The 72,089-nt window shown below is 41.7% G+C and overlaps 1 pseudogene; it reads left to right on the top strand.

Moving 5' to 3' along the window:
• The first annotated feature begins 30,849 nt into the window (after positions 1-30,849).
• LOC122706630 lies at positions 30,850-66,922 on the top strand (annotated as a pseudogene).
• The last annotated feature ends 5,167 nt before the right edge of the window (positions 66,923-72,089 follow it).

Raw genomic sequence — 72,089 nt, 5'->3', positions numbered from 1 at the left:
TGTATGAGAGAACTTATTCTTCATTTCCAAACTGATTATTATTCACCAATTTTTCTTTATTTTTCATATTAACTTGTAGAAGCTTTTAATATAGTATGCATAGTGAATCACTGTCTGCCATATATTTTATAAACATGTGTATTACTTTTTCAGTTGTTTTAAAAATTACTTAATGGTTTTATAAATATTTATGAAATACAAATCAATCAGTCATTTTGATTATAATTTCTGCCTTTAGTTCATGCTTAGAAAGACCTTCCTGAGGTCATAATTATAGAAATCCACCTATCTTGTTGGAGAAGGAAATGGCAAATCACTCCACTGTTCTTGCCTGGAGAATTCCATGGACGAGAAGCCTGGAAGGCTGAATTCCATGGTGTCGCAAAGAGTTGGACACAACTGAAGTGACTGAACACAGCACACCTATGTTGTATTTTGGGGTCTAAATTTCACTTTATTTAACATATTCTTTTTTATTTTGTTGAAGGTTGAAGAGAGATATTGCTTAATTCTTTCTATAATATTATTATCTAGCATTAATTTTTGATTAATCTATTTTTGCCCCATCAATATGCAATTCTGTGCCTAGCACACACTAGATTATAGCAAACACATGCACATAAACAACATACATGCCCTAGTGATGTTTAGGGTCTGATGAATTAATTCTGGTGCCTCTGCCAGTCATTCAGATTGTTTGAAGTTTGGTAATAAATTTTAATACCCTGCGGGGTAAGCCCTGTCTTATCCTGAACATTCTTGCACACTTACTTATAAACTTTGGGCTCATTGAGTAAAATTCCTCCTAATATTTTTTTTTAGAACTTGAAAAAGAATTCTGCTAAACTTATGGGTTAAGTTGAGGGAGAATTAAAGAGAGTCAGGCACGATTATATGCTGCCTGTGAACATATAACTAGCTCCAGCTCTTCTGGAGTTCAACTTGGCAATATAGATCAAGGACTCTGAAGCTATAAACATCCTGAGACCAAGCCGTTCTGGTCTTCATCATGATTCTAAGTAAATAATTAAAGATGTCACAAAATAGATGTCTATAAATGTCTTATAGTTGATCACGTGAAAATATTAGAAATATTAGAAACACACCAATGTCCAGGGGCAGGATGGATAAACCATGGTGTATCCATATCATGAAATTCAACAGAAATGTACTGAATACCATGAACAGCTGTTCACCTAGAAAGTGAAAGTGTCAGTCACTCAGTTGAGTCCAACTCTTACGGCCCCATGGACTGCAGCCCACCAGGCTCCTCTGTCCATGGGATTTCCCAGGCAAGACTATTGGAGTGGGTTGCCATTTCCTCCTCCACGGGATTTTCATGTCTTCTTCAGCAATTTGCTTAACCACTCTGAGCTTCCCTTCCGCATCTGTAAATTGGGCTGATAACAACAATGCTTACCTCAAAGGGCTGTTAGGAGGATTCAAGGGCTAAAATTTGCAATGTCGCTGGAAATGTGCCTGAACACTCCCTGAGCTTTATCACTATTCATTCAATAAACGCTCCCTTCTATAAAGACTGACCATCTAGCTTTTCCTAGGCTGATGGAAATTTATGTCTGCTAATACTTGACAAATAACAAAGAGAATTCTTTTCAATGAGATAGGATTCGATTTATTATCTTAAGTACAAAAGACAGAACTAGGCATGGTATTGAGCTGTGTTGATTCATTTGTTTTTTTCATAGGTATTTCCTTTTTTTTTCTTTTCTGTTTTTCCTCTTTTTAAACTGTTTGTTTTAAACTGGAATATAGTTGATTAATAATGCTGTGATAGTGTCACTTTGTACCGCAAAGTGATTCAATTATACATATATGTGTATCTATTCTTTTTCAAATTATTTTCCCATTTATGTTGTTACATAATATTGAGCAGAGTTCCCTGTGCTATACAGTAGGTCCTTGTTTGTTATCCATTGTAGATATAGCAGAGTGTTCATGCCCATCCCAAACTCCTTAACTATCCCTTCTATAATTCCGCTTGGCAACCATAAGTTCACTTCATTCTCTAGGCCTATGAGCCTGTTTCTGTTTTATAAATAAGTTCATATGTACCATTTCTTTTTAGATTCCACCTATAAGAAATAACATATCATTAGATATTTCTCTTTGTCTGATTTACTTCACTAGGTTTGACAGTCTCTCGGTCCATCCATGTTTCAGCAGGTATTACTTGAGAGCCCCTGTATCCTTCTCTGGGGTTATGACACTGAACAAAACAAACAAAATTTCCTACCCTTGTGATGACACCTTATAGCAGGAATTGGAGGGAGACGATGAACACAGTGACTAAGATAAGCATCCATAATGTGTTAGATAGAGAAAACTGTAAAGAAGAAAAGCAGATCAGGAAAGGGAGAAACAGTCATCCACTTAGATGAGTGTGGCTAGCGAGTGTAAGACCAGCTTAGGGAGACAGATCCTTAAGGCAGGTTGTAGCCAACAACCTCTTGTACAACTTGGACAGTCAATGATTCAAAAATCAAGTTCGCAGCTTTCCTAAGCCTGTGATCTCAGGTGAGGCAAGGCAAACACATGAGTGTCTCAACTTTCGGCATATTCCCAAGATGAACACTGAACTTGGAAATTCTTCTATGAACATAGCGGCCGGCCCAGGGTAAGCAAACCAAATGGACCACATCTACGTTTGCTGAATTTCGTTTTGAAGAGATCTCAATTAGAAGCTTCTTTGTCTGAAAGTTCCCTGCCCAGGGACAGTTGGCTAAACAATTCACGGGGAAACAGAGAGCCTGAAGGAGGGGTTGCAGATAACTTCTCCTCCTGAACTCCGCATATGGACGTCTCAGGGTGCTGAGGAAGAGCAACACAAGAAGAGCCCTGCCAAAAGGCGCGCGGGTCCCTCCACTGTGCTCTCAGCTTCTCACACTAATAGGAATCAACCCTGCTGCTATGATTTGATAGCGTCTATTATTTATCATTTCTTCTGCAGATCTCTGGGCTTCCCTGGTGGCTCAGCTGGTAAAGAATCCGCCTGCATTACGGGAGACCTGGGTTCAATCCCTGGGTTGGGAAGATCCCCTGGAGAAGGGAAAGGCTACCCATTCCAGTATTCTTGCCTGGAGAATTCCATGGACTATATAGTAACAAGGAGTCGGACATGGCTGAGTGATTTTCACTGCAGATCTCACTGGGATCCCAGGTCTAGAATCTCTGTCACTTGTCATTAAGACTAATTGTTCATGGGAAAGGAGCCTGGCTTCAGAGGGAAACTTGTGAAGGGCAGGCTGGCTTAGGCTGAACTAGGTGTGTAGCTCTCTTTCCTGGACCTCTGTTCCTGATGGAAGTAGGGAGAGGAAAAGGGGCTCCCTCTGGCATTGCTCTGGGAAGACTTGACACCATGGCTCCCAAAGCAAGAGGAGCTGCCAGCCCATGGAGAGCCATATGACCTAACCGGTGCCTCTGTGGGAACAACCCACAGGCTGCGGCATCCTCAGGAAGCATGCTCAGGACCACAAATGCTATGGAGCAAAACACCCTGCCCTCTTTAGACTGTGGCTGAGGAAGGATGCTAGCAACATCAGAGGAGAGGTCAGTGGGCTTTTCTCTAGGAAGGGTGAGCAAGGCGGTTCTACCAACTGGACTGTAATGACCTACATTGAATTAATTTCACCTGAACCAGATGTTGTGTCCTAATTTTCCTGCATCAGAGCCCAAAATGGGAACAGAAAATATTGAGAATATACACAATTGGTTTGTTGTTTTTTTTTAACATAGTCTGCCTTTATTGTAGGTTGTACCTTTAAAACCAATAACAAGCCACTGCTTCTAGCTGGGTGTGCTGGTCTCAGGTGACGAAATGTAAGAAGACCTTAAAGGGTGTGCAGACAAAGGCACCATATTGAAGGCATTGAAACAGACCAAATCCATGTAAGAGATGCAAGCTTCTGTCTTCAGTAGTGTGTGTGTGTGAAATCTGCCATTATACATGAAAATTCAAATTTTGTCCAGTATACCAAAAGAATCCAAAATCCGTGGGACCTCCTGTTGCTCTTAGAGAAGCTGAAATTCCTTATTTTTCTTTATAAATTCTCTCGATGGGATCCCAATTTTCTCTAGTTGGCCAAGTGAAGCAAAATCCAAATAGCACCCGCCCAGAGTCAGGACCCCTGGTGTCCCCTGTACTCCAATTCCTGAGCATCTGCTGGAATGAGTCCTTTCGAAACTCTTAGGGACCCCACAACCAGCACCAGCATCAACCTATCTTGGGTGCTGCCTGGGATTGTTGATTTTATGTGTCAACTTTTCTTAGCCACAGTGTCCAGATATTTTCCCAAGTATTATTCTGTACATTTCTGTAAAGGTATTCTTTGGATGACATTAACATCTAAATCTCTCTCTCTAGTTGTGTATATATGTATACACACACACAGAGAGATGTAAGTATATACATATACATGCATACATTGGGTTGGCCAAAATATTCATTTGAGTTTTTCATAACATTTTAGGGAAAAACCTGTATGAACCTTTTGGCCAATCATATACATATATATATATATATGGTGGTGGTGGTTAGTCATTAAGTCCTCTCTGACTCTTGTGACCCCATGGACTGTAGCCCTCCAGACTCCTCTGTCCATGGGTTTTTCCAGGCAAGAATACTGGAGTGGGTTGCCATTTCCTTTTCTTGGGTATCTTCCTGACCCAAGGGTTGTTGACCCAGGGGTTGAACCAAGGGTTCCTGCATTGCAAGGGGATTCTTTACCAACTGAGCCATCAAGGCAGTTTAAATATCCATACACATATCTTGCTCTTTCTGTTTCTCTGGGGGCCCTAATACACTGCACAGGAGTTTTTATGAAAATAGTATGCACGTGGTGATTAACATATACATACTACGATATATAAAATAGAAAACCAACAGGACCTACTGTATTAGACAGGGAGCAATACTCAATATTTTCTAATAACTTATAGGGGAAAAAATTGAAATAATGAGAGATATATATGTATGTATAACTGAATCACTTTGCTGTACACTTGAAACTAACACAACATTGTAAATCAACTATTCTTAAATTTAAAAAAAGAATGAACACAGTACATGAAATAAAAAGAAAAGCATCACTTAGCTCTGTTAATGTTTGGGCAGCTCTCTATGGGCACATGTTTCAGACAGCTCTCTATGGGCATATGTTCTTCATTCACACAGCCATGTAAACATCTCTTAAAAGGAATCACTATGTTTTGCTCTTCTAGAACTTATCTATTGCATTGGACAACATATGAACCCTTAACTATGATACACATTACTTTTCGTTCAATGGTTCCTGTATACCATTATTTATTGGAGTTCCATTGGGCTTCCCCAGTGGCTCAGGTGGTAAAGAACCTGCCTGCCAATGAAGGAGTCACGGATTCGATCCCTGGGTCAGGAAGATACCCTGGCAAAGGAAATGGCAACACACTGCAATATTCCAGCCTGGAGAATTCCATGGACAGAGGAACCCGGTGGGCTACAGTCCATGGGGTCACAGAGTTGAACACAACTGAGCAACTAACACTTTCACTTTCACAGCTGATTCACTTTGCTAACTAACAACTTTGAAAACTAACAACATCGTAAAGCAACTATAATTCAATAACTTTAAAAAAAAAAAAGAACAGGCTCAAAGCCGGTGTCCAAGCCTCCCTGTCGGGACACTGAGGGATGGCCTCTTAGAGTGGCTGTTGGGAGGCACAGAGGTCATGCACTTCATGCAGGACTCCAGTCTCTACCGGCTTGTACTTTTGTCCTCTGCAGACATGGATTCTAGGTTCTAACAATTTTGCAAATCCAGGCTCAACTCAGCTTGTGGCAGAGTTTATATTTGACTATGCAAATACTGTCCCCTAGTGGGGATTTAACATAAAACACTGTGAAATCTCCAACTTCCTAGCAGTGTATTTGGAAGAGATCTTGGAATTCAGTTCAGCCCTCTCATCTCGTAATTGAGGTAACTGAGGCCCAGATAAGAGAAAGTGAGCATCTCTCTGTCACACATGAAGTGGAACATTTAGGATGAAAACAGAAACTTTCATTCCTTGCCACCCTGTAATTTATAGCATACGGGCTTCCCTGGTGACTCAGTGGTAAAGAATCTGCCTGCCAATGCAGGAGACATAAGAGGTGAGGGTTTAGTCCCTTGGTTGGGAAGATCCCCTGGTGAAGGAAATTGCAACCCACTTCACTATTATTGCCTGGAGAATCCCATGGACAGAGGAACCCAGTGGGCTATAGTCCATGGGGTCGCAAAGAATGAGACACAACTGAACAAGTATTTTGTTGTTGTTCAGCGACTAAGTCATATCTGACTTTGCACCCCCATGAACTGCAGCACGTCAGGATTCCCTGTCCTTCACTATCTCCTGGAGTTTGTGCAAATTCATGTCCATTGAGTCAGTAATACCATCCTACCATCTCATTCTCTGTCACCCTCTTCTCCTAGTGCCCTCAGTCTTTCCCAGAACCAGGGTCTTTTCCAATGAGCTGGCTCTTCACATCAGGTGGCCAAAGTATTGGAGCTTCAGCTTCAGCATCAGTCCTTCCAGTGAATATTCAGCATTGATTTCCTTTAGGATTGACTGGTTTGATCTTGCTGTCCAAGGGACTCTCAAGTTTTTTCCAGCACCACAATTCAGAAGCATCAGTTCTTCGGCGCTCACCCTTCTTTATGGTCCAGCTCTTACATCTGTACATGATTACTGGAAAAACCATAGCTTCGACTAGACGGACCTTTGCCAGCAAAGTGATGTCTCTGCCTTTTAATATGTTGTCTAGGTTTGTTGTAGCTTTTCTTGCAAGGAAGCATCTTTTAATTTTGTGGCTACAGTCACCATCCACAGTGATTTTGGAGCCCAAGAAAATAAAATCTGTCACTGTTTCCACTTTTCCCCCATCTGTTTGTCATGAAGTGATGGGACCGGATCCTATGATCTTCGTTTTTTGAGTGTTGAGTTTTAAGCCAGATTTTTCACTCTCCTCTTTCACCCTCATCAAGAGGCTCTTCAGTTCCTCTTTACTTTCTGTCATTAGACAAGTATTTGGATCCCACTAATTCCAGGTCTTTTTCTAAATGCTAGAAACACACAGTGAACTAGGCAGAAGTGAGTCTTGATGCTTTTATTCTGTTTGAGGAGACAGGCCATAGAGAGGTAAGCAAATGATACCTAGAATAATTTCAGATGCTAATAAGTGAGATGACAAGTTAACAAGAGTCAGTTGATAAACAGTAAATTGATGGAGTGCCTCTCACAGTTTTGGAGCAGAGGGCACTTCTCTCTGCTGTGATGTTTCAAATGAAACATGAATGATGAGAAGGAGCCCACAGGTGGTGGATTGCAGAAGAGAGTTCTGGGCAAAGGGAGGAGAAAATCTGAAGAGTCCTACCAGGAAGAAGTGTGGAGTATTGGAGGAAACCAACAAATTCCAGTGAGGCTTGAGGCCAGAGGAGGATAGGAAGTGAAATAGAGAGATGGACAGTGACTGGTCACATAGGGTCTTGGAGGATATGAGGAGGACAATGAATTCAGTTCTTACCTCACTGGGTGAAATTCATATGTGAATTTAATAAAGTTCCAAACAGAATCCCTTCAGTTTGGATTAATAAAATTCATACTGAAAAAAAAAACGTTTAAAATAAATAGCAAGATTATGAAAACTAGGAGAGATCTTTCTGACTCAGACAAGAAATTCACAGTAATAAACGAAAACCAGTGAGCAGAACTTTGCTGATGATCCAGTGGCTAAGACTCTGCACTCCAATGCAGGGAACTCGAGTTTGATCCCTGGTCAGGGAACTAGATCCCATATGCCGCAACTAAGTCCTAGCACAGCCAAACAAATAAATATTTTAAAAAGAAAAACAATGGGAATATTTGATCACATTTTTTTTACTATGGAAAATAGTTGTATGAAGATTCAAACATCTTAAAGAGTGTATCATAATAATATTTTAGACCGCAAAATATATCTTGACCTTTCCTCTAATGAGAGGCTATGTGATAGTTGCTCAGTAATGTCCAGTTCTATTGCAACCCCATGGGCTATAGCCCGCCAGTCTTCTGTCCATGGAATTCTCCAGGCAAGAAAACTGGGTTGAGTAGCCATTTCCTCTTCCAGGGGATCTCCCCTGCCCCACCCCACGTATCAAGCCCATGTCTCCTGCGGCTCCAACGTTGGCAGCCAGATTCTTTACCACTAGCTCCACCTAGGAAGCCCAAGTGCTATGTAAATGTTTAAAAAAAAAAAAAAAGTATTCTATGTAAATAGCACATGATAAGTTCAAGTTTTGCTTTTTGGAACTTTCTGTATTTTTTCAAATGTTTTCTAGTTATGGTTAGTTTAATCCATGGGTGTAGAACCCATGGATGCAAACGGTCAACTGTATACATATAGATCTGTAACTGACAAGCTGGAGAACCAGGGAGAGCAGATAGTTATTTTATATATTATATTACAAAGAGATTCGTTATAAGGAATTGATTATTGGTTCTGTTTCTCTGGTTTCCCCAGTCATGGATAGGATTATAATTTAGGATTACAATTTATACAGATAGGATTTTAACTTAGGCTTTCAAAATAAAGACATTTTTCAATCAAATATATGGCAGGATAATATTTTCAAAATATGTGTAGATTCATCCCCACTTGGCCAATATTTCCATCATCTTTGTGTTTCACCCCCAACCCTTTCTATGCAGGAGCTGATTTGTTCTCTGCTCATTATTTCTGAAGGAGAGCGTGACAGTAGAAAGAGATAGAAGTAGCTGCTATTGGCTTTGATATCTAAGCCACATGTCTGGAGAGAAAACAGAGTGAAAGATTAGACAGTCTTTAGAAAAAAAAAAAAGCCAACCCACAAAGGCAACACTTTCTCCTTTGACCCCATCCTACACACACACACATACACACATACATTGACCCGGTACCTGAAGGATGGGGGAACGCCAGGAGGGAAGTGATGGACAGAGGAGCCAGCAGAGGCTGGGGCAGGGCGCACTAAGTGTAGCAACTAGGTCACTTGCACAGATTGTCTGACTTGCCCATAAGCAGGGAGCCTGACCACCATGCAAGCCCAGGGCAGCATCTGTTGCCTTTTTGATCAGTGTTCCTCTGACCACAGGTAGCACTTTGCCCATTTAATCAAGGAAGAGGGCTTCCCCGGGGCTCAGTGGTAAAGAACCTGCCTCCAATGGAGGAGCCACAGAAGACGTGGGTTCAGTCCCCTGATCAGGAAGATCCCCTGGAAGAGGGCATAGCAACCCATTCCAGTATTCTTGCCTGGAGAATCCCATGGACAAAGGAGCCTGGTGGGCTACAGTCCATAGGGTCGCAAAGAGTTGGACATGACTGAAGTGACTGAACACACATGCAATTGAGCAAGAAGGATGCCCTTTGAGCCTGACACCTTAAAACCCTGGCATCATCTTAGGACACTTACATGTCTACTGAAGCCCATGATCCTGGTCACCCAGTTCAGTGAGGCTAGGGATGACATGCAAAGGACAGATTCAGAGCTGGGTTCAATTCAGTTCAGTCGCTCAGTCGTGTCCGACTCTTTGAGACCCCATGAACCACAGGACACCAGGCCTCCCTGTCCATCACCAACTGCCGGAGTTTACCCAAAACCATGTCCATTGAGTCAGTGATGCCATCCAACCATCTCATCCTCTGTCACCCCCTCCTTCTCCTGCCCTCAATCTTTCCCAGAATCAGGGTCTTTTCAAATGAGTCAGCCATTCGAATCAGGTGGCCAAAGTATTGGAGTTTCAGCTTCAACATCAGGCCTTCCAATGAACACCCAGGACTGATCTCCTTTAGGATAGACTGGTTGGATCTCCCTGCAGTCCAAGGGACTCCCACGAGTCTTCTCTACCACCACAGTTCAAAAGCATCAATTCTACTGTGCTCAGCTTTCTTTACCGTCCAACACTCACATCCATAACATGACTACTGGAAAAACCATAGCATTGACTAGACAGACCTTTGTTGACAAAGTAATGTCTCTGCTTTTTAATATGCTGTCTAGGCTGGTTATAACTTTCCTTCCAAGGAGTAAGCGTCTTTTAATTTCATGGCTGCAATCATCATCTGCAGTGATCTTGGAGCCCCCAAAAATAAAGTCAGCCACTGTGTCCACTGTTTCCCCATCTATTTGCCATGAAGTGATGGGACCAGATGCCATGATCGTAGTTTTCTGAATGTTGAGCTTTAAGCCAACTTTTTCACTCTCCTCTTTCACTTTCGTCAAGAGGATTTTTAGTTCCTCTTTACTTTCTGCCATAACGGTGGTGTCATCTGAAGTTATTGCCACTTCTCCCAACTATCTTGATTCCAGCTTGTGCTTCATCCAGCCCAGCGTTTCTCATGATGTACTCCGCATATAAGTTAAACAAGCAGGGTGACAATATACAGCCTTGACATACTCCTTTTCTTATTTGGAACCAGTCTGTTGTTCCATGTCCAGTTCTAACTATTGCTTCCTGACTTGCACACAGGTTTTTCAAGAGGCAGGTCAGGTGGTCTGGTATTCCCATCTCTTTCAGAATTTTCCAGAGTTTATTGTGATCCACACCGTTAAAGGCTTTGGCATAGTCAATGAAGCAGAGATAGATGTTTTTCTGGAACTCTCTTGTTTTTTTGATGATCCAACAGATATTGGCAATTTGATCTCTGGTTCCTCTGCCTTTTCTTTAAAACCAGCTTGAACATCTGGAAATTCACCGTTCACATATTGCTGAAGCCTGACTTGGAGAATTTTGAGTATTACTTTACTAGCATGTGAGATGAGTGCTGGGTTACTCAAATTCAATCCAGGGTAAGAAGTAGAGATGAACACCTCTTCTTAGGGTTACAGATGGCTACTCACAGCCTGCTATTCTGTTATTGTTGTTGGCTTAGCTGTCAGTCGCTAAGTCGTGTCTGACTCTTTGCAACCCCATGGACTATAGCACGCCAGGTTTCCCCGTCCTTCACTATCGCCTGCAGTTTGCTCAAACTCATGTCCATTGAGTCAGTGATTCCACCCAACCATTTCATCCTTTGTCACCCCCTTCTCCTCCTGGCCTCAATCTTTCCCAGCATCAGAGTCTTTTCCAACGAGTCAGCTCATCACATCAGGTGGCCAAAGTATTGGAGCTTCAGCTTCAGCGTCAGTCCTTCCAAAGAATATTCAGGGCTGATTTAATTTAGGATTGACTGATTTGATCTCCTTGTTACCCAAGGGACTGTTAAGAGTCTCCTCTAGCACCACAGTTCGAAAGCATCAAATCTTGCAAAAAGGCAGCCAAAAGATGACCCTCTTCTTCCCATCAGCACCAAGCATTTCGCTGAGGTTCTGGAGATACCCACCTTGTCTCTCCAGTGGCCCATGGTTCCATCATTCCCAATCTAAGCTGTGAACTTGAGGCTTTCAAAGGTTGCAGGGTGGTCAGTGCTCCCTCGATCTGGTCCTGTGTGTGTCTGTCATGTAGGAGTTCCCCAAAGCTTCTGGCATACTGACATCATTTTCCCTTTCTAAGTCCTGAGACTGGTTTTCTTCGCCTATTTCTACATTTCTCTGGTTATTTCAATGAAACTTGGAAGGGACAGACTTTACCCAGGTGGACTAAATTCCTTTTCCTGAAATTTGACTATACATTGTTTTCCCTTAAAGGAAATTCAACCATGCATTGAGTTGTCACCTTAACTTCATCATGGTTTGTTAAATGTTTTTGAAGTTTGGAATACAAGTGATGGTACAAACCCTTCTTCATCCATGGTCATTTTAAGGCACACATGTGAGAAGAATACATTTATGAATATGTGGCCTCAGATTGCCATATCTCCATGTTTTCACCAGATTCAAGAGATTTCATTTACAGAGTCCAGCTGTACGTCGACAAAGTAGACACGATCTCTGAACTGGGATAATTTCTGCTGTTTTAAACATGACTTATAGGTGCTCTCTGAAGAATTCTGACACTGACAGAAACTAATAAAACTTTTAAAATAAAATAAAGAAAAGACATTTTCTTGTGCAATGCCAACACATACATCTGCCTGCTTCATTTTCTCCAGTGCTGTGTGGACAGCAAACTAGAATTCATTCCCTCTTTGTACCTCCTTGAACTCTTTCATTTTCTTTATTGGCACTTCGCATGAGAGAAAATGTGCAGAGTTAAGAAGGCACTTTAGGATCTTTCTCTCTGCCAAATTTGCTTGCAAATTCTGCTTCTGCTGGAGAATAAAATGGAACACTCTTGACATTGCCAATATTCCTGACTGTAAGATCACTTAAGATATTACTTTCCCACTTAGCAATCCCTGAAAGTTGTTTTCCTCTGTGATTTGAGACAGACCTTTGCCAATTTGCTCTCTCTCTTTTTTTCACTTTTAACATATTTCCATGCCATATATAAATGTCCATGTACAAATCATCCTGAAGTATTCATATCCTAAGATAAAGCTCCTTTTCTTTTCCTGTGAGATTGCAAAGCTGAAAGTAAAGTTTAGGGAAAAGAGCAAAAACACACCAGGCCCAGATGGACTGTTTTCATTTGTCTCTGCTCGCTTAGTAGAACAGGGGGTGATTTTTGCAGTCTGCACTGACCATGTGGTGAAACTCCTTGCAGGCTGACACTGAGCAAGACACGCAAAGGAAGGGTGTGGGGGGTTTGTTTCCTTTTTTTTTTTTAATTAATTAATTAATTTATTTTTTCAGTGGGTTTTGTCATACATTGACATGAATCAGCAATAGATTTACACGTATTCCCCATCCCAATCCCCCCTCCCACCTCCCTCTCCACCCGATTCTCTGGGTCTTCCCAGTGCACCAGGCCCGAGCACTTGTCTCATGCATCCCACCTGGGCTGGTGACCTGTTTCACCATAGATAATATACATGCTGTTCTTTCGCAACATCCCACCCTCACCTTCTCCCACAGAGTTCAAAAGTCTGTTCTGTACTTCTGTGTCTCTTTTTCTGTTTTGCATATAGGGTTGTCGTTACCATCTTTCTAAATTCCATATATATGTGTTAGTATGCTGTAATGTTCTTTATCTTTCTGGCTTACTTCACTCTGTATAATGGGCTCCAGTTTCATCCATCTCATTAGAACTGGTTCAAATGAATTCTTTTTAACGGCTGAGTAATGTTCCATGGTGTATATGTACCACAGCTTCCTTATCCATTCATCTGCTGATGGGCATCTAGGTTGCTTCCATGTCCTGGCTATTATAAACAGTGCTGCGATGAACATTGGGGTGCACGTGTCTCTTTCAGATCTGGTTTCCTCAGTGTTGTATGCCCAGAAGTGGGATTGCTGGGTCATATGGCAGTTCTATTTACAGTTTTTTAAGGAATCTCCACACTGTTCTCCATAGCGGCTGTACCAGTTTGCATTCCCACCAACAGTGTAAGAGGGTTCCCTTTTCTCCACACCCTCTCCAACACTTATTGCTTGTAGACTTTTGGATAGCAGCCATCCTGACTGGCGTGTAATGGTACCTCATTGTGGTTTTGATTTGCATTTCTCTGATAATGAGTGATGTTGAGCATCTTTTCATGTGTTTGTTAGCCATCTGTATGTCTTCTTTGGAGAAATGTCTGTTTAGTTCTTTGGCCCATTTTTTGATTGGGTCATTTATTTTTCTGGAATTGAGCTTCAAGAGTTGCTTGTATATTTTTGAGATTAATCCTTTGTCTGTTTCTTCATTTGCTATTATTTTCTCCCAATCTGAGGGCTGTCTTTTCACCTTACTTATAGTTTCCTTTGTAGTGCAAAAGCTTTTAAGTTTCATTAGGTCCCATTTGTTTAGTTTTGCTTTTATTTCCAATATTCTGGGAGGTGGGTCATAGAGGATCTTGCTGTGGTTTATGTCGGAGAGTGTTTTGCCTATGTTCTCCTCTAGGATTTTTACAGTTTCTGGTCTTACATTTAGATCTTTAATCCATTTTGAGTTTATTTTTGTGTATGGTGTTAGAAAGTGTTCTAGTTTCATTCTTTTACAAGTGGTTGACCAGCTTTCCCAGCACCACTTGTTAAAGAGGTTGTCTTTTTTCCATTGTATATCCTTGCCTCCTTTGTCGAAGATAAGGTGTCCATAAGTTCGTGGATTTATCTCTGGGCTTTCTATTCTGTTCCATTGATCTATATTTCTGTCTTTGTGCCAGTACCATACTGTCTTGATGACTGTGGCTTTGTAGTAGAGTCTGAAGTCAGGCAGGTTGATTCCTCCAGTTCCATTCTTCTTTCTCAAGATTACTTTGGCTATTCGAGGTTTTTTGTATTTCCATACAAATTGTGAAATTATTTGTTCTAGTTCTGTGAAAAATACCGTTGGTAGCTTGATAGGGATTGCATTGAATCTATAGATTGCTTTGGGTAGAATAGCCATTTTGACAATATTGATTCTTCCAATCCATGAGCATGGTATGTTTGTGTTCTCTTTGATTTCTTTCATCAGTGTTTTATAGTTTTCTATGTATAGGTCTTTTGTTTCTTTAGGTAGATATATTCCTAAGTATTTTATTCTTTTTGTTGCAATGGTGAATGGTATTGTTTCCTTAATTTCTCTTTCTGTTTTTTCATTGTTTCCTTTTTTGACTTTTCATTTTATATTGGAGTATAGCTCATCAACAATGTTGTGATAGTTTCAGGTGGACAGCAAACGGACTCAATTCAACCATACATGTACATGTATCCATTCTCCCCCAAACTCCTCTCCCATCCAGGCTGCCACATAACATTGAGCAGAGTTCCCTGTGCTATACAGTAGGTCCTTGTGGGTTGCATGCATGCGTGCTAAGTCGCTTCAGTCGTGTCCAACTCTGTGAACCTATGGACCAAAACACATCAGGTTTCTCTGTCCATGGGATTCTCCAGGGAAGAATACTGGAGTGGGTTGCCATGCCCTCCTCCAGGGGATCTTCCTGACCCAGGGATTAAACCTGCATTTCCTACATCTCTTGCATTGGCAGGCAGATTCTTTACCACTGAACCACATGGAAGCCCTTCCTATAGTTTCCAAAATTAGTCATTTGGGATTTATTTTAGGGAATGATTAACTGTTGTCAAGAGCTGACCTCAGCCAGGCACTGGGTTCATTGCTCTAAATCTGTGACCTCACTTGATCCCCACAACCCACACCGCTCCCAAATAGGAACCATGATTATCCACTTTTTGCAAATCTGACAAATAGGAGGCAGATTAGTGGTGTGCTCATGGCCATACCATCAGTAAGTGATCACTCCCAAAGTGTGCTCTTACCACTAAGCTTTTTGTTTTCTTAATGTTGGACTAATATATTTCTTTTAAAGTGCCTTAATTTGTCTCATCTCACTTTAACCTATTAAGCTTTCAGGATTTCATAATCCATTTTATCTCTCATTTTTACAATCCTTTAAAATTTGTGTCTATTTGTCCTTTAAATATTTTATATCTTTTATTATTTACCCTTTAATAATTTAATCTCAGCATCATTTTTATGTCCTTTGATGTCTGAGCTTTCATTTCCGGCAGTGAGCACTTTTCCTGGGACAGACAAAAATTCAAATACATATTTTTTTCAATAATAAGTGAGCTCCTCATATTTTTAATTTGTTAATTTGCTTTATGTTTCCTTTTAGTTATTTATCTTCTTTTAATTTTTATTATTCGCCCTTCGGTAGTTTAACCTTGACATAATTAAATCACTGTAAGTTAGGAGCAAGTGGTTTTATCTCTTGTGATTGTTTTAATTTCTCCATAGACTGTTAATGTTTTAAACTTTTAATATTACCCATCGAGGTCCTGATATAGCATTCTTTTGCCTCACACCTCAATTTCCTTATATTTAACTTCTAAATTCTTAACTTTTGTTTTCCTTAAATTTTTGGTTTCTTTCTTTTCCCAAGTTACTATACTGTCTCATCTTTTTATTCACTTATTTTTTAATTAGTTCTATGAAAACACTTTGCTTTATCACATATGCCACAATATGCTTTTATTAATGGTAACTCTAATATCAACTAACATTTTTTACTGTGTATCAGGAGCTGTTAATTGCCTTTCATAGTATCTCAATATTTACTCATATTTTGTTCTTGTTGTTGTTTAGTCACTTCAGTCATGTCTGACTCTGCAACCCCATGGACCGTAGCCTGCTGGGTCCCTCTGTGCATAGGATTTCCCAGGAAAGAATACTGGAGTGGGTTGCCATTTCCTTCTCCAGGGGATCTTCCAGACCCAGGGATCAAACCCGCATCTGCTGCATTGGCAGGTGGATCTTTTTAAAACTGAGCCATCTGGGAAGCCTCTTTCTATTTGATACCTGTTCAAAATTTTGCCTATTTTTTCTATGAGCAATTTTCTTTTTCTAATTCATCAGTTAAAACTATTTATATATTCTGGATTGTATACATTGTCCCATCACTTTATTAATGGGCCTTTTGTTAAACACAAATTCTTAATTTAATGTAGTGAAGTGTATCAGCTTTGTTCTCTAGAGTGTGCGTTGTGTCTTGGGTAAGAATTCTTCCCATATGCCCAAGTCATAACCATATTCTCTTGTATTTTCCTTTAAAAGTTTTATAGCTTTGTCTTCTACATGTAAGACTTCATCTATTGAAGAACTAAATTTTGACCTCATTCTTTCTATTATACACTTTATTTCTACTTCACTAGTCTCTCTTTCTATGTGATATAAACATTGATGATCCTAAACATAAGATATAAATGAGCCTATAACACACACAAAAAAAATGAGCCTATACACAAATAAAAATTTTTCAAGTTCTGGAGTAGTCATTTGTTTAGATGATATAAAAGGGCTTTCTTAATACACATACAAGTATAGATAATGACACCTCACTTAATTCTTCAGACTATGGAGAATTACCAAGATCTACCCAACCTTTTAGTGACCAGAACTGCATTTTAAAAAATATAACTCTGGGACTTCCTGGTGGTTCAGTGGTTAGGACTTCATGACTTCAGTGCTTCCACTACAGTGGGCATAGGTTCGATCCCTGATCAGGGAACTAAGATCCCACATGCTGTGTGGCAAGGCCAAAAATAATTAAAATTAATAAATAAGTAATAAAAATATAACTCTGGCTGAAATGAGTGAGATCATGGAATTCTGAATGATGTCACTGACAACAGGCAGTCAAGAAGAGGATTTAGCCAGGTCTTACTGGGTGTGAGGTATGCCAGAGAATGGGCCAGTATTCAGTTTCAATCTTGGTATAGTATATGCTTAGTGACTATTATCTGGAAAAGGAAATGCAGTAAACTGAAGCCTGTGTTCTCATATTATGAAAAATAATTTATTTTTTTGCAGTAGGTATTTACTTCTTATTTTTTGTAAACTGGAACATAATTGCTTTACAATGGTGTGTTAGTTTCTGGTGTACAATAAAGTGAATTTGCTGTGTGTATATATATATATATTCCCTCCCTCTTGAACCTAACACCCGACACCCCCCATCCCACTAGGTCATGACCTTCTAGGTCATCACAGAGCACCAAGCTGAGCTCCCTGTGTTATGCAGCAGCTTCCCACTAGCTGTCTATTTGACACATGGTAGTATGGATATGTCAATACTGCTCTCTCAGTTCATCCCACTCTCTCCTTCCCAACCACTGTGTCCACAAGTCCATTTTCTGCGTCTGCATCTCTATTCTTGCCCTGCAAATAGGTTTTTTGAAATTCTGCAAAATATAAGGAAGAAGAAGAACAAAGAGCAAAAGAAAGAGGAGGAGGGACCTGTAATTCTAGTGGTCCCATATTAAAGTTAAATCTCATATATACACTATAGTCAGTATGTGTTTTGCTTTCCCACTGTGAGAAGTTCCCGTTAGTGCTTAATGAAAGCACTATAAGAGCTGAGGAGAGAATATAACCAGCCTCAGAAAAAGATGTGGGGAAGCAGAGACAAAATGAAAGTCTAACCATTAGATTGTTGGTGAGCAGATGGGGGAAGAGACGGTTCCACGGAAACGAGGACAGAGTAGCCTTGTTGAGCATCAGCCCACACGAGCAGGAGGGAGGATGATCAAATGCTGCCAAGTGTTGAAGGAGAAATAGCAGCCCCAGAAGATACTGTCCTGTTCTCCAAGGTAAGCGGTGGTCAGGTTGGAAAGTAGGGTGGAGGTGAAGCATTCCATGGAGCTGGACTAACATCCTTCTGGTAAGACTCACCAATATTTTCTGCCTCAAATCCCCTGAATACCCACCCTCATAGGTGATGCCTGGGGTTCCTGGACTATCTCATTATTTGAGTTTGGTTTTAAATTTCCAAAAATATTGTTCACTCCTTAAGAAATTAGATGTAGAAACCAAGGTGGGCTCAACATCAGTGATGAGTCAAGTCTTACCAAGATAGGATTCTGAGTTAGATGGTGTAGCTTAGATATGTTCATTGAGATCCAGGTCAGAACCACAAAAGTGACAGACTTCTTCTAAAACTGTATATAGATAGATAGATAGATAGATAGATAGATAGATAGATAGATAGATAGATAGATAGATAGATAGATAGATAGATAGATAGGTACAGATGATATAGATACAGATAGGGGCTTCCCAGGTGGCTCAGTGATAAAGAATCTGACTGCTAATCAGGAGACACAGCTTCCATCCCTGGGTTGGGAAGATCCTCTGGAGAAGATAATGTCAACCCACTCCAGTATTCTTGCCTGGAAAATCCCATGGAAAGAGGTGCCCTGCGGTTGCAAAATGTCAGACGTGACTTAGCGACTAAACAACAACAACATAGGTATATATGTGTAGATACAGATATAGTTTTCTCATTCTGTAGGTTAGTGTTTATGCACACAGAATTTGGTGTCAGATAAATTTGAATTTAAATTCTAAATACTAACTGTTGGCAAGTTGTTTAATTGTATCAGAAAAGGAAGGGCATCATAGATGTATCTAATTTACAAGGTTGTTGAGGAGATTAAATGCACAGAAAGCAGTAGGAAATAGTGAAGATCTCAATGGATATTATCTGTGATTAATTTATCACTATCTTTGAATACCAAATGTGCTAGGCATTTTAACCTACATTTTATTTGGTCTTTGTAATAATCATCAAATTATGCCAAATCACTTTAACATTCAGTGAACCAGGCTCAATTTGTTAAATAAATCCTCTATTATTCAGTTAGGAAATTGGGGGATCGCAGTTTAATTCTGGGTCTATTTGATTCAGAAACCATTGGGAATTTTCACTACATGTGGCTGAATTATATTTCAGGTGATCCAGAGAATTTATTTCAAAATGAAGCAGTGCCTAGATATGGATTAATTTTATTAAGTACTGAGTTCAATTTCTGTCTGAGTATTGTTTTTCCTGCTTTAATGAAAATGTGAGTTTTTAAAGGAAATGTGAAAAGTCAGGAATGAAAGGAACAAACTTCATGGATTAACAAACAAGTGAATGGAACTTACTCTTTAAAATATAGTTTTATTATAAAGGCTTTCAAATATTCAAATGATACAGAGAATGTGTGTGTGTATTAGTTGCTCAGTTGTGTCCAATAGTTGCTCAGTAATGTCCGACTCTTTGCAACCCCATGGATTGTAGCCCCCAGGCTCCTCTGTCCAAGGAATTCTCCAGGCAAGAGTGCTGGAGTGAGGCACCATTCCCTTCTCCAGGGAATCTTCCTGACCCAAGGGTCAAACCCAGGTCTCCTCAATTTCAGGAGGACTCTTCACCATCTGAGCCTCCAGGGAAGCCTATGATACAGAGAATAGTATTTGACACATGTCAACAGTTTTCCATGTTTTTTAAGCAACAAATCATCACTGGTAGAGTTGAACCTTTAATCTCATTGTCTGTTTTACCTTTCTTCCCCAGTAGTAATGACCCCATCTTGAAACTGGTATATGTCTTTGTCCAGCTTCTCTTTGTAGAAATAATTGTTTCCTTGACTTTAAATTTCATATAAACTATCAGACTGTACATATTCTACAACTTGCTTTCCTTTGTCCAATATCTGTTATAGTTAATATATGTTTTATATATAATTGTATTCATTTTTTACTGTGTTATACTATCCATACAAAATGTAGTATATCTGTACATTTTGCTACAAATTAGCTTGTTCTACTATTGTTCAGCCTTGGAGTTGTTTTCAGATTTTGCATTATGACAGTTACAGTGCACATCTTGGCGAGTGTCTCCTTGAATATGTGTCTCTAACTGTGGGGTGCATTTCCTTCTTCGGGTGAACTGAGTGTTTCTTGGATATTGTAACTTTGTTCCAAATTTTAACCCTTATAATGAGAGTCAGCGATGTATGTTTTTGTATTCTTTTCCCATGACTTTCTTAATTGATTTACTTGTTTTTCCCCCACCTCCCAACTCCCTCCCAAGTCTGTCGGTGTTCAGTTGCGAAGTCATGTCCTACTCTTTGTGATTAAAAAAGCAATTCTTTTCAGGGACTTTCTCCAACATTATTGAATATTAAATAACCTATGCTTTCCCACAGTAGGCAAAGTGAAGCCACCCCACTACTTTTTTATGAAATTTAATAAATATGTAAATTTTGCAGTATCCCATTATCTAACTCAATAAGAGAAGAGTACACAGTGGTGACCAGGTGGTCCAGTGTCCCTTTAAAAGATGCTCTCTGCTCCATCTTCCCCTGAAGCTGTGCTGTGTTCTGTTATTTCCTGGAAAGAACACTCAGTCTTGTAAACTTGAGAAACATTGCCATGTTTCATTTCACCAAGATAGTGAGTCTTCAGGTGGTCACATGAAATTTAATCTGGAGGAGAATAAAAATCTCTCCAATGCATTTTATGTCTGGTGTGTAAGGAAGTCAGAACGTGCACATTTTTTCCTGAGCCTTCACCATCTGTGTGTTGTGAACATAATCTAAGAGGAGAAATCAGGGCAAAGTTACAAGGCTTTTCCTCAAAGTAAATTTTTCTGTCGCAGGTGGTCTGACGACTCTATTTCCAGCACTGTGAAATCATCTAGTTTTTTCCTGAAGCCACCCAACCAACCTTTTATCCTGTTAATGTGTACTTTCAACTTTATTAACAAGAATGACTTATACCAAATAAAGTTTTTCGAAAGCAGAAAAATCAATGACTTTCCTTCACTCTGACTCTTGGAGGTTGAAAACAAATGGAGCCTGATTAATCATGTTCCTACCGCATGTATTTCTTGGAAAGCTAGGCAGGGGTGTGTGAACTTTAAAAATGGTTATTAAGAAGAGCTAGTGCACGTTTTCATCTGCATACATAATTTATGCTAATGGCATATATTTTCCATGGTTATGAACAAAAATCTAGCACGTTGAATTGTGTTAGTGGATAGATAAAATCAAGACATTGTGTCCAGGGCATTTTCCTCTCCTGCAATTTCAAGTTTGTAATAGAAAATCCAGAATGACTGAACAATGACTATAAATGTGTGCTACACGGCAGAGATAACTGCTTTTGCACTTTGTCTGTTATTTGCTAGCATAATCTTCTCTCGATGTGAATTTCTTCCCAAATGACTTCCAAATCAGTATTTAAAGTCACCATTTACAACTCACCATAAGCTCCCACTCCACTGCAATCAGGCAATATTAGAACACTTTATGCACCGGCATTTCTCAAATTCTGTGTGGAGAGAAAGAAGTCTTTTTCCACCCAATGCATCAGTGACCAATCATCTTGGAAAAGATAACAAAAGTGAATTGTTATAGAGATGAAATTTAAAAGATACAAAATAGGGACTTCCCTGGTTGGTCCAATGGTTGAGACTTCATTTTCCGATGCTGGAGATGTGGGTTTGATTCATGGTCGGGGAGGGAGCTGAGATCTCACATGCCTCATGGGCAAAACACCAAAAACCATAAAAAACAGAAGCAATATTGTAGCAAAATTCAATAAAGACTTTAAAAACAGTCCACATAAAAAAAGTCTTCTAAAAAAAAGGTACAAAATATAATCCTCAGAGATTTGTTTTGATGTTTAAACAGACATAAAATTACTCTGTCCGATTACTGCAAAAGTTCTTACAATTACTTCCAATTCCTATATTTATCTCACTGCAGGTCAGTGACAAATATTTCAGGAGGGGCTCAAAGCCCTATTTTGAGAAGCACTGCCCTAGATAATGACTGATAAAAGAACACGTGTGTCTTTCAAGGTCTACTCTGTTGGGCGATGCTTAGCAAGTTAGTAAAAATGTCCCCATCTTTATCTAAACCATGAAAGCTTATAGGAGCTGTTAATTTGCCCTTGACTCTATTTCTGATGAGCTAGCTGAGATCAGAAAGCCACTAGGTTCAGGATTTTTTTTCCCAAGTCATGTTTGGATAACCATATGAGGATGTGAATGCATTTCTTTGAGATCTTGTTAAAGAAGCAGAATTTAGGGGGAAAAAAAGCTTCCTGAGACTGGGTGTTCTCCAAGTATAAGTCGTTGTTGTTGTTTACTCGCTAAGTCGTGTTCAACTTTTTGTGACTCCCATGGGCTGTAGCCTACCAACCTTCTCTATCCATGGGATGTCCCAGGCAAGAATACTGGAGTGGGTTGCCATTTTCATCTTTCTGAAGCTCCTCTGGAGAAGGAAATGGCAACCCACTCCAGTATTCTTGTCTGGGACATCCCATAGACAGAGGAGCCTGGCGGTCACAGAAGGCTCAGATACAACTTAGTGACTAAACAATAACACACAGGATGTGATAGGAGCAGGGAGGTGAGCACAGTTCCTATTCTTCTGGGGGGACTGGCAAGCATTAGTGAGATGATACATGTCATTTGCCCTTGAAGAGGGAGCCTGCTTCTCTAGCAGATGTGCTAAAGCACAGCATGGCCCTGACCTGGCCCTCTGATGCCAGCGCCCCTGGCGTCTTTTTCCTTCCTAAATGAATGCCTCAGTTAGGTGAGAGAGTAAAGATTACATTTCACTCTTGGCTACAAAAATCATAAAAACAGCCTTTTAAAAGGCTTCTGAGGAATTCAGCACTACAATGGACTGCATCTGATGCTGGGGTGAGAATCTAAACTTGGTGCAAAAGGTTGAAAGAAAAAGTGTGCAGCCAAATCCACCCTGGGGGGGGCGGGGGGAAACTGTCTCCTTCAAATTATTAGAAATCAGGCCCTTGAAGTTCAAAAGACATGATTTACTTTTTCCTTTATTGTTCTGTACATTTAAAGTGATGCCTTTCTTCTCCTTCTGGCATTTGGGGAAAAGTCCTTGGGAAGGCAAATGAACAGATAAAAGGATTCTCTCAGCCTCTTTCTCTCCAGTCTCAGAAATGAATTTGCCTGAACTGGATACTCAAGTGATGTGATTTCACTCACTTCACTTGCAAAATATAAAGCAAGTAATTGAAAACATTTAAAGAATTTAAAGCAAAAAATAAGACAAAAATATATATTAATACCATGAACCAAGATACAAACCAAAGGGAACCATGAAACACATAAGTCATATGAAGTCATATAAAAGGAAATACAACAGATATCAGCATATGAACACATTTAAATACACAGTATATTCACATATGCATAAACAGAAAATCCACTCTATGTAAATCCATGGCTGATTAATGTCAATGTATGGCAAAAACCACTACAATATTGTAAAGTAATTAGCCTGCAAATAATTAAAATAAATGGGGAAAAAAAAAACACAAAGTGTTAACAGTGCCTTTATCTGTGGAATATAAACAGAAAGAAAAATAGAAGAGCATTCATTTTTAACTGTATCTAGTATCATATTATCTGAGTTTAAAAGCATGGCTTACATCTTCAGGTTAAGTAATTATTTAAAGTATGAACACTTAGTGTAAGCTTTTCAATAGTTCTGCATTTGTTGTCAGTGCATCTTTGCTCTTTGTTTTTGTTTTAGAAATATTGCTTTATTAGAGAAACTCACTTCCAAATTACTTTTATGTGTTTTAAAAACTCTCAAAGATAATCTAAGAAGGATGTTCTGTCCCTCACGTTCATATACGTGGGTAGAGGTGGAATATGAAAGATTAACCATTTAACCAAAAGAAAAGGGAATATGCATGAAATTTTATTAAGTTCCTTACCTGCCTCCAGCAATTCAGTGAAAGTGGGGGAGCCAGAAAAACTAGATAAAAACTAAAATTAAATTTTTCACTGCAAATCTGATTATAATTGAGTAGAGACCTAATATACATATATATCTACCTAAACAAACTTTTCAAACGATATCGGAAAAACAAATGTAAATAGATGAAAACATTTATGTAAAAGACAACCTCACAGACTTGTGAAAAATGTAAACCTAACTTTATACTATTTAAAAAAGAATATTTAAAAACAAGGGAAACAAATGGATTTGTATTAGACAGATGAGTATTACATTTGAAAATAAAGGTGAACAGTTTAATGATATAAATGAAGTAATTTATTGGAAAGAGATCAATTGAAATGAGAAACTATTTATTGTCATAAACTTTTAGCAATGAATAATATAACCTCAAAGTAAATAAAGCAATTTTTTAAATTTTATTTTAAAAAATTCACAGCAAAATTCAATGTCTTGATTTCATTTTTCTTCCCAAAAAAAAAAAAAATTCCCAGAAGTATGTTTCTATCATGACATTTGCATGCTATTTGTATATTTATACCCTGGAATGTTTTGTCGTTTCCGCCTTTGGTTCTTAAATGTGTGTAGCCTTATATCCTCCCCCTGTGTTTTCCTCAGAAATAGGTGAATGGATTCTTACTGGATCACTTGAAAACAGCTGAGGCTCTCCCTATAGATAACCAGACCCTATTCAATCTGACCAGTCCCAGGACTTCCCTGGAGGTCCAGTGGTTACGACTCTGCTCTTGCAATGCAAGGGGCACAGGTTCGATCCCTGGTCAGGGAATTAAAATCCCACATGCTGCAGAGTGAGGCCAGAAAAAAAACAGGTTCTGTTCACATTTGACTGGCCCTAAGGGAGGAGATGGACCTGGGGCCCATGGGAACCCCTGTAACAGCCTCACTTTTGGCCTGTGCCTTGGGCTCTGCCTGATATGGCAGGGCCTCCTTCCTGGTGCAGGAATCGTCTCACACTATCTTGGACTTTTTACACAAGCTATCAAACTTTGCCACAGAAAGGAGTCTCTTTGAGAGCCATTCTCTAGAGTCATTGCTGTGGCTTTAGCTAGTTCTGTGATCATCTGCAGTCAGAGTCCTCAGACCCAACTCATAATAACAAATGAAAATGAATCAAAGTACAAGGCAAAACTTCACAGAATTTAAAAATCATACAGAATTTAGAGGGGACATTTTTAAGCCTTTTATTGGAGGACATGAAAGATCTAGGGGAAAAAAAGAAAATATTTTATATATGGAAAGACACACCATATTCCTATATGCAGAAAGTCAATATCCTTAATCAATTATTGTTCTTCTAAAACATAATCTATTCTTTTAATGCAACTCCTGTCATATTTCCAGCTATTTTGGGGGGGGGATGGGGATGGGAATGGGGGTGGAGGCGAAAATGTAAGAAGGTTGGATACAAAAGTTTTTTTAAAGCAAAAAAAATATGGCATTTTCTCGAAGCAACAAAAAGACAGTATTGTAGAGCAATTATCCTTCGATTAAAAATAAATGAATTTTTAAAAAGTAAAAAAATAGAAAATTTAAAGGAATTTAGAAAGTTTTCATAAACAAATATAAATTTAAAATATAAAATAAAATTAAGGGTAAGGCCAGCAATATAATAGTAATAAAAAAAAAAGATTTCAAGAGAAAAGGCACTGAATGGAACAAGGTGATATTAATTTTCTAAGATAAACTTGGAAATGAAGATGTAATATTTATGACTCTTTGAATTAAATAAAATCATTTTCATGTTTTACTCTCCTGAAGATTACTCTCCATCTTGACTAGAGTTGTGGATGTCTCTCAAATTCCCATTATGGGAACACGCGTAAGACTTGATACCTCAGATGACTAATTATAACCCATGTGCATGTGTGACTCTTATCAATTTATATCCAAGTGTTGAAGAGGACTTTTATTTCCCCCTCCAGATAATGACAACAGGTGTCAAAGTATATACTTTTTTTTTGAAATGTGATTGCCCTGTCATTGTTGTTTAGTTGCTAAGTCGTGTCCAACTTCTTTGAGATCCCATAGACTTTAGCCCTCTCCTCTGTCAATGGGATTCCTCAGCAAGAACACTAGATTGGGTTGTCATCTCCTTCTCCAGGGGATCTTCTGGACCCAGGGATTGAACCTGCATCTCCTGCATTGGCAGGTGGATTCTTTACCACTGAGCCACCTGGGAAGCCTCAAGATTGCCCTAGATGGAATCAATCAATCAATTTTTGAATAGTGTAAGCCAGGCTTCACATCCTTTGTGTTATTTTTCTGAATAGGAAGAAAGACGGTAATAAGGAAGAATTGTTAGGTCCACGGTTCATTTCCAATGAGGTGACACTGTTGGATAGTTATATCAGAATACCACTGAGATGAGTCAGAAGGAATCAAAGAAAGAAACAAAGAATCATGTTAGATTCATGTTGGGGGTGGACAGGGGATGGAGGCAGCTGGATTGTCTTGCAGAAGACATACATTTCTTTCAGGAATTGCCACAAACATAATCCTCTTTTACATCATTGAAACATATTCAGACCTTAGTTATTGCAGATATATTTTGCAACAGTAGCAGAAACTGCTACAGGAAATAAAAACCTTGAAAAGAGAATTTAAAAAGCCATATCTAGGTTAGGTGAGCATTTCATTTTCAGCACAAAAAAAATCCAGAACAGTGAAAGAAGCCTGCTGGCTTTTTCATCTTTTTTTTCTACCGCATTGATTCAAGCATCTCTGAGAGTTATTTCAAGAACTATTTTCACACATTCACTGATTTTTGTTTCTTTTTTTAAGCTTTCTGGAAGCAAAATCCAAGCTGTCAGTTGCAGCCATGGAGATAAACAGAGATCTGAAAGCTATCATTTTGAAGTCTTCTTCTCTTTTAACTATTCGTAATAGGATGAAGCTACCCTGGCTGCCTAAGAGGTCACCTGGAGAGTTTTTCAAAAACCCCAGATGCTCAGAAAACATTCAAGGCCAATTAAATCTGAACCTTTGAGGTGTGCATGAGGCATGGTAGGAGCAGACACCTCCTGGTAGCAACATTCACTTGGGACCCAGATTCGAGGATATTTTCTAGGTCATCTTAATAAGCCCTTCTGCTGGAATAGTTTTCACTTCTCTCACAAATATTATCTCATTTAATCCTCACCACAAGCTCTGCAGTAGGTCATACTCCCCAGTTTTACAAATGAGGAGATTAAAGTTCAAATGAACTTGTAAGCATCAGACTCAAGCGTGTAACCCAGTGACCTAAATCTAAGGGAAAACTAAATCTTCCTGACCTTTCCCTGGTGACTTTATTCTCACGATCCTGGCCCCCCAGGTGGCTCAGCGTTAAAGAATCCTCCTGCATGCCAGAGGCTCGAGTTTGATCCTGAGGTCAGGAAGATCCCCTGGAGAAGGCAATGGCAACCCACTCTCATATTGTTGCCTGGAAAATCCCATGGACAGAGAAGCCTGGAGGGTTACAGTCCATGGAGTCGCAAGAGTCAGATATGACTTAGCAACTAAACCACCACCACCACACACATTGTTGGTGGGAATGTAATACAGTGCAGTTGCTTTAAAAACCAAGTGAGGCAGTTCTTCAAATGGTTAAATACAGAGTTCTAGGGACATTCCTGGCGGTCCGTGGTTAAGACTTCACCTTCCAGTGAAGGGGGCATGGGTTCGATGCCTGGTCAGGGAGCTGAGATCCCACAGGCCTCAGTGCTAAAAATCCAGAACAGAAACAACAGACACAATATTGTAACAAGTTCAATGAGGACTTTGAAATGGTCCACACCAAAAAATAAAAATCTTTAAAAATAAATAAATAAATATAGAATTCCATATGATCCAGCGTTTCCACACCTTTGTTCCTACTTAAGAGAAATGTAAATATATATGCATGCAGAAACTTGCATGCAAATGCTTATAGCAGCATTATTCCTAATATCCTCCAAAGTGGAAATGACCCAAAAGCCCATCCCCTCATGAATGGGTAAGTATAATGTGGTATGTCCTTACAACGCAATGTTACTCAGTCACAGAAAGAAATCAAGTTCTAATATACACTATAAAATGAACTACCTTAAAAATGGTATATGAAGTGAAAGAAGCCAGATACCAAAGTTACATACTGTATGATTCCTTTTATATCCAGGAATATCCAGAAGAGGCAAATCCACAAGGACAGAAGGTGGATTAGTAATTGCCAGGAGCTGGGGGAAATGAGAAACAGGGAGTGACTGCTAATGGGTATGGCTTCCCAGGTGGTTCAGTGGTAAAGAACCCACCTGCCAATGCAGGGGGCACAGGAGACTCGGGTTCGATCCCTGGGTGGGGAGGATCCCCTGGAGAAGGGAACGGCAACCCACTCCAGTATTCTTGCCTGGAGAATCCCATGGACAGAGGAGGCTGGCAGCAGGCTGAAGTCCACGGAGTCATAAAGAGTCAGGCGTGACTGAGCACACAAACACATGTAGGGTTTCTCTGGGGGAAATGTTCTGGAATTCGTGATGATGGCCTGAGCAACTTTGAAATGATACTAAAAACCACTGACTTGTACACTTTAAATAGATTAATTTTATGGCATCTGTATTATTTCTCAATTTTTTAAAAAAGGAAACAATTTGTGTTGAGCAGAAGTATACAGACCAAAAAAACCCCATTTAAATAGAATTTAAAAGACAAAGCTAAACTATAGGGTCGAGGAATACATACATAGGTAATAAAACCATAACAAAACCATTTTAAGTGATTATCATAAAATTCGGACTAATGATTATTTTAGACTTTAGAGGTTTGGGGTCTGGAGGGAATATATGAAGAGAGTTAATGAGGTGCTGGTAGCATCTCATTTTTTGGTGTAGTTGGTGGTTATCTGGCTGTTCATTTTATGATAATTCAGTAAATTGCACACACATTTATGTAGTGTACACTTTTCTGTTATGTGCTATGTTTCACAATACATGTTCTTTTTGATTTGTTAGGGGAAAAAAAAACCAGAATTAGATGCTCTACAATTTACTTAATCATTCCCATATTGTTGACATTTCGATTGCTTCCAATTTTTCATTATTCTTAACAACACTGCAATTAACATTTTTGGGCAAAAATCTCCTCCCATATTTTTTATTACTAACTGGGGATAGATTTACATATGTGGGCCTGCAGAGTCAAAGGATTCAAATATTTTGCAATGGATACTATGAGCCCTCAGATGTAGTTTTCCTTTTTTGTGTGACATGTGGTTTCTTTCAGCCCAGTGTTCCAGTTTTCCAGGCCTTTCTGAATTCTGATTCTGTCCTCAGATATTGAGTGACCCTCTCTCCCTACAAGGCATTTCCATCTTCCTCTCAAGGAGGCTCTCAGCCTCTCATTGCAAGCCCAGGTTCTGCCGTGAGCTTGGTTCTGCCCCCTCCCAGTTACTTACATCAGTATTCATGACCAATGGCAGAGCACTTCTGATAACGGAGTTGCTCTCCTGTATCTGAGATCTGTCGCCCGTGGTTCCCAGGCAAACTCTCCTCTGCAAAGGACTCTTCAAATCACGATGCAGTACCATCCGCATGTCAAATTACAGCATCTGTGACTCTCATACAAATATAGAAGGACCACGTGCCAAATATTTGTTTAACTTAATTCATGAGAGACCAGTAAGATGGTGAAACTGGTTTATAGAACAATTCAAAGACTGAAGATTGATGGAGTCAGTCAGTCCAAGAAAGGCTGAAATGAATTTAATAGATATAAAACTATGTGGGCTTCCCAGGTAGATTAGTGGTAAAAAAAAAAAAAATCCTCCTGCCAATGCAGGGGATGAGGGAGATGCAGGTCTGATTTCTGGGCCTCGAAGATCCCCTGGAGTAGTAAATGGCAACCTGCTCTAGTATTCTTGCCTGGACAACCCGATGAACGGAGGTGCCTGGCGGGCTACAGTCCACAAGGTCGCAAAGAATTGGACACAACTGAGCACACACACACACACACACACACACACACACACACACACACACACACAACTATGTAGAACTGTACAGGCTAATTAAACAAAAGTAATCTTTAGAACTGTCTTTTTACCAGATGCAGAAATACATAAGTCAGCATGTAACTTCACAGTGTGTGGGTTCTATTTAATGGGTAACAAAGTGAAATTTAGGTGTATTTTGCTAGATGATAAATAACCTTTAGGGGAAAGATTGTGAAACAGTGTCCTAGGATGACATTTAAAGGACTCGTAACCATCCTCTGTCTTTATTTACAAGTGTTGGATATTTTTCTAACCACATTTTTTCAGTGGCCCTGAAAATAATTACTGGGTCTGTCTTTTGCTATTTCAAAAATGCTGAAAGACTTGGGTAGATTACACTGTAAAATCTAAGTCACTACATAGAAAAAAAATTTTTTTCTTTCTAAGGCCAGCTCAGTTCATTTTGCATTATCTGAAAACTCACAAAAAAACAGTTCTGTTTTGTTGAAATCATCAATGCTTTGCAAGATGTAAGAAACCTCACATCTTCAAGCGTCCATGGAGGGGGCATATACCCATGAGTCTCCTGAAATTGTGTTCAGATTATTGGTATAGGCACACGTGTGCATTTTGCTTAAAAAGGAAACAAATTTCCATGATCTCAGAGCGTTAAGAAACACTGCCAAGTACGGCTTCTGCAACTAGTATTTCCATGGAATTAGCCACCTTATTGCAGGGTGCATTTTCTTCATGCATGTCCTATTTCCTTCTTTAGAATCACTGGTTATAAACGCTGCTTTTAGTCACATCCCTCCCACCCACCAGCCTGTGAGCAGCTCCATCCTTCCTATGGGGGAAAAAAAGGCATCCATGATGCGCCGCTGCACCAACCCAGACATGCGCAGAGCAACATCACTAAAGACACACAAAGGTAACATATTCTTGGCTGTTACATTTTGCAAAGCAAACCAGCTAATCAACCAATAGCTCAGCTGCTAATGAAGCACTGCTCATTTGTTACTGTAATTCCTTCTCTTTTAAATTTTATTTGCAGCCTTTGTTAAGAATTCAAACGTACTCTATCATTTGCATTTATGTGAATATATATTTAACATAAAGCTATTCCGATATACCAAGAGTAATGGATGGTAAGGTTAGATTTCCAAGTAAGCTATGAAATAATAGTCCAAACTCCATCTCAAGGCAGGAACAATCCATCAGCCTGCTGCTTGTACAGGGTAGCCATGATGTCCTTGGGTCAATCCCAAATACCTCAGGAAGTCATTAAAGGCGTCTTTCAACTCACAAATTTTATTTTAATTAGAGACTAGAATTGGTTACTGAATGAATTATGCTTACAATAAGTTTTATATTTAAATACACTCTGAGATACTATTTTTACCGTGTTTACTATTTTTTAAATTTGAAAAAGAGGGTTAGCGTTACAGGGACCCAGAAGATAGGCGATGGGAAAGATAAAAGTGACAAAAAGCAAGATTTCAATTTCTCTCCAGTGATGGATAAATAACATTTCACAGTGTAGCAAAAATAATAGCAGGTACTGTTTACTGGACACTTAATGTATGGCAGTCATTGTGCTCTATGCCTGACACATATTTAGTAATTTATTTATTTAATTATCTATTAGATGCTTAATAAATATGTGTCTTAGCCTATAAAATACAGTTTCTGCCTGATAGTATTTATATGCTATAGAGAGGAGAGACCATAAACACAGAAAGAAATACAAATACACACACACACACACACACTTTTTAAGACCACTTCATTAATCCTGAATATTCACTGCAAGAACTGAAGCTAAAGCTGAAGCTCCAATACTTTAACCACCTGATGCAAAGAACTAATGCATTGGGAAAGACTCTGATGCCGGGAAAGATTGAAGGCAGGAGGAGAAGGGGACGACAGAGGATGAGATGTTTGGATGGCATCACCGACTCCATGGACATGAGTTTGAGCAAGCTCCAAGAGTTGGTGATGGACAGGGAAGCCTGGTGTGCTGCAGTCCATGGGGTCGCAAAGAGTTGGACATGACTGAGCAACTCAACTGAACTGATTGAGTGTATAATTGATGTACAAAATACTGTACCTACTTAGTGTATACAATTGGGTGAATTTGAAGATAGGCATATACCCACAAAACTAGCACCACAATCCATGCCATAAATATATCCATCACCTTCAAAAAGTTTCCTCCTGTCATTATTATTATTATTATTTGTGATAAAACGATTAACATAAGATCTACCTTCTTAACAAAATTTTAAGTAGATACCACTAACAATAGTAGTATTGTTAACTACAGGCACAATCTGAGCAGGAAATCTCTAGGAATTTTTCATCTTACATCACTGAAAGCTTGTACCTTTTGACTATGTGTTCATGCTCAGTCGCTTCAGCTGTGTCCGAGTCTTTGAGACTATAGCTATGGACTATAGCCTGCCAGGCTCCTCCATCCATGGGGATTGTCCAAGCAAGAACACTGGAGTGGGCTGCCATGCCCTCCTCCAGGGGATCTTCCTGACCCAAGGATAGAACCAACGTCTCAGCTCTCCTGCATTGACAGGTGGGTTCTTTACCACTAATGCCACCTCCCAATTACCCATCTCCCCACTACAGCATTCTACTCTCTGCTTTTGTGGGCTTCACTATTTTAGATTACTCATGTAAGTGAGATCTGGGCTTCCCAGGTGGCACTAGTGCTAAAGAACCCACCTGCCAATGCAGGAGACATCAGAGACATGGGTTGGATCTCTGGGTCAGGAAGATTAGTAATGATATATATCAGAATTAGCTAACACTTAAGGAATCACCCTCACATCCCAATAGTAAAATGTAAAAGAAACCAAATACTCTAAAGGGAGACATGAAATTTTATTTTCAATCACCTTCACAATATACACTTTGGATTGGAACGAAAACTGATGTTTTCCAGTTCTGTGGCCGCTGCTGAGTTTTCCAAATTTGCTGACATATTGAGTGCAGCACTTTCACAGCATCATCGTTTAAGATTCGAAATATTTCAAGTGGAATTCCATCACCTTCACTAGCTTTGTTCGTAGTGATGCTTTCTAAGGCCCACTTGACTTCACATTCCAGGACGTCTGGCTCTAGGTGAGTGATCACACCATCGTGATTATTTGGGTCATGAAGATCTTTTTTGTATAGTTCTTCTGTGTATTCTTGCCACCTCTTCTTAATATCTTCTCTTCTGTCAGGTCCTTGACATTTCTTTCCTTTACTGAGCCCATCTTTGCATGAAATGTTCCCTTGGTATCTCTAATTTTCTTGAAGAGATCTCTAGTCTTTCCCATTCTATTGTTTTCCTCTATTTCTTTGCACTGATCACTGAGGAAGGCTTTCTTATCTCTCCTTGCTATTCTTTGGAACTCTGCATTCAAATGGGTACATCTTTCCTTTTCTCCTTTGCTTTTTGCTTCTCTTCTTTTCACAGATATTTGTAAGGCCTCCTCAGACAACCATTTTGCCTTTTTGCATTACTTTTTCTTGGGGATGGTCTTGATCCCTGTCTCCTGTAAAATATCATGAACCTCCATCCATAGTTCTTCAGGCACTCTGTCTATCAGATCTAATCCCTTGAATCTATTTCTCACTTCCACTGTATAATCATAAGGGATTTGATTTTTGTCATATCTGAATGGTTTAGTGGTTTTCCCTACTTTCTTCAATTTAAGTCTGAATTTTGCATAAGGAGTTCATGATCCAAGCCACAGTCAGCTCCAGGTCTTGTTTTTGTTGACTGTATAGAGCTTCTCCATCTTTGGTTGCAAAGAATATAATCAGTCTGATTTTGGTATAGACCATCTGATGATGTCCATGTGTAGAGTCTTCTCTTGCATTGTTGGAAGAGGGTGTTTGTGTTCTCTTAGCAAAACTCTATTAGGCTTTGTCCTGCTTCATTCTGTACTCCAAGGCCAAATTTGCCTGTTACTCCAGGTGTTTCTTGACTTCCTACTTTTTCATTCCAGTCCCCTATAATGAAAATGACATCTTTTTTGGGTGTTCATTCTAGGAGGTCTTGTAGGTCTTCATAGAAGCATTCAACTTCAGCTTCTTCAGCATTACTGATTGGGGCATAGACTTGGATTACTGTGATACTGAATGGTTTGCCAAAGAAAGGCAATGCCAAAGAATGCTCAAACTACCGCACAATTGCACTCATCTCACACACTAGTAAAGTAATGCTCAAAATTCTCCAAGCCAGACTTCAACAGTACATGAACTGTGAACTTCCAGATGTTCAATCTGGGTTTAGAAAAGGCAGAGGAATCAGAGATCAAATTGCCAACATCCATTGGGTCATCGAAAAAGCAAGAGAGTTCCAGAAAAACATATATTTCTGCTTTATTGACTATGCCAAAGCCTTTGACTGTGTGGATCACAACAAACTGGGGAAAATTCTTAAAGAGATGGGAATACCAGAGCACCTGACCTGCCTCTTGAGAAATCTGTATGCAGGTCAGGAAGCAACAGTTAGACCTGGACATGGAACAACAGACTGGTTCCAAATAGGAAAAGGAGAATGTCAAGGCCGTATATTGTCACCCTGCTTATTTAACTTCTATGCAGAGTACATCATGAGAAACGCTGGGCTGGATGAAGCACAAGCTGGAATCAAGATTGCCAGGAGAAATATCAATAACCTCAGATGACACCACCCTCATGGCAGAAAGTGAAGAAGAACTAAAGAGCCTCTTGATGAAAGTGAAAGAGGAGAGTGAAAAAGTTGGCTTAAAACTCAACATTCAGAAAAGTAAGATCATGGCATTTGGTCCCATCACTTCATGGCAAATAGATGGGAAACAATGGAAACAGTGAGAGACTTAATTTCTTGGGTCTCCAAAATCACTGCATATGGTAACCACAACCATGGAATTAAAAGATGCTTGCTCCTTGGAAGAAAAGTTATGACCGACCTAGACAGCATATTAAAAAGTAGAGACATTACTTTGCCAACAAAGTCCGTCTAGTCAACGTTATGCTTTTTCTGGTAGTGATGTATGGATGGCGAGGGTGGGATGTTCTGAGAGAATAGCACTGAAACAAGTATACTATCAAGGGTAAAAGAGATCACCAGCCCAGGTTGGATGCATGAGACAAGTGCTCAGGGCTGGTGCACTGGGAAGACCCAGAGGGATGGGATGCGGAGGGAGGTGGGAGGGGGGATTGGTATGGGGAACACATGTGGATCCATGGCTGATTCATGTCAATGTATGGCAAAAATCACTACAATATTGTAAAGTAATTAGCCTACAACTAATAAAAAGAAATGAAAAATAAATAAATAAATAAAGTGAAGCTATTGTGAGTCAAGAAAAAAAAAAAGAAAAGAATGCTGACTGCCAAAGAATTGATGCTTTTGAACTGTGGTATTGGAGAAGACTCTTGAGAGTCCCTTGGTCTGCAAGGAGACCCAACCAGTCCATCCTAAAGGAAATCAGTCCTGAATATTCATTGGAAGGACTGATGCTGAAGCTGAAACTCCAATATTTTGGCCACCTGATGTGAAGAGCTGACTCATTTGAAAAGACCCTGATGCTGGGAAAGATTGAAGGTGGGAGAAGGGGATGACAGAGGATGAGATGGTTGGATGGCATCACCAACTCAATAGACACGAGTTTGAGTAAACTCCAGGAGTTGGTGATGCACAGGGAAGCCTGGCATGCTGCGGTTCATGGGGTTGCAAAGAGTCGGACACGACTGAGCAACTGAACTGAACTGAACTGAATATACACTTTCTCCAGCAATTCTCTTGGAAAATATTCTTTAAAAATCATCAAATATGAGCTAGCTGTACATTCAAAAATCATTCATTGCTATAATAATAAAGGAAACTTAGAAACAATTTAAATATCCAATGATAGCAAAAATCATTTAAAAATATTATGATACAAACATTTATACAGTCATTACAATCATATTTTGTAACAATTTTTGTGATTATAAAGGATTGTGATGTAAATAATAAGTTCAAAAAGCATGATAAAAAATTTTACATCACTGGGACTTCCCTGGTGGTCCAATGGTTAAGATATCACCTTCGGATGCAATGGGTGCAGATTCAATCCCTGGTGGGGGAAATAAGATCCCACATGCCTTGTGGCCAAAAAACCAAAATAGAAAACAGAAACAATACTGTGACAAGTAAAGACTTTTAAAATGGTTCCACACAACAGCAATGACAACAGAAACTTTACATATATGAACATGTCTATGCCTGCAAATAACAGGAAGTAGAAAGCTAACAGGTTACTAATGACTTTCTCCAAGATGTCAGATGATAGCTGATCATTTTCAAAATATCCACAGTGAATACGTATTACTGTTTTCCCCCAGCTTTACTGAGGTATGACTGACAAATAATAATTATATATATTTAAGGTGTACAATGTGATGTTTTGATATATGTGTACACTGTGACATGATGGAGCTTTTATCATCCCAAATTGTTCAACCCTCAAGAAATCCAGGGAAATTTCTGGGCTGCGATATCATGACACTTGCTTTCAAACAAAGCCTGGCAATTTCCATGGACCCCTGAGGATAATGCTTCTGCCTGAGTCTGTCTCTGTAATCTCAGGGAAGCTGGCAGGGATCTCCAGGGAGACCCTCACACACACTCTTGTGTTGGATTCTCTTTCTCATGTGACTTAGGTGTATTGATTGGCTTTTCCCTTCATCTGACCTTGGCTGAAAAAATTGTGCTGAAATGTCTTGGAGGCATGTTTCCCTGAGACTCATGCTGGTAGAACACTTCCCCTCTTATGTGCTTTTCCTGATTTAAGTGGAAACACATGAGAGGTGGAATCAATTCGCTGAGTCCATTTGCATATGGTACTCTAGTAGCCAGGCCTCTCCACATTTCCTATCTGCCAAGTTCCCTCATGTATCAGCAGGAGAACAGGGGAAAAAGAGTGGAGAGTCATTTTATGAGGATCCAGGACACTTATTTTTGCTACTGTCTCTACTGCTATCTCACCAAATCAGGGTCCCTTTATTTTCTAATACGTGTAAAGCTGAGAAACCAAAGATACACTACAAACATCTTTTGTCACAGCAGCCATATCTAGCCAGCTGCAGAAGTGTATATACAATTGATTCTTTGGTGTCCAAACAAACAATAGAAACCAAATTTTCAACCTATTTTGGATGCATGTGTTATTTAGTGGCTTAGTCTTATCCAACTCTTTGAGACCCCATAGACTGTACCCTGCCAGGCTTCTCTGTCCGTGGAATTTTGCAGGCAAGAATACTAGTGTGGGTTGCTATTTCCTCCTCCAGGGGATTTTCCTGACCCAGAGATAGAACATGCACCTCCTGCGTTGCAGGAAGATTCTTTACCAATGAGCCATCTGGAAATAGTCTGACTTAAAGGATCATGAGGGTAAATCAGTAAGTTTTCCCAGGATTATCACACCTAATGATTGCAATGTTCCTTGTATCAATTCTAAAATTTTACTTGATTTTATTTTATTAAAGCCTTTTGTGAAAAACTTTCCTTGCCTGATTATGACAGCTCATGTGGGTTTTGGAGAAGTGATACCATGAAAAGGTGGTTGCTGAAGGGTAATTTAGTCAGCATTCTCATAAATCACACATGTTTTCTGTCTGATTTGCCAAGAAGGAAATGTCTCAGGACACAAAGAGCATCCTCCATATTTTAGTTTGATTTCCAGGCCTAATTATGTTTGCTTAAACTCAACACACTTGTGATTCCACAAGGAGGATGTTGTTGTATGATGGTATTTCAGCTTTTTTAAATGTCTGAAGTTGATTTCCTTTCCTGGAAATTGAACTCCTACTGTCATCCAAAGATATAGGCATCTAAGGGAATTTACTTTGATCACATATGAAAGAAAAGATTCTGTCATACAGAGTGAAGTAGGTCAGAAAGAGAAAAACAAATATCGTATGTTAATGCATACGTGTGGAATCTAGGGAAATGGTACTAATGAACCTATTTACAAAGCAGAAGTAGAGACAGGGACATAGAGAATAAACGTGTGGACATCCAGGAGGAAGAGAAGGTGAGACGAATTGGGAGATTGGGATTGATGCATATACACCACTGTGGATAAGATAGGTAACTAACAAGAACCCGCTGAACAGCACAGGGAACGGTGGTGAGCTGGAGGGGAAGGAAATCCAAAACAGGGGATTCACAAACTGAATACTGGTTCGCTTGGTATACAGCAGAAACTAACATAACATTGTAAAGAAACTATATGCCAATAACAATTGATTAAAAATAAAAAGTAAAATTAATACTCCTAGAATGAGACCAAAAAAAAGATTTAACATGAAGTTGATCAATTTAACAATAGCCTTTTGCAAAAAATTATAATGGAATATAGAACTAGAATTATCAAATAAGAGCAATAGATTAAAAAGGGCCAACTCTGTCAGTTCTTTCACATACACAAGCTTACATCCTCTCCCAAAAGGCACCAGTTATTATCACAAAAGGGTTTTCAAATCCTGTCAATTTCATTTGAAATGCATTGCAGATGCATTTCAATTTCTCAGACCTTTGCATTACCAAATTCTATATCAAACCTTCAGTATTTTTTGCAAGCTTGAACTATTACAGCATCTTTTATTTCCTCTATCTAGTTTCTCACCTATTAATCTATCCAACTCCTAAATCCTCAGTTTTGTTATTTAAGTTACCTAATTAAAATACCCATCATCATCTCCTCAGTCAAAATCTTCTCAACACTGGTTAATTCCAGTGTACCAGATCCACAACTGAGGAAGTAATGTGACAGTGGGTGATGGAGTCGTTGCAGGAAAACAGACCAGGTCTCCATTTTCCATGACAAGGGGGAGCTACCTGAACTCTGAGCTGCAGGGCTTCAGGAGCCAATGTTTCATTTCCTTGGTCTTGGTCATGTTCAGAAATATGAACTCAAACTCCAGGAACTGCCCCGCTGAGATCATTCCAGCAGTCAAAGAGTAAGGAGATGTCACGGTAACCAGAGTCTCGTGTTACAGTTTGAAACCAAAAGTTAGGAAGAAAAGGCAGATTAGCGGAGTAAAACCTTTTTCTTGCATCTCCCAGACGTGCCCAACCAGGAGGGTACAGGGTAATGCTATTTTTGAGATCACATCCAAGGAAATAAGGGTTAAATAGGACCCACTACAGCACTTGCTGTTGCCCTTTCTTTCTTAGAAAGTGGACAATTGAAAATATTTAATTTTTCAATGAGAACACATATGGAAACCACCTGGAAAACTGGGACATATGCTTACTTAGTGTGAGTCAGCTGGGGCTGCCACAGCAGAATTCCACACATGGGGTGGCTTAAAAAGCAGAGATTTATTTTTCACAATTCTGGAGGCTGTGAATCAGATTGAGGTGCTGGGCAGGTTTCGTTTCTTCCAAGCCCCCTCTCCTTGGTTTGCCAGTGCAGGAGACGCAGATGTGGTTTTGATCCCTGAGTCGGGAAGATCCCCTGTAACAAGAAATGGCACCCCACTCCAGGATTCTTGCCTGGGAAATCCCATGGGCAAAGGAGCCTGGCGGGCTACAGTCCATAGGGTTGCAAAGAGGTGGACGTGACCGAGCAACTGAGCTCTCAGCATGCATAGCTTCTCACTATATCCTCACGTGGTTTGTGGGGGGGTGTGTCCTACTCTCTTTTTATTTTATTTATTCGACTTTTTATTTTGTATTGGTGTATAGCCAACTGACAGTGTTGTGATTGTTTCAAGCGAACAGTGAAGGGACTCAGTCAAACATATGCATGTATCCATTCTTCCCCAAATTCCCCTCCCATCCAGGCTGCCACATGACATTGAGCAGAGCTCCCTGTGCTATACAGGTCCTTGCTGGTTATTCTTTTTTATTTTTTTATTGAAGGATAATTGCTTTACAGAATTTTTTTGTTTTCTGTCAAACCTGTCAGCCATAGGTATACATATACCCCCTCACTTCTGAACCTCCCTCCCATCTCCCTTCCCATCCCACCCCTCTAGGCTGATACAGAGCCCCTGCTTGAGTTTCCTGAGCCACACAGCAAATTCCTGTTGGCTATCTATTTTACATATGGTGATGTAAGTTTCCCTGTTACTCTTTCCACACATCTCACCCTCTCCTCCCCTCTCCCCATGTCCATAAGTCTATTCTCTATGTCTGTTTCTCCATTGCTGCCCTATAAATAAATTCTTCAATACCATTTTTCTAGATTCCATATATATTTGTTAGAATATGATATTTATCTTTCTCTTTATGACTTACTTCACTCTGTATAATAGGTTCTAGGTTCATCCACCTCATTAGAACTGACTCAAATGCATTCCTTTTTATGGCTGAGTAATATTCCATTGTGTATATGTACCACAACTTCTTTATCAGTTCATCTGTTGATGAACATCTAGGTTGCTTCCACGTTCTAGGTATTGTAAATAGTGCTGAATGAACAATGGGATATATGTGTCTTTTTCAATTTTGGTTTCCTCAGGGTATATGCCTAGGAGTGGGATTGCTGGTTATTCATTTTAAATAGAGCAGTGTGCACATGTCCCTCCCAGACTCCCTAGCTATCCCTTCCCCCATCCTTCTTCCCAACAAATTGTTTTCATGGATTTACAGTTTTATCAGGTAGATGACAAATGACATTATCAGAGAGGAAAAAATTCTCAGATCCCTCATACTAGTATATCAGGAGTCAGATCTTACACCTGTTAGGGTGAACAGTAACTTCTCATTAGTTACCTATTTTACACATAGTGTCACTAGTGTACATGTATCAATCCCAACATCCCAGCTCACCCCGCCCCCCTCACTCTTGGTGTCCATATGCTTATTCTCTACATCTGTGTCTCTATTTCTGTTTTTATGAGGACCTCAGTCAGGTTAGGTTAGGGTCCACACCAACAGCCTCTTCTCATTTTACTTTTATTGCCCCTTTAAATGTCTTATCTCCAAATACAGCCACATTGTAAGGTGTTGGGGCTTAAGACTTCAACATATAAACTTGGAGAGGATACAAATCAGCCCATATCATGAAGCTAGTGGTGGTGCTATCAGAGCTGGTATCCTGAAATAAAATGCCAAGATGGGCATCAGTTCATGATAAAACAGACTCAGCTTGAAGCATCCAAGCCTTGAAGGATGTGTCCCTAAGATTTGCCTAAATTGTCCCAAATCTGTTTTTATTTTCATAACCTCAGAGGTTAAATCATCAAAATGTCATATGGCAATATGATTGTAGCGCCTTTATTAGCCTTCAGTGCTAATGTGTTTACAGAATTCCATGTGGGGGTATTTGATTCATGAGTTTTTAAATTCCTAAGCACGTGGTGTGTATTTCATTATCACTGTGCTATTACTCTCAAGTTTCATTGCACTATGATGACACAATGTGTCCTGTATGAAAATAATTATTTTAAATGTGTTGAGGCTTGCTTTATGGCTTAGGACTTATCTGAATTGTGTAACTGCTCCATGTGTATGTGAGAAAAATTGTATTCTTTGTTAGATGAAAAATATGTCCATTGAAATCTACCTGATTAACTGTGTTAGCAAAGCATTCAATTTGTGTGATGTGTCTATGTGTGTCTGTGGGTTGGGCTTACAATTACTACTGATATGGGCAGTGAAAATGTCCTAATAGAATGATGAATTGGTCACAATTTCCTTATAATTGGTTTTAAATCAGGGAGAGATAATTCTAAGCATAATCAAAAAATATATATTTTGATGCAACTTTAGGTGATAGCGTTTCAAATTATCTCTCTCTCATGAAATGACACTTTTTGTCATTCGTTAGTAATATTCTACACTTACTGACATTTTCTCTTAAAACCCTTTTTGTTTGATATTCGTAGACATCAGCTTTCTTTTGGTTAACATTTGCCTGGGGTATCTCTTTTCACACTTTCCTTTTGTTATTTCTGTCATTTCAATGTCCTTACGTGGTATTTTAACCTTTTATAGTCAGCAGATAGCTGAACTTGGTGTCTTTTTAATCGTACAGCCCAATTTGCGCCTTTTAACATATGGGTTTAGATCCTTCATCTTTTTTAAATTTTTGGTTATTTTCGGCTGTGCTGGGTCTTCATTGCGGCACAGGCGTTTCTGCGGTTGCAGTGAGCGGGGGCTGCTCTCCAGCTGTGGTGTGTGGGCTTCTCATTGCAGTGGCTTCTCTTGCTGCAGAGCTCGGGGCCTAGGGCACGTGGACTTCAGTAGTCGCAGCTCCAGAGCTCTAGCGCACATAGTTGTGATGCACAGGATTAGTTGCTCCATGGCATGTGGGATCTTCCCAGATTAGGGATGGAACCTGTGTCTCCTGCATTGGCAGGTAGATTCTTTACCCAGGAAGCCCAAGACCCTTCATCTTTTTATGTTACCAATTATTTAGTTGTATTTATCTGAAAATATTTTGTTATGCTAATATTTTTGTATTCTTTTATCTTTTTGCTTTCATTCCATTCATTGCCCACATGCACACCCTCATTCTACCATCTTCTGTCTGTGTGCTGTGTTTAGTCTCTCAGTCGTGTCTGACTGTCTGAGACCCCATGGGTTGTAGCCCACCAGGCTCCTCTGTCCATGGGGATTCTCCAGGCAAGAATACTAGAGTGAGTTGCCATGTTCTCAATACTGGAGTGGGTTGCCATGTCCTCCTCAGGGGATCTTCCCAACCCAGGGATCGAACCTAGGTCTCCCACATTACAGGCAGATTCTTTATCATTTGAGGCAGCAGGGAAGCCCGAGAATACTGGGGTGGGTAGCCTATCCCTTCTCCAGGGGATCTTCCTGACCCAGGAATCGAACCAGGGTCTCCTGCATTGTAGGCAGATTCTTTACCAGCTGAGCTACCAGGGAAGCCCCATCTTTTGTCTATCTTGGAAAATGTATACACTATTTTTATTCTTTTAAGAGTTCTGCCAGTCCTCAAATTCACAGCAGTTGGTTTGGCACATTTTTTTGTTTCTGAGGTTGTTCTTGGCTAAATGTATCCTCTGGGAACCCCGAGGGCTCGAAGTGGAGCATCCTTCTCTCCAGAAAGGACCTGCCTTTGCTTCTGTTTAGTGCCAAGGCCACTGCCAACCTGACACCATTGTGATTTCATTTTCTTAGCTGGGAATTGGCATGGCCCTGCCAGCAGCAACTATTCACACCCCAAGTTCCAAAAAGGTCTCCCTTTGGGTTACAGTTTTTCTGAGTGGAAAAGGTTGTTTTGTTTTGAGTTTTGGTTTCTTGTCTGTTTGTTCTCTGTCTTCCAGAGGCTTGTGGAGATGAGCAGATTTCCTCATTGATGCTCTGCAACAGCAGGCATAGAGGTTTTCACTCCCTTTTTAAAGGACTATCCCTTTGAAGGACCCTAATTTGCCAACAAAGTTCTGTCTGGTCAAGGCTAAGCTGAGCGCCGAAAAATGGATGCTTTTGAACTGTGGTGTTGGAGAAGACTCTTGAGAGTCCCTTGGACTGCAAGGAGATCCAACCAGTCCATCCTAAAGGAGATCAGTCCTGGGTGTTCATTGGAAGGACTGATGCTGAAGCTGAAACTCCAATACTTTGGCCACCTCATGCGAAGAGTTGACTCATTGGAAAAGACTCTGATGCTGGGAGGGATTGGGGGCAGGAGCAGAAGGAGGCAACAGAGGATGAGATGGCTGGATGGCATCACCGACTCAATGGGCATGAGTTTGAGTAAACTCCAGGCGTTGGTGATGGACAGAGAGGCCTGGCGTGCTGTGATTCATGGGGTTGCAAAGAGTCACACACGGCTGAGCGACTGAAATCAACTGAACTGAACTGAATATGTCAGGCTCATCTCCCTTCCTCTTCGTGCAATGTGTTAATCTCTTGTTCTCCCCTTTACTGTCCTCAGGGATTCTCCCAGGTCTGTGCATTCTTATATCCTGAATTCAGTCTCCACTAGAGAAGTTTAACCCTTTAGTTTCTAGAAAGTTCAGCAATGCTTGTACAATATGCTCGTTCTCATTTATCCAGCAACTAGTTTGTTTTGCCAGAGAAGGTGATAGCACCCCACTCCAGTACTCTTGCCTGGAAAATCCCATGGATGGAGGAGCCTGGTACGCTGCAGTCTATGGGGTCGCGAAGAGTCGGACACAACTGGGCGACTTCACTTTCACTTTTCACTTTCATGCATTGGAGAAGGAAATGGCAACCCACTCCAGTGTTCTTGCCTGGAGAATCCCAGGGACAGGGGAGCCTGGTAGGCTGCCATGGGGTCGCACATTGTCCGAAACGACTGAAGCGACTTAGCAGCAGCAGTTTATTTTACAATAGCAGAAGTTTCCTAGTTTCTAGACCACCAACTGATGGAGGCAGAAGTGTAAGAAGCAGACTTTTTTGATGATGGATTCATGTTGATGTATGGCAGAAACCAACACGAGATTGTAAAGTAATTATCCTCCAATTAAAAATAAATACTTTTTAACTTTAAAAAAAAAGTGTAAGAAGCACTTTTCATCTGGTTGGATATTAAATCTGGTCAAATGCCTTTTCATCCTCTATTGAGAGAAGTTTCCTCCCCTTCCATCGGCTAATTAATTATTAATAACAAATTAATTATTCATCATTCATTAATAATATTTATAGAGAATTTACAGTGTGCAAGGCACTATGCATTGTGGCTTATGTGGTCTATCCTATCTAATCTTCAAATCCTCAAAACCTTGAAAGGAAGTCACAGATCATTACTCTCCAGAGATGGGACTGGCTTCCAGGCATTTCTTGCCCAAGACCTTTTATTTCCACAATAATCCACACAACTCAGTGAAGGAGAAATGCAGAATTAGATGGCCTAGGAACCAGCAAGAGTCTGAGAAAGCTTCCTTGAGATACTGGCAGGTGATTGTTTCCAGCTCATCTGGAAGGCTGTTAGGATGCAATCTGCAATGTACAGGACTGTAAATACAGACAGAATCCACAGCATTTTCCACCCTTTATGGATTGGTGAGTTAGTGGAGGTTCCATGTGGTTATGCAACTCTAGATAGAATAGCAAAATAAACCTGAGATTGTGACAAACTGACTCTGCTCTTATTGAGCCCAGATATACTTATTTTGGGGCTTCCCCGGTGGTCCAGACAGTAAAGAATCCACCTGCAATGTGGGAGACCTGGGTTCAATCCCTGGGTTCAATCCCTGGGTTAGGAAGATCCCTTGGAGGAGGACATAGCAAACCCACTCCAGCATTCTTGCCTGGAGAATCCCCATGGACAGAGGACCCTGGCAGGCTACAGTTCATGGGATTGCAAAGTGTCAGACATGATTGAGTGACGGAGTACATACTTATTTTCATAGAAATGTACACCCTTTGTGCAACTGTTCATCAGCAAGAGTCTTATGCCTTTGGAATCTCTTTTTCATCACTATTCAAAAAATGTTCCATGGCTCCATTGCCAGAGAAAATATATTCTTTTAGGTTATTGACAATCCCCTCTTGTTGCACACTATCTTTTGCTAAGGCATAATTCAGTTATTATCTGTATATTTATTCTCTGGAATGGCTTTGATCCCAGACCATGTTTTAATCCAATTTCATAGCCAGAAGAAAATAGAGAAGTGAACCAGCCTATCATTCACTCCTTCATTCAATCCATCCTGAGCCCTCTTCAATTTGCCCAGGCTGGAAATATAGGAGGAGACAGACTGAAGTGTTCCTGCCTGCTGCAACCGTAGACTCTAGGAATACGAGGCAGACACATAAAATGAGATTTTTTTTTTTTTACTTTGCAAAGGGCTAGATGAAAACAAGAAGGGAATGAACCTAGAGAATGTCATGTGCTAAGTCGATTCAGTTGTGTCCAATTCTTTGTGACCCTATGGACTGTTGCCTGCCAGGCTCCTCTATCCATGGGATGTCCCAGGCAAAAATACTGGAGTGAGTTGCCATGCCCTCCTCCGGTGGATCTTTGTGACCCAGGGATCGAACCCACATCTCTTATGTCTCCTGCATTGGCAGGCGGGTTGCTTACCACCAGCGCCACCTGGGTCAAGTAAGTCAGAAAGAGAAAAACAAATATCGTATATTAACGTATATACGTAGAATCTAGAAAAATAGTACAGATGAACTTACCTGCAAGACAGAAATAGAGACACAGATGTAGAGAACAAGTGTATGGATACTGAGGGAAGCAGGCAGGATGAATTGGGAGCTGAGATTGACATATATACACTACTGATGCGTGTTCGTACCTGCTTGGTTGTTGCAGGCATGTCTGACTCTTTGTGACCCCATGGACTGTGCCTCTCCAGGCTCCTCTGTCCATGGGATTCTCCAGGCAAGAATATTGAAATGGGTTGCCATGCCCTTCTCCAACACTATTGATACTATGTATAAAATAGGTAACTAATGAGAACCTACTGTATAGCACAGGAAACTCTACTCATTGCTTTGTGGTGACCTAAATGAGAGAGAAATCCAAAATAGAGGGGGTATATGTGTACCAAGAGCTGATTCATTTTGTTATACCAAATAAACTAACACAACATTGCACAGAAACTATACTCCAATAAAAATTAATTTTAAACACACACATATACACAAAGAAAATAAGAAGGGATACTGAGACAGTACCAGAAATCATTTTAGAGAGAACAGTCAGGAGCAATCTCTGCAGTGAGGTGACCTGTGGACTGAGAGATGAGACGGAGCCAGGACGCAAGCCAGAGATGGCACCTTCCAGGAAGATCTTCCCTTGCATGCCGGGCCTGGCTGTGACAAGTGTCTTGGTGTTACAGAATTCAACCATGAATGTAGGGTCAAAGGTGCTGACGCTGCTGAGTCCCTAGAATGTGACTTCCTCACGGAAGGCTAGATGTGCAGTATAGCAGGGGCGGGGTGCAGGAGGGTGCCTCTTTGGTTTCTTTGGGTAGAATCCATGTCTGCAAGATCAGCTAATAACTTGGACTTCCCTGGTGGTCCAGTGGCTAGAACTCCAAGCTCCCAATGAAGGGGGCCCAGGTTCAATCCCTGTTTAGGGAACTAGATCCCACATGTTGCAACTAAGAGCTCATATGTCACAACTAAAGATCCCACATCCCACAACTGAAAAACACACACACACACACACACACACACACACACACAAAAATCCACATGCCACAGTGAAAATCAAAGACCCTGTGTGCAGCAACTAAGGCCTGGCATGCTCAGTGGATTCGGTTGTGTCTGACGCTTTGTGACCCCTTGAAATGCAGCTCACCAGGTTCCTCTGTCCCTGGGATTCTCCAGGCAAGAATACTGGAGTGAGTTGCCATGTCCTCCTCCCTGGGATCTTCCTGACCCAGGGACTGAACCCAGGTCTCCCGCACTGCAGGCAGATTCTTTACCTTCTGAGCCACCAGGGAAGACCCACGACCGAGCACAGCCAAATTAATAAAATAAAATATTTAAGATATCAGCTAATAACAGATGGAGGAAGGGAAGGTTGGAAGCAACTATTGATGAGAACTGCCAATTCCCGTCAGCTCAGCCAGGCCTTTTCCTTCGTGGGTTTAGAAGACAGAGTGCAGGTCTCTGAGGCAGACTGTGTGCAGGTTGGTGCAGTCAAATTCACCCTGTAGTTAGTGAATCATCCGCCAGACTTGTCACCACCTTCAGTTTTCATTCTGGTCTTTTTCCGCCACATGATAAACACCATAGCAGGACTTGTTATCTCAAAAGAGAAGAATTCACAGGGAGTCTAAATTCATGTAGACCTTTTGTGTTCCTGCTTTTCTAGCAGCTGTTTTTGTACACCTGACTACCTTGCAATAAGAATGTCCATAAGTCAGCTCTGCAGTGAAAGATCTCTGAGCACTTCCCCAAGTGTGATTCAAAAAGAGTAGAGAGAATCCACCTCTAGAGGTTAGGGTTGGGGTTTTTTGTTTGTTGGTTTTTGTAATAACACATCAATCTTTATTGAAAACTGTAGTATTAATGGCTTCCATGGTAGCTCAGTGGTAACAAATCCACCTGCCAAGGCAGGAGACGTGTGCTTAATCGCTGGGTCAGGAAGACCCCCTGGAGGAGGAAATGGCTACCCACTCCTGTATTCTTGCCTGGGAAATCCCATGGACAGGAGAGCCTAGAGGACAACAATCCATGTGGTTCTTGTCGGCAAAGAGTCGACATGACTGAGCGACCAGGCACACAATATTAATATATACATTTCTTGTTATGATAAATATGCTTTTAAGAATTTTAAGTCTGAGCTCATCTACTTGTCAGACTGCATAAAATATTAAAATGGCATGCATTTAGACATAATGGAATTGGCTCAGGATGGTCATTCCATTCCTTTATATTGACTGACACCTTAAGTTCAATGCAGAGGTGAGGTGTGCCTTTAACACTGAAGACAGTGCTGATTTAAATGCTAACACAAGATTCTTTCAGTTTCCTGCTGTGGTTGAAGTATGAAGCACAGTGCTGATTTCTTCAAGAAATGCACATCTTAGTTCCTGCACAACGGTGAGCCCCCTGTCCAACAATGAGAAACCCTGCGTGTGTGTGACCTGTGCCTCCTAGGACACCAGTCCTAAACTCGTCTGAGCCCGACCAAGTTCTGTCTAATGGTAGATTTAGACCTCTCTAAGTCCTGTCTCATCTATTTCTGCTTTACTGACTACACCAAAGCTTTCGACTGTGTGGATCACAATAAACTGTGGAAAATTCTGTAGGAGATGGGAATACCAGACCACCTGACCTGCGTCTTGAGAAACCTGTATGCAGGTCAGGAAGCAACAGTTAGAACTGGACATGAAACAACAGACTGGTTCCAAATAGGAAAAGGAGTATGTCAAGGCTGTATATTGTCACCCTGCTTATTTAACTTATATGCAGAGTACATCATGAGAAATGCTGGGCTGGAAGAAGCACAGGCTGGAATTAAGATTGCCGGGAGAAATATCAATAACCTCAGATACGCAGATGACACCACCCTTATGGCAGAAAGTGAAGAGGCACTAAAAAGCCTCTCGGTGAAAGTGAAAGAGGAGAGTGAAAAACTTGGTTTAAAGCTCAACATTCAGAAAACTAAGATCATGGCATCCAGTCCCATCACCTCATGGGAAATAGATGGGGAGACAGTGGAAACAGTGTCAGACTTTATTTTGGGGGGCTCCAACATCACTGCGGATGGCGACTGCAGCCATGAAATTAAAAGACACTTACTCCTTGGAAGGAAAGTTATAACCAACCTAGATAGCATATTAAAAAGCAGGGACATTACTTTACCAACAAAGGTCCGTCTGGTCAAGGCTATGGTTTTTCCAGTGGTCATGTATGGATGTGAGAGTTGGACTGTAAAGAAAGCTGAGCGCCAAAGAATGGATGCTTTTGAACTGTGGTGTTGGAGAAGACTCTTGAGAGTCCCTTGGACTGCAAGGAGGTCCAACCAGTCCATCCTAAAGGAGATCAGTCCTGAGTGTTCATTGGAAGGACTGATGCTGAAGCTGAAACTCCAGTACTTTGGCCACCTCATGCGAAGAGTTGACTCATTGGAAAAGACTCTGATGCTGGGAGGGATTGGGGGCAGGAGGAGAAGGGGACAACAGAGGATGAGATGGCTGGATGGCATCACCAACTTGATGCGCATGAGTTTGAGTAAACTCCAGGAGTTTGTGATGAACAGGGAGGCCTGGCGTGCTGCAATTCATGGGGTTGCAAAGAGTCGAACACGACTGAGTGACTGAACTGAACTGAAGGCCTGTCTACACTGATGATGTTTAGATGAGACCATGAGCTTTCTGCGATGAGAACACTTAGACCTGACTGTGTTCTGTGTGCACTAGGACATGGAGACCTGGGTAGAGACCTGGCCTGGCCTCTGTCCTGGAAAACTCCATGTCTGCATCTGAACGTCAGTGCTCAGATGTCTGGGGTCTGGGGCTGAGGTGGGCTTCTCTGGGTAACCGTGCTCTCCTCTGAGTGGGGTTCCATGGCCCTCCCGGGGGTCAGTGCTGTGGTAGGGCTCCTAGTCTGTCCCCTGCCAGGTTCACCTTCCTGGGGCTCCTGGCGACCCCTCAGGTGGGCTACCTGGTAATTATTCCAATTTTCCAGCACATTCAGGTTGAGTAGGGAGGCAGGTTCACCTGGTGAATTGGTTCCAGGGCACAGGGATCGGGCATAAAGTCAATGGGCAGCAGGTGAGGTTGCTGCTGTGGTCTCCTTCCAAACCAGTCTCTCCTCCGAAGAGAACAGAGCTGCCCCTCGTCTTTCAGCCAGCTCTCCTGTTTTCTCAGCACCTCAGCAGGACAAGAAAGACAGAGCCTGCCAGAACCAAGGTACTGTGTTCACCTCTAGCATGGGCTTTCAAACCAGAAAAAGTCACACAAAACCAAAGTGAAAAGAGGAGGGGCCTGACTTCTCCGGGACAACTGAGGGGAGAGGAGACCAACCCTAGACTTCTTTCTGGGGTCTCCAGAGGTCCCAGAGACCTGGCTTGTTTATACATTGGAGGCCGGCTGACCACAGCCATGGTGTCCTGACTGAGGGGACGTGTGACCCCAGTTGGGGGGTCTGGGCACTGTGTGAGTCTCACCCCATCTGCACGGGTCAGGATCATGTGTGCGGGGAGACCACAAACAAAGCTAAGAAACAGGGACAAATAATGAGAGCGTCACTTGTGTTTAGGAATTAATGCTTTACGGTATTCACTTTATACAGGTCCGTGCCTGTTTGCCTCTTTACCCTCCGCGAGGTTCACCCTCCCTGGGGCTCTGGGAGACTCCTCGGGTGTCTACCTGGGAATTATTCCATTTTCCAGCACGAGCATGGTGGGAAGGGAGGCAGGTCCACCTGTGAACTTGATTGCAGGGCACACGGATCAGGCAAAAAGCCAAAGGGCAGCAGGTGAGGTTGCTGCTGTGACCTCCTTCCAGTCGACCGTACCTGCTCAGCAGAGACCAGACCTGCCCTTTGCCTTTCAGCCCTGCATCTGGCGTGTTTTCTCCACACCTCGGTGGAACAAGAAAGAATCAAGCATGCCAGGTCCAAGGTAGTGTTCAACATTTATCATGACAGCTATAAAAACAGTTAATATCACACAGAACCAAAGGGGAAAAAGGAGGGCTTTCCTGTGACAAGAGTGGGGAGAGGAGACCGACCCTACCTCTTTCTGCCATCCCAGGAGGAACCCACTCATTTCCACCTTAGGGGCCCAACCAGCAGAGACCTGGTGTCCTAACCAAGGGTCGTGGGACCCCAGGGGCAGGTCTGGGGATTGTGTGGGTCTCACATGGGTCAGGATCCGGTACCTGGAGACCGCATATCTGCTCTTTACCTGCTGTATGTCTTGTTGCCTCTGAGACTCCCAACATCTGAATTGCGGGTGTTGCCCTGATTAACCTGTGGTCCTTTTTCTTCTGTTCACATTGTCACATTCACGTGAAGTCAGGCACCTTTGGGTGGGCTCTTGCTCTGTGTTCTGGAGAATGAAAACCTTTGGAGGCATCATATTAATACCATAGTTTATCACATGCTAATTCATAGGTCACCGCTGTCTGATTTCCCCAAGACCAAGCTCGGGTAATTTAATTTGTAATTTAATCTTTACTTTATAGTGGAGTAGAGTTGATTTCCGTTGTTTTGTTAGTTTTAGGTGTACAGAAATTTGATTTGATTTTTACATAAAAGTATATCTATTCTTTTTCTGTTTTTTTCTCATATGGGTTACTATGGTTTTTTCAGTAGAGTTCCCTGTTCTATTATTCAGTAGGTTCTATTTGATTATCAATTTGATAAATATTAGTGTTTATATATTAATTTATCCCTCCCTTCTAATTTTCTTTGGATAATCAGAATTTGTTTTTCTCAATCTGTGAGTCCGTTTCTGTTTTGTACATTAGTTCATTGGGATGAATTTATAGATCTCGCCTGTATGTGATATCTTAGGATGTTTGCCTTTTTCTCTCTGACTTACCTCACTTGGTTTGAAAATTTCTCAGTCCATCCATGCGGCTGCCAATGTCATTATTTCATTCTCTAAGTAGTATTCCAGTGTATAGATATACCATACAGTCTTCATTCTTCTGTCAGTGGATAATTCTTTGTGGATTCTATGTCTTGGCTGTTGTAAATAGTGCTAGCCTGAAAATTGGGGTGCACATGTCATTTTGAATGATGAATTTCTCCAGATATGAACCTGGGACTGGGATTTCAGGATCATATGCTGTATGGTTAATGTTCAAGGAAACTCCATGCTGTTTTCAATAGTGTCTTCGTCAGTTAACAGTCCCACCAAGACTGTAGGATCCCCCTTTCCAGGATCCCTTTTCTGTACATCCTCTGCAGTATTTGTTCTTTGTAGATCTTCTCAACGATGGCCATTGCGACCAGTGTGGGGTGATACTTCACTGTAGTTTGATTGGCAGTGACTTAGTAATTACTGATGTGGAGTATGTTTTCATGTGCTTTTGTTATTTTTTTTGTTATATGCTTTTGTATTTTGTTATTGTACACCTTGTGAGTACAATTTACTTCTTGAATCTGCTTTCCTGAAAGTTGGCCCTGTTTGGAATTCTTTTCCAATGATTTATTTACCCCAGGACATTTCTTGAGGGCGGGTGTCATTGACAGCCCTTTCAGACTTGTGACTATTAAGACCTCTTCAGCATGTTTTTTATGGTATATTTATTAATCTGAACCAGCTAATGGCTCTCTGCCCCCTGAAACTTTCTTCTTTGGTAACCATAAGTTTCTTTTTTAAGTCTCTGAAGCTGATTCTCTTTTGTAAAAAGTTCATTTGTATCCATTTTTAGGTTCCACCAGAAATGGTATCCTATGACACCCGTCTTTCCCTGTCTCACTTAGTATGATCATCTCTAGTTTCTTCCCTGTAACTGGAAATGGCATTATCTCAGCCCTCTTTATTTCTGAGTATTATTGCATTGTGTATATGTACCCATCTTCTGCATCCATTCATCTGTCCTTGTACACTGAAGTTGCTTCCCTGTCTCTGCTATTGTACCTAGTGCTGCTGTGATCGTCAGGGTGCAGGTGTCTTTTAAATTTTTGATTTTCACTTGATCTATGCCTAGGTATGGAGTTGCTGGGTCACTTGGTACTTCTCTGTTTAGTTTTTATGTTTAGTTGGAGAACCTCCATATTGTTATGTTATGTTTTGTTATGTTATTGTGGAGAACTTCCATATTGTTTTGTTGTGTTGTGTTATGTTTTGTTGTGTTATGTTATGTTACGTTTTGTTTTGTTGTGTTGTGTTCTGTTGTGTCATGTCATGTTATGTTATTGGGGAGAACCTCCATATTGTTGTGTTATGTTGTGTCATGTCATGTTATGTTCTTGTGGAGAACCTTCATAATGTTCTCCCTCGTGGATGTACCCATTTACATTCCCACTAATGGTGAGAGGGTTTTCTTCTCTCCACACTTTCTGCAGAATTTATTGTAGATTTTTTGAGATGGTCATTCTGATCGATGTGAAGTGATACCTCTTTAGACAACTGACGCCTTTCTCAAAGAACTAATGATCCTAGAATCTTTTCTTGTACTTTATGGCCATCTCCATGACTTCTGTGGAGAAATGTGCATTTAGATCTTTGGCCAATTTTTTATTGGATTGTTTGTTTTTTTATATTGAGGTATACAAGTTTTATGTGTAGAGAGAAATTCCCTGTGGCTATCTTCATTTAAACGAATTTTTTTCATTTCTGGTTGTCTTTTTTTCTTTCACTGATGGTTTTCCTTTGTTGTGCAAATGCTTTTAACATCTACTAGGTCCCATTTGTTTATTTTTGTGTTTTATGTCCTGATTCTTAGACATGGATCAAAAGAGATCTTCCTGCATTTTATGTCAGAGTGTGTTCTGCTTTCTTCCTCAAGAGCTCCACCGTATCTGTCCTTTTATTCAGACCTTTAATCTACTTGCAGTTTATTTTTGTGTATGGTGTTAGGGAGTAGCCTAATTTCATTCTCATCTTCATGCTAAGGAAGCTGCCTGGTGTCCTCCACAGTGGCTGCTCCCAATTTCCATTCCCAGCATCAGTGTGGGAGGGTTCTCTTTTCTCTATACCCTCTCCAGGATTTACTGTTTGTGGTGTGTCTGCTTGTGGCCATTGTGACTGGTGTGAGGTGATACCTTGTTGAAGTCTTGATTTGCACTTCTCTCATATTTAGTGATGCTAGCATCTTTGCATGTGATTTTTTAAAACAGTGTGAGTTAAACTTACTCGAACTGGCTTCTTGAATGATTTCCTTGCTTTAGTATTTTTCCAGTGACCTCCCCTAGGACGTTTCTTGAGGGCAGGTATTTTTTTACTTACAGCCCCTCGGGCCTTGTGAATGTTAAGTGCCCATGAGCAATGGTTTCAAAGTTGTTGTTATGAGAAATGGCCCCAAGGCGGCAGCATGTCTTTATGCCCAACTCTGGTTACTGGGGGAACCACCAGGGCCTTGGGAAAATCCTGTTCCTGGACTGTCCATTAGAGTGGAATGTGCCAGAAAAAGCACTTAAAGCTTGTGGCCCATTCCTTCGTCCTTTCTTTCCCCTGTCACCTGGACAAATCCCAATTCCTGCAACACCACTCTGGGGAGGGTGCTTCATCCATAGGTGGGGCGACCCTAAGGAAGGAGGCTGGAGGCAGAAACCCCAACACCCGGAGACGTGAAGCCCACAGGGCTTTTCAGAGTTCTTCCAGCCCAGAGGGTGCACACCCTTTGGGTGCAGTAGGCGTAGTTTCACTGCAAGAGGACGTGCCTGCATCTGGAGGTTGTGGGCTGATGCAGAGGGGAGCAGGCTCGCCAGGTCCGTGGGGCAGGGCTCATTGGCTGGCACACCCTCCCCAGCTCCGTCAGCCCCATGACAGTCCGTCCTCAGGAAACAAGCCTGCCCAGGCTTCAGGGATGTGCCAGCGGCCCAGGTCACCAAGGCCTGAGGGGAATAGAGCTGACAGTCACTCTTTGTAATTTGTATTTTGTATTGGTGTGTAGGTGACTTACAATGTTGTATGGTGTTTTTGGGTTTTGTTTTAGATGGACAGCAACATAATTCACTTATGCATAGACGTGTAATGTCATGTTTTGGGTTCTCTTCCCGTATAGTTTATTGTGCAGGGTTGTGTAGGGGTCCTCATTGCTTATTTGTAAAGAGTAGTGTGTGTGTTCATCAGCACCTGCTCATTTCTCATCGCCACCATCTTTCCCTTTTGGCAACCATAAGGGGCTCTGCTATGTTGTGAGGCGTTTCTGTTTGGTAAAGGAGTTCATTTGTATCTGTTGTTAGAATTTACCATCAAGTGATATCATATGATACTTGTCTTTGTCTCACTTCACTTACTATGATCGTCTCTACTTCCTTCCTTGTTGCTGGGCATGGCATGATGTCACCCTCAGTATGGTGACTAATACAGCACTGTGTGTGTGTGCGTGTGTGTGTGTGTATGTGCGCGCGCCCCATCTTGTTTATCCAGTCATCGGTCCTTATCCTTTTAAGTTGCTTCCATGTCTTGGCTGTTGTACATAGTGCTGTCATGAACATCGCATGCACCTGTCTTTTAAAATAATGGTTTTCTCTGAATCTGTGCCCAGGAATGGGATTCCGGGTCCTGTGGTGCTTCTCTGTTTAGTTTTTAATGAGCCTTTGTTCTGTTCTCCTTCGTGGATTTGCTACTTTTATTCCCACCAACAGGGAGGAGGGTTCTTTTCCCTCTGTATCCTCTCCAGCCTTTATTGTTGTAGATTTTTTTGTGCTGACCATTCTGACCTGTGTGAGGCGATGCCACATTGTTCTTCTCATTCATAGTTCTCTAACACTTACAGGTGCTGAGCATCTTTTCATGAGCCTCCTGGCCACCTCTATGTCTTCTTCAGACAAATGTCCATTTAAATCTTGTGCCCCTATTTGATTGGGTTGTTTCTTTGATACTGAGGTCCCATCACTTCATGGGAAATAGATGGGGAGACAGTGGAAACAGTGTCAGACTTTATTTTGGGGGGCCTCCAAAATCACTGCAGATGGTGATTGAAGCCATGAAATTAAAAGACGCTTACTCCTTGGAAGGAAAGTTATTACCAACCTAGATAGCATATTTAAAAGCAGAGACATTACTTGGCCAACAAAGGTCCATCTAGTCAAGGCTGTGGTTTTTCCAGTAGTCATGTATGGATGTGAGAGTTGGACTGTGAAGAAAACTAAGCACCGAAAAATTGATGCTTTTGAACTGTGGTGTTGGAGAAGACTCTTGAGATTCCCTTGGACTGCAAGGAGATACAACCAGTCCATCCTAAAGGAGATCAGTCCTGGGTGTCCATTGGAAGGACTGATGCTGAAGCTGAAACTCCAATACTCTGGCCACCTGATGCAAAGAACTGACTCATTTGAAAAGACCCTGATGCTGGGAAAGATTGAGGGCAGGAAGAGAAGGGGACGACAAAGGATGAGATGGTTGGATGGCATCACCAACTCGATGGACATGAGTTTGAGTAAGCTCCAGGAGGTGGTGATGGATGGGGAGGCCTGGTGTGCTAAAGTCCATGGGGTCGCAAAGAGTCAGACATGACTGAGCAACTGAACTGAACTGATTTTGAGGATTACCCTTGCCTTTCCTTGAGGATTTCCTTTAGGTATGCAAATACTTTTAAGGTTAATTCAGTCCCACTTTCTGATTTGTGGTTTATTTTTCATTATTCTAGGAGATGGACCCATAAAGAACTTGCTGCATTTTACATCAGATTGTGTCCTGTTTGTATTTTTCTCAAGAATTTCATAGCGTCTATCATTATGTTTAGATATCTATGCTCTCTGGGATTTATTTTGTGTTTGGTGTTAGGATGCTTTCTAATTTCATTCTCATTTTCATGGTTGAGGGAGTCCTCACAGTGTCCTCCAGAGTGGCTGTTCCCCATTTCCATCCCAAGCATCTGTGGTGGAGGGATCCCTTGTCTGCCCATCTTCTCAGCACTGACTGTTTGCAGAGTGTTTGGCAACGGCCATCCCTCCCGGTGTGATGTAATACCTCATTGTGGTTTAGAATTGCATTTCTCTAATGTCCAGTGGGCATGTATGGATGTGAGAGTTGGACTGTAAAGAAAGCTGAGCACCAAAAAACTGATGTTTTTGAATTGTGGTGTTAGAGAAGACTCTTGAGAGTCCCTTGGACTGCAAGGAGATCCAACAAGTCCATCCTAAAGGGGATCAGTCCTGGGTGTTCACTGGAAGGACTGATGCTGAAGCTGAAACTCCAATACTTTTGCCACCTGATGCGAAGAGTTGACTCACTGGAAAAGACCCTGATGCTGGAAGGGATTGGGGGCAGGAGGAGAAGGGGGCGACAGAGGATGAGATGGCTGGGTGGCATCACCGACTCGATGGACATGGGTTTGAGTAAACTCTGGGAGTTGGTGACGGACAGGGAAGCCTGGCGTGCTGCAGTCCATGGGGTCGCAAAGAGTCAGACACAACTGAGCAACTGAACTGAACTGAATGTTTAGTTTGTTGACATCTTTTCATGTGATTTTTAAAAAACGTGTGATTTAAACTTACAGCTTGAAATTGGCTTCATTAATGCCTGTCTTGTTTTGGATTCTCTTTCGATGACAAAGGACATTTCTGGAGGGCAGGTATTTTTTACTCACAGACCCTGAATCCTTGTGAATATTAAATTCCCAGCAGCACAGCTCTGCCTGGTGTTATTTCAGAAAGTGGCCACAAGGCGGCAGCAGTACTTCATGCCGCATTCTCTCTCTCTCTCTTTTTTTTTTTTTTTTTTTTTGGTCTGTAAATTCCTTGTTATTTTCTATTGGAATACAGTGGATTTCTGATGTTGTGTTTGTTTCAGGTTACAGGAACTCGATTCAGTTACACACAGACATTTATCCCCTTTAGGGTTCTTTTTCGCATATAGGTGATTATCGTGTGTTCAATAAACTTTCCTATGCTATTCAGTGGGTACTTTAAATCATCTATTTGATATATATTAATATGTTTATGTTAATTCCAATCTCTTAATTTATCCTGCCTAATTCTTAAGGTTGGGGGCTCTGCAGAGGGCAACAGGCACTCCAGGTCCACTCTGGAGACACACTGCCTGCCACATGCTCCCAGCTCCCTCAGCCCCAGGACACTCCAGCCTCGGGACCCAAACCCGGCAGGCTCCCGGGATGTGACAGCAGCCCGGCTCAGTGGGTCCTGAGAAGAGAGTCAGGATTGCTTTTTCATTTTTTCTGTTTCCATCCCATCATTTGAACTGTGGGTGGGAAATATCCCCTGAAGGAGAGTATGGCAACCCACTCCAGGATTCTTGCCTGGAGAATCCCATGGACAGAGGAGCCTGGCGGGCTACAGTCCATGGGTCACACAGAGTCAGACATAACTGAGCAACCAAGGACAAGCACAATACAGTGAATGACAATCTTGTGGGTGTTTTTGGGTTTTTTTTGTTTTTTTCCTTTTCCTTCTACCACAAACTGTTTTGCTTTGACATGGATGTACATATGATTTGTTGGGGGTTTTCCCCTTGTGGATTAATACAGAGTGTGGAATAAGTTTCCTTGTGTTACACGGTGGGTCACGGTCACTTACTTTATCAATAGTAGTGTGCATATCTTAGTCTGAAGCAGCTTATTTCCCATGAGCTGCCCCATATCTTCATATCTGGTGACCAGAAGTTTCTTTCCTAAGTCTGGGAGCCTGTGTCTCCAAGCAATAAGCTCATTTGTATCCCTCTTTAGTTTATACCTAGAAATGATATCATATGATACTTGTATTTCCTTGTCTCCCTCACTTCACTTGGAATGATCATCTCTACTTTCTTTTCTGAGGCTGGATTTGGCATTATTTCCTACTTCTTTATGGTTGAGAAATATTCCACTGTGTACATGTATCCCATTGTCTGTATCCATTCGTCTGTGCTTCTACAATTAACTTGCTTTCCTGGCTTGGCTGTTGTACCTAGTGGGGCTGAAATAACAGGTTACGTGTCTATTAAAATTTTGGTCGTCTCGACTCCAGCCCAGTTCCAGACATGAGACTCCGCCTGCTCAGGCTCCAGGAATGGGAGAGCAGCCCAACTCGGGGAGGTCGTGGGGAATGAAGTAGGCACTGCTTTTCTGTTCCTTTTCTTTAGTCTCACGCATCTGCTACCTTGGAATATAGTCAATTTGCAGTTTTGTGCTTGTCTTCAGATTACAGCCACCTGACTCACTTATGACATATACATACAGCATATCTGTTTTTTGGATTCTGTTGCCGTAGAGATTATTGCAGAAGGTCGAGTAAAGTACCCTGCGCTGACCATCAGGTCCTTCCTGGGTATCTAGAGAGATATATATTTCTGTGTATATTCGGAAGGAAGGAAAGAGACAATCCAGAAGAATTATCTGTTATAGATACAGATTTCTATGTATAGCTTAGCCCTGATGTCCTAATTCATCCTTACTCTTTCACTTTTTCTTGGAAACTTCTGATTGTGTTGAATTCTCAGAGTCACTATTTTTGTTGTAAATTTATTCCATTGTATCTCTTTTTGTATTTTGCCTGTAAGGGACATCATATGCTATTGTCTTTCTCCATATGACTGACTTCACTTAGTCTGTGATCCTCCAAGATTGATCCTTGTGACAATTAGTGGCACAATTTCAGTGGCCATTTTTCATGGCTGAGTAACAGTCCATTGTATGTATGTACACATCTTCTTTAACCTTTAATCCATCGGGTGACATCTTGCAGGTTCTGTGTCTTGGCTCTGGGAAGCAGTGCTGTAGTGAATGGTGGGGTGCCTGTGTCTTTTTCACTGATGGTTTTCTCAGGAAACAGGCCCAGGTGTGGGTATGTCAGACCATGGGCTGAGCTCTTTGGAAGCTTTAGTTTCTGGCCTGAGGAGACTGTCCTTTCTAGGGGCTGTTTCCAGTGTCCATTCACACTGACCATGTTGGGGGGTTTCCTCTCCGCCGAGCTCTCTCCCCTGTTCATTGTTTGTAGACTTGTGAGGATGACCATTCTGACAGGTGAGGATTGATTTCTTGTTGGCGTTTAGATTGGCATTCCTCCTGCAATAATTGGGGATGTTGAGCATCTTGTCCTGTGGCCATTTGGAGATTAGGGGGATGTGAGGAAAATTTACCTGTTGCAATTAGCTTCTTGAAAGTTCGTCGTGTTTGGAATTTATTTCTTCTATCACCGTCCCAGGACCTTTCCTGAGGGCAGCTGTCATTAACAGTCCCACAGACCTTGTGAATTGGAGGTGCCAGTAAGCACAAACAGAGAAGGCAACGGCACCCCACTCCAGTACTCTTGCCTGGAAAATCCCATGGATGGAGGAGCCTGGTAGGCTGCAGTCCATGGGGTCGCGAAGAGTTGGACACGACTCGGCAACTTCACTTTCACTTTTCACTTTCATGCATTGGAGAAGGAAATGCAACCCACTCCACTGTTCTTGCCTGGAGAATCCCGGGGACGGCGGAGCCTGGTGGGCTGCCGTCTATGGGGTCGCACAGAGTCAGACATGACTGAAGCTACTTAGCAGCAGCAGCAGTGAGCACAAAAGATTGAGTTGTAGTTACAGGAAATGTCCACAAGAAGGCAGCACTTCTTCATGCCCAAGTCTGGTTCCATCTGCGACCAGAGCCTTAGGGAAGGCCGGCTTCCTGGCCCAGTGAATTAGAGTGGCGTATGTCTGAGCAAACACCCAAATGCTTGAGTCTCACTACTTCTTTCCCCTACAGCTTTACCCCTCCTCTCAAGATTCATGCCTGCCTGGAGTACCGCTCCTTGCTGAGGTGCCTAGGAGGCTGCACCCTCAGGAAGGAGCCTTCAGCAGGGGACCCCAGTGCCAGGGGCCTGGATATTTGGTAGATTTACCCTTTATCCTCGACGCCAGCGGACTATGCCACCATCGTTGGATGCAATAGGGATGCTTGTCCCAACCAGAAAAAAACAGGCAGTACAGGTTTAAGAGGTGTCTCTATGAAGGGGACCCTACCCAGCTGTCTCAACCCCACCCCAGTGCAGCCCTGGGACTCTAGTCTACTCAGGGTCCAGGGAGGGGCTAGCAGCACAAGACAGTGAGGTCAGAGGGGAGATGAGAGGCATTACTTTTCTTTTTCTTTTCTTTAATCTCATGCCAATGCTATGTTGTAGTCAATTTGCAGTTTTGTGATTCTCAGTGCACAGTCCACTGATTCAGTTAAGACGTATATATATACAGCATATCTGTTCTTTTTATCCATTCTTTTGCCATAGAGGTTATTGAACAAGGTTGAATAGAATTCCTGTGCTAAAAATCAGGTCCTTGTGGATTATCTATTATAGATACAGATTTCTGTGGATAAGGTAGTAGTAACCTCCTAATATGTACCTGCCACTTTCTTTTTTTTTTCTTCTTGTAACAGTTCTTTGTGTTGATCTGAGTCTCTTTTTATGTTGTAAATTACTTCCTCTGTATGTCTTTTTTTTTTTTTTTTTCAGTTTTGCCCTCCAGGGACATCATCTGCTATTTTCTTCCCCTGTTGCTGACTTCACTTAGTGTATTATCCTCCAAGGTTCGTGCTTGTGGGGAACACTGGCATCATTTCACAATTTCAGTGGCAATATTTGAGGTCTGAGTGACGGCCCCTAGTGTGTATGCACCACATTTCTTTAAGATTTTATCTGTCAGTGGACTTTTTCTTGGGTCTGTGTCTTGGCAGTTGGAGGTACCACTACAGTGAAAGTTGAGGTGCACGTGTAATTTTGAATGAAAGTTTTTCTAAATGTAGGCCCAGGTGTGGGTATTAGAATTCTGGCTTTAGTTGTCTTGTCTGTTTTGTTCTGGCCCGTGCAGGCACTGTCCCTTCAAAGGGCTGTTGCCAGCATCTGTTCTCAGGGAACACAAAGGGGAATTCCATCATCTCCTGGCTCTCTCCTCCATGTACTGTCTGCAGACAGTTAGGATGGCCATTCTGTCAGATGGGATTTGATTTCTTGTTGATTTCTTGTTGTGATTTTGATCAGCATCACTCCTGTAATGTTTAGGATGCTGAGCATCTTGTCCTGTGGTTGTTTGGGTTCTTTTTTTCTTTCCTTAAAGGGTATGAGGGAAATTGATCTTTGAAATTGGTTTCTTGAAAGTTGATTGTGTTTGGAATTTATCTCTAATAGCTGCCGCAGGACCTTTCTGAGGGCAGCTGTCCTTTAACAGTTCAGTTCAGTTCAGATCAGTCGCTCAATCATGTCCGACTCTTTGCAACCCCATGAATCACAGCACGCCAGGCCTCCCTGTCCATCACCAACTCCCAGAGTTTACTCAAACTCATGTCCATCGAGTCGGTGATGCCATCCAGCCATCTCATCCTCTGTCGCCCCCTTCTCCTCCTGCCCCCAATCCCTCCAAGCATCAGGGTCTTTTCCAATGAGTCAACTCTTCGCATGAGGTGGCCAAAGTACTGGAGTTTTAGCTTCAACATCAGTCCTCCCAATGAACACCCAGGACTGATCTCCTTTAGGATGGACTGGTTGGACCTCCTTGCAGTCCAAGGGACTCTCAAGAGTCTTCTCCAACACCACAGTTCAAAAGCATCCATTCTTTGGCGCTCAGCTTTCTTTACAGTCCAACTCTCCCATCCATACATGACCAATGGAAAATCCATAGCCTTGACCAGATGGACCTTTGTTGGCAAAGTAATGTCTCTGCTTTTAAATATACTATCCAGGTTGGTCATAACTTTCCTTCCAAGGAGTAAGCATCCTTTATTTTCATGGCTGCAATAATCATCTGCAGTGGTTTTGGAGCCCCAAAAAAAATAAAGTCTGACACTGTTTCCACTGTTTCCCCATCTATTTCCCATGAAGTGATGGGACCAGATGCCATAATCTTTATTTTCTGAACGTTGAGCTTTAAGCCAACTTTTTCACTCTCCTCTTTCACTTTCATCAAGAGGCTCTTTAGTGCCTCTTCACTTTCTGCCATGAGGGTGGTGTCATCTGCACCTCTGAGGTTATTGATATTTCTCCCAGCAATCTTGATTCCATCTTGTGCTTCCTCCAGCCCAGCGTTTCTCATGATGTATTCCGCATATAAGTTAAATAAGCAGGGTGACAATACACAGCCTTGACGTACTCCTTTTCCTATTTGGAACCAGTCTGTTGTTCCCTGTCCAGTTCTAACTGTTGCTTCCTGACCTGCATACAGATTTCTCAAGAGGCAGGTCAGGTGGTCTGGTATTCCCATCTCTTTCAGAATTTTCCACAGTTTATTGTGATCCACACAGTCGAAGGCTTTGGCATAGTCAGTAAAGCCTGGCTAGGCCTTCCTACGGAGAAGGCAATGGCAACCCACTCTAGTACTCTTGCCTGGAAAATCCCAAGGACGGAGGAGCCTGGTAGGCTGCAGTACATGGGGTCGCGAAGAGTCAGATGCAACTGAGCGACTTCACTTTCTCTTTTCACTTTCATGCATTGGAGAAGGAAATGGCAACCCACTCCAGTGTTCTTGCCTGGAGAATCCCGGGACGGCGGAGCCTGGTGGGCTGCCGTCTATGGGGTCGCACAGAGTCGGACACGACTGAAGCGTCTTAGCAGGAGCAGCAGCAGCAGCAGGCCTTCCTAATTGGAGGTGCCCGTCAGCACTGATGGGCAAGTGTAGTTATAGGAAGTGTCCACAAGGCGGCAGCACTTCTTCATGCCCAACTCTGGCTCCACCTGCACCCAGAGCCTTAGGGAAAGTCGGCTTCCCGGGCTGTGAATCAGGGTGGAATGTGCCTGAGCAAACACCCAAGGGCTTGAATCTCCCTACTTCTTCCCCCTAAAGCTTCGCCCCTCCCCTCCAGAGTCATGCCTACCTGGGGCACCGCTCCCTGCTGAGGTGCCTAGGAGGCTGTGCTCTCAGGACGGAGCCCTCAGCTGGGGACCCCAGCACCAGGGCGCTGGATACTTGGTGGCTTTACTCTGTATCCTCAAGGCCAGAGGGTCAGGCCTATCACTGGGGTGCACTAGGGATTCTGGCCCAAGCCAGAGAAAACCAGGCAGTAACGGCTTAAGAGGAAGGAGTCTCAGCGCAGGGCACCCTGCAGGCTGCGTTGGCCCCGCCCCAGCGCAGCCCTGGGACTGAGTCTCCTCAGGGTCCAGGGATGGGGTGGCAGCGCAAGTCACAGAGGTTGGAGGGCATAAACTAACACTACATTTCTCTCTTTTTGTTTTGTCTCACGCCAGTGCTATGTTGAAGTCTCGTCAATTTGCAGTTTTGTGCTTGTCCTCAGCAACTGAGACTGGTCGGCCTACACAGCTTGTGTGAGTGATGCCAGGGAAACTTGTTAGTGACGCGGCTTTGGAGTCAGACACAGCCGTGGCAAAAGTGGAGATGCCACGAAAGCAAAATGAGAAGAAAGGTAAAAAAAAGAAGCCAAAATCTAGGAAGACTGAAGAGGAAGCAGAAGAAAAGGAAGAAATGATTTCTCCCAAAGCTACAAAGGCTAAAAAGAAAGCAGAGCCTTCTGAGGTTGACGTGAATTCTCCGAAATCTAAAAAGTCAAAAAACAAAGCGGAGCCATCCTAAGATGACCTTATTTCTCCTAAAACCAATGTTAGAAAAAAATCAAAGGAGGCCTGTGAAAAGACAATAGTCTTAAAACCAAAAAAGTTATTAAAAATGAGGAGCCTTGTGAGGAAGAATCAGGTGCACCTAAGCCCAAAAAGATGAAGGAAGAAAAAGAAATAAATGGAGAAATTCAGGAGAAAAGCCCCAACCTCAAGAATGGATTCCCCGATTCTGGACCTGACTCCAACTCCAAGGAAGCTGCCAGTGAAGAAAACAGTGAGTGAGAGCAGGCAATGACTGTGGAGCAAAAAGATGGAGCTTTCTCTAATTTCCCCATGTCTGAAGAAACTACTAAACTTCTCAAAGCCCGTGGGGTGACCTTCCTGTTTCCTATACAAGCAAAGACGTTTCACTATGTCTATAGTGGGAAGGATTTGATTGCACAGGCGCGGACAGGAACTGTAAAGATGTTCTCCTTTGCTATCCCTTTGGTTGAGAAATTTCTTGGGGAATTGCAAGACTGGAAGAGAGGTCATGCCCCTCAGGTACTGGTTCTTGCACCCACAAGGGAGTTGGCAAGTCAAGTAAGCAGAGATTTCAGTGACATCACAAAAAAGCTGGCAGTGGCTTGTTTTTATGGTGAAACGTCATATCAAAGACCACCTGCAGAATGGCAAGCTAGATCTCGCCAAACTTAAGCATGTTGTCCTGAATGAAGTTGACCAGATGTTGGATATGGGCTTTCCTGATCAAGTGGAAGAGAGTTTATGTGTAGCACACAAGAAAGATATAGAAGACAATCCCCAAACATTGCTTTTTTCTGCAACTTGCCCCTATTGGGTGTATAATGTTTCTAAGAAATACATGAAATCTGCATATGAACAAGTGGACCTGACTGGTAAAAAGACACAGAAAATGGCAATAACTGGAGAGCATCTGGCTATCAAGTGCCACTGGACCCAGAGGACAGCAGTTACTGGAGACGTGAAAGAGTGTACAGTAGTTTTCAAGGGCGCACTGTCATATTTTGTGAAATGAAGAAAGAAGCCCAGACGTTGTCACAGAATGTGACTGTAAGACAGGATGCCTAGTCATTACACGGATACATTCCACAGAAGCAACGGGAAATCACCCTGAAAGGTTTTAGAAATGGTGATTTTGGAGTTTTGGTTGCAACCAATGTTCCTGCGCGTGGGTTAGACATCCCCGAGGTTGATCTGGTTGTTCAAAGTTCTCCAGCAATGGATGTGGAATCCCACATTCATTGTTCTGGGTGAACAGGAAGAGCTGAGAGGACCAGGGTTTGCATCTGCTTTTACCAGCACGAAGAATACCAGTCAGCCCAAGTGGAGCAAAAAGCAGGAATTAAATTTAAACAAAGAGCTGTTCCTTCTGCAACAGAGATAATGAAAGCTTCTAGCAAAGATGCCATCAGGCTTCCAGACTCTGTGCCTCCCACTGCGATTAGTCACTTCGAGCAGTCAGCCAAGAAGCTGATTGCGGAGAAGGGAGCTGTGGAAGCCCTGGCAGCTGCCCTGGCCCGCATTTCCGGTGCCGCGTCCGTAGACCAGCGCTCCTTGATCGACTCCGAAGCAGGCTCTGTGATCATGATCTTGTGGTGCTCAACTGAAGTGCCAAACATTGGTTATGCTTGGAAAGAACTTAAAGAGCAGCTGGGGGAGGCTATTGATTCCAAAGTGAAGGGAATGGTCTTTCTCAAAGGAAAGCATGGTGTTTGCTTTGATATCCCCACTGCATCAGTAACAGAAGTACAGGAAAAGTGGCGTGATTCACGGCGCTGGTAGCTTTCTGTGGCCACAGAGCAGCCAGAGCTGGAAGGTCCACGAGAAGGATATCACAACTTCGAGGACAGCGGGAAGGCAATGGAGGCTTCAGGGGACAGCTCGAGGGCGACCAAGGTGTCAGGGGACAAGGAGGAGGAAGGAGAGGCTGCAGAGGACAGTGATCAGGAAGTGGCAACAAAAGTAACAGATTCCAAAACAAAGGCCAGAAGCAGAGTTTTAATAAAGCATTTGGACACAATTTGAAGTAGGGGATTTATTTGGCAAAAACAGAACTATGTTCAGCAAGGTGGAGCTGACGGTTACTTTTCATACAAAGTTAAAAGCACAGTGTATTTCCTTCCTGACCACTTTCTCAGTCCCCATCTCTTCCAGAGAGAAAAGCTTCATCTAAATTATTTCATCTGATTGATGACTGTCATTTATAACTTTATTGCCACTTCTGTCTTGGGTATTCCTTTGGGAAATGTGTATGGATTCATTACATATTCTAATGTATTGTCTAAGATTATAAGATAAAGTCAAGCATGTATCTGCTGATACTTTTTAAGTTGACCTGTCTTTATACTTAGAAATATCTCATAATAGTAGAGTTCCCCGGAGTAGGCAACGGCAACCCACTCCAGTACTCTTGCCTGGAGAATCCCATGGATGGAGGAGCCTGGTAGGCTACAGTCCATGGGGTCGCTAAGAGTCGGACATGACTGAGCGACTTCACTTTCACTTTTCACTTTCATGCATTGGAGAAGGAAATGGCAACCCACTCCAGTATTCTTGCCTGGAGAATCCCAGGGACAGAGGAGAGGAGCCTGTTGGCTGACGTCTATGGGGTCTCACAGAGTTGGACACCACTGACGTGACTTAGCAGCAGTCAGGTCCCCTGGTGGCTCAGATGGTAAAGACTCTCCTGCAATGCAGGATCCCTGGGTCAGGAAGATCCCCTGGAGAAGGAAATGGCAACCCACTCCAGTAATCTTGCCTGTAGAATTCCATGGACAGAGGAGCCTAGCAGGCTACAGTCCATGGGGTTGCAAAGAGTCAAGCATGACTGAGCAACTATCACTCACTCAGTGGGCAACAGACTGATTTACTTATGACAGATACAGCATATTTGTACTTAAAATAATTTTTTTTGCCATAGACTTTATTAAACAAAGTTCATAAACCTCTCTGTGATGATTATCAGGTCCCTGTGGACTCTTCATTAGAAATACAGATTTTTTGTACATGTGCAAGGAAAAAAAGAAGATTGTTCTTGTGGATTATGTGTTACAGCCACAGATTTCTATGTATATGTTCGAGATAAATGTTTCTCTGTATATGAGCATAAGAGGAAGAAAGTAAGGAAGGAGATAATCCTTGTGGATTAGCTAATGCAGATACAGATTTCTGTGTATATGTCAGTACTGACCTCCTAATTCAGACCTAGCCCTTTCCATTTTTTTCCCTGCAATTCTTTGTCTGTGTATGAATCTCTGAGTCTCCTTTTGTGTTGTAAATTACTTCCACTGTATCTCTCTCTCTTTTTGTATGTGTGAGTGTGTGTTTACTTTGCCTAGAAGGGACATCATCTGCTATTTTATTCCTCTGTTGCTGAATCCACTTACTGTATGATCCACCAAGGTCCATCCTTGTGACCAGTGGCATAGTTTCATAATTTCAGTGGCAATTTTTTTTTATATCTGACTGATAGCCCATTGTATATATGTACCACATTTCTTTAATATTTAATCTGTCGGTGATGTTTTATTGAGTCTGTCTTGGCTATTGGAAGTAGCACTGCATGAACATAGGCGTGCATTTGTCTTTTTGATTGATTCTCTCAGGATTTAGATTCACATGTGGGAAGTCAGTATCCTAGGCTTAGTTTTCTGGAAAGTTTTTTTTTTTTTTTCCTAGCATGGGGAAGCTGTCCCTTCTAGTGGCTGTTGTCAATGTCCATTCCCACTGACCATGCAGAGAGGTTCCCTCTTCTCCCAGCTCTCTCCCACGTTTATTATTTGTCAACTTGTGAGGATGGCCATTCTGACCAGGTGGGATTTGATTTCTTGTTGTCGTTTTGATTGGCATTCCTCCTGTAACATTTGGGAATGTGGAGCGCTTGCCCTGCAGCCATCTGGGTTTGTTTGTTTGCTTTTGTTTTTTCTTTTCTTTTCATAAAGGGTGTGAGGAAATTTTACCTGTTGCAAGCTGCTTCTGGAAAGGCAGTTATGTTCAGAATTTATTTCTGCAGTACCCACCCCAGGACCTTTCCAGAGGGCAGCAGTCATTAGCAGCCACACAGGTGCCAGTAAACACCGGTCGGCAAGTTGTAGTTACAGGAAATGTCCACGTGATGGCAGCAATTCTTCATGCCCAACTCTGGTTCCACCTGCAACCAGAGCCTTAGGGAAGGTCAGTTCCTGGGCCATAAATTTGAGCGGAATGTGACTGAGCAAACCCCCAAGGCCTTTAGTCTCACTGCTTCTTCCCCCTAAAGCTTTACCCCTCCCCTCAAGGCTCATGCCTACCTGGGGCACCGCTCCCTGCTGGGGTCCCTAGGAGGCTGCACTCTCAGGAAGCAGGCTTCAACTGGGGACCCCAGCGCCAGGGCCCTGGACACTTGGTGACTTTACTCTTGCCTTCAAGGCCAGAGGGTCAGACCATCATCAATGGGTTGCACTAGGGATTCTGGTCTCAGCCAGAGAAAACCAGAGACAGTATAGGATTGAAACATCTCAATGAAGGGCATCCTGCCTGGCTGTCTAGACCTCACACTAGCTCAGCCCTGGAATTCAAGCCTAATCATGTTCCTGGAATCAAATAGCATCCTGAGTCCAGCAGGTCAGAGGGAATAAACTAGACATTACTCTCCTCTCCTTTTCTTTAATTTCATGCCGACGCTGCGGAAGGCTAGTCGATCTGCAATTTTGTGCTTGTCTTTAGTGTGTTGCTGGCCAAAATCTCGGCCTCTCTGCCCAGCGAAGCCGAATGAAAAATATGGAGACAGAGTTTGCAGGAAATAGAAAGGTGGCTTTAATTCTCAGCCGGCAGAGAGCAGAAGACAGTAGTCTCATACCTCAAGAACTGTGCCCCCGCTCCATGAAGAGTCTACGGGCTTATATAAGGTGAGGGACAAAGGTGGCAGGATCTTGATTTCTTCCTTGTGCATTGTTTTGTTGACTAAAAAATATAGTCACAACCTGAAAGTAGAGAGTTATTTTATTTGGTGCAAATGTTTAGGACTCCAAGCTCTGGAGACAGCATCGCAGTAGCTCTGAGAAAACTGCTCCAAGGAGGCAGAGGCTAAGTCAGGCTATATACAAGTTTGACACAAAGAGAGCATGCAGTCTGAACACCAAAGATCAGGTATCAGGTTATGGAATTTAGTATTCTATGTATGGGAAGATGCAAGCCTCTGGGCTCACCGAATTCATTCCTTTCACATGCACCTCAGCCATCTGGGTCCAATCCTGTTTCCTTGTTCACCTTGCTTCTTGCATTCCCCTAGCTCCTCAGCAATCACCATGGGAGGGGGGTGGCAACACTCCATAGATCACAGTTTGGGGAGCCCTCATTCACATTTGGAGGCCAGAAATCACTGATGGTGGTGATGTTTCTTGTTTATTAATATGGCAGGATGTTTTCATTTAATGGTTTCAAAGACCATCACAGGCTGGCGTCAGTAACTCAGTAATTGTGTCCGGCAGTTCAGTGGCCCTGTGGCCTTCTTTCTGATGTATAACTACAAGGGGAAGGGTGTTGTAAGCAGAAAGGAGATGTACTTAACATAGAGTCAAAAGAAGAAGTGTGAATTGTAGCTCCTGCAGAGTTAGGGAGGAGAAAAGCAAACTTAGTTACAGACCTGCAGAGTTAGGAGCAGTTAAAGTAAAAAAACAACTAGGAGTGTTCAGGCCTGCTCACTGTTCTCTTTATCTTCTTTGTTCTCAGGAAAGAGAAAGAGAAAAACCTATTCCTCTTTTTCTCCTTTCATTGCAATGTGTACAATGGACTGATTCGGTTATGACATAATCATACAGCATATTTGTACTTTTTATTGATTCTTTTGCCATAGAGTTTATTGAACAAGGTGGAGTAAAATTCTCTGTGATGAACATCAGGTTCCTGTGGAGTAACTATTAGAGATACAAATTTTTTTGTATGTGCAAGGAACGAAGGAAGGAGATAGTCCTTGTGGATTATCTATTATGGTGACGGGTATTTATATGTGAGAGATAAGTGTTTGTGTATGTAAATGGAAAAAGCAAAAAGGAAGGCAGGCAGGCAGGAGATAATCCTTATGGATTAGCTAATACAGATACAGATTCCTGTGGATGTTAGAGATACAGATTTCAGTGTATAGGTGGAAAGAAGAAAAGAGACAATCCTAGTGGATTATCTATCACAGATACAGATTTCTGTGCATACATTAGTACCAACCTCCTAATTTACCCCTAGCCCTTTCCTTTTTTTTTCCTGGATTCTTTTTTTGTGTTTGAAGCTCTGAGTCTCCTTTGGTGTTGTAAATTTCTTCTAGTGTATCTCTTTGTTTAACTTTCCCTAGAAGGGACATCATCTGCTGTTTTCTTCCTCTGTTGCTGACTCCACTTAGTGTTTGATCCTCCAGAGTTCAACCTTGTGGTGACCAGTGGCATAATTTCATAATTTCAGTGGCAGTTTTCATGACTGAGTAATGGCCCACTGAATATACGTACCACATTTCTTTAAGATTTGACCTAACTATTGTAAGTAGTGGTATAACGAAGGTGGGGGTGCACATGCCTGTTTGAATGATGGTTTTCTCAGGACATTGACCAGGTGTGGGAATGTCAGATCCTAGGGTTAGCTGTCTCAAGGGGCTGTCTCTACCCCCACCCTAGTCCTTATTCCTTCCTTATTTATTATCTATTTACCTTTTTCCCCCAGGTTTGTGTTTTGATTCTTACCAAATTCTAATGGAGCTGTTTGGTATAATTTGAGTATACATCCTTTATCTGATATGTGTTTTGGAAATAGTCTCTTTCAGTTTGTGGTTCATTATTTGATTTTCTGAATAAGATGTTTCATAGAGTGAAAGTTTTTATTTTTATAAATAATTTTATAAGTTTTATTTTTCTGAGGAAGTTTTTAATTTTCTGGGGAAGTTTTTAGTCATATGAAAGTGAGTAATTGTATGGAAGTGAGTAATATGAAAGCTAAGATCATGGCATCTGGTCCCATCACTTCATGGGAAATACTTGGGGAAACAATGGAAACAGTGAGAGGCTTTATTTGGGGGGATTCCAAAATCACTGCAGATGGTGACTGCAGTCATGAAATTAAAAGACACTTGCTTCTTGGAAGTAATGCTATGATCAACCTAGAGAGCATATTAAAAAGCAGAGACCTTATTTTGCCAACGAAGGTATGTCTACTCAAAGCTACAGTTTTTTCAGTAGTCAGGTATGGATGGATATGACAGTTGGACTATGAAGAAAGCTGAGCGCCAAAGAATTGATGCTTTTGAAATGTGAGGTTGGAGAAGACTCTTGAGAGTCCCGTGGACTGCAAGGAGATCCAACCAGTCCATCCTAAAGGAAATCAGTCCTGAATATTCATTGGAAGGACTGATGCTGAAGTTGAAGCTCCAATACTTTGGCCACCTGATGTGAAGAACTGACTCATTTGAAAATTTGAAAACACCCTGATGCTGGCAAAGATTGAAGGCAGTAGGAGAAGAGGACGACAGAGGATGAGATAGTTGAATGGCATCACCGACTCGATGCACATGAGTTTGAGTAAGCTCTGGGAGTTGGTGATAAACAGAGAAGTC

This window comes from Cervus elaphus, chromosome 13 (assembly GCF_910594005.1).
Source record: "Cervus elaphus chromosome 13, mCerEla1.1, whole genome shotgun sequence".
Lineage (NCBI taxonomy): Eukaryota > Metazoa > Chordata > Mammalia > Artiodactyla > Cervidae > Cervus > Cervus elaphus.
This window is presented reverse-complemented; position numbering and strand designations above follow the sequence as displayed.